The sequence below is a fragment of the Vidua chalybeata genome, chromosome 1, assembly GCF_026979565.1.
Source record: "Vidua chalybeata isolate OUT-0048 chromosome 1, bVidCha1 merged haplotype, whole genome shotgun sequence".
In the NCBI taxonomy this organism is placed as follows: domain Eukaryota; kingdom Metazoa; phylum Chordata; class Aves; order Passeriformes; family Viduidae; genus Vidua; species Vidua chalybeata.
This window is the reverse complement of record NC_071530.1, coordinates 129,840,402-129,911,147: the sequence shown is the minus strand read 5'-3', so window position 1 is coordinate 129,911,147 and position 70,746 is coordinate 129,840,402. Positions and strand designations below refer to the sequence as shown.

Below are 70,746 nucleotides of genomic sequence, written 5' to 3'. Positions count from 1 at the left end.
CTGGAAGATTGACGACTGAAAACCATGGGGAAGTAATCCTTTCAGCACCAGCATGGCAAAGCTTCGGTTCTGGGAGGCAGGTCAATGTAGGTCAGCGCTGGCTCTGGAAATGCTAAAGCTAGGGAACCTCTCTGGTTGCTTTCTTACACCATGTTGCCTCCTCCCCACCCCCTCTTTGACAAAGGGAAGCCAGTGCATTTTGGTGCTGTCATTTCACATTCAGCTCCACAATCTAATTCCTAACCAAAGGCTGCAGCGCTAGGCAGCCTAATGCAAGGATAAAATAAATTGCCCCAACATGATGATTCACACTTTGGCCAAGAGTTAGGAAGTTCTTAAATGTAGGTAGCATTGGGATTTGTCATCTGTAAGGGGTCCTTTTGTCATCTTTTACTCTATATAAACCACTATCACCTTTTAACATAAAGACATTTCAAGGTCCATCTTATACAGAGACACATTTGTAAGTTACTTTGTGGCCTCCAGTAACTGCATGAAAAACAAAGTGAGAATAAACTTTTATTCTAAGTGACATTGTTATACTTTCCTGTAGAAAATTGTTCCTGCCCAAGGCAGGGGGATGGAACTAGATAATGTTTAAGGTTTGTTCCAACCCAAGCCAATCCATGATTCTGTGACTGTATAATCTGAAAATATTGTATGCAAAGACTGTATCTCCATATTCTACACAATAAGTAATATTCCAGCCTGACCAGTAAGTCCATTGCTACACAAGATGAGAATTGGAAAGAGTCAGCATGTTGATTTTTGAAACTTTTAAATTTCTTTTGGATTAATATAATTATGTATTTGAACAATTGTACTGTTATATTTGGACAGTTATTTTATGACCATCACAGGCTGTAATTAGACATAGTTGTCTCACTTTAAAGATACCATTTTCTTTGTTTCAGGAGGTTTCAGACAGCAATTATGGCAACTGGATGGTGTTCCAATAGCTGGTCTCAAGGAAACTCCTGTGATGAGTCACCCCATTGGCAAAACATGTCAAGTGTGGTGTTATAATGTCACATAACTGCAAATCAGTGTCTTTTGCTAATGTTTTAATGACAACTGTCTCAAGTAGTCCAGGTTTTCACAAAGTGTTTCTTATTCACACATAATGATCTGGGTTGCAAAAACACCCTTGGAGGATAAAGCTAATAAAACAAGCAGCTAGTTATTACAAACTTCTTAGCTTAATTTTATTGTGTGGCAAATAGCAGTTTTCTTGCATGAGAAAGACTCTGCTGTTGCCTGCAAAGTTTCCACATGGCCCACACTGCTCCAGTCAAAGGTGTCAATCAGACAGTTGCAGCACTTTCACTGTTGCCAACCTGCGCACCTCGCTGTATTTCACAGGTTGGCTTTATTCAAAAAGTTATGTATAGCTGCAAAGTATTAGTCTGGCACCATTTGGATGTAAAGTATTAATCATTAATCTCATTTCCTTTACTTGATAGCAAAATAATGTTTGCAAATAAACTGCAAGTTCACTTCTTTCTCTGTTTCAGAGATGCATTTCAGAAGTCTCCTGTTGTGCTTCTTTCCTTCAGAGGGTAAAGCAAACCTGCCCAGCTCAGTGAGCAACTGCACTGCTCCTCGCTCACTGTGACTAATGCAGTTACACCAGAAGGAGGTTTAAAATAATTTCGTTAACATTTGGAGCATGAGGTCTGTCTTCAGCCAGACCTCAGACTGTGCTGTCCACAGCATTTGGATCACTGAAATACCCTTATATAAGCCTAATTGGCACAATTAGAAGAATGACTCTTTGCAGATGTGTGTTGCTGTAGCAACCTGGAGGGAGGGCAGCCAAAGTGCCCTCCATATTTAGCAAACTAATATTAATCATAATAGATAGATGCACTTTATCCTTTTTGTAAGGCACTTGCTCAGGAGGTAAGTGCCTTAACATGTCATAACAAGGATCACTGTAATGGAGTTTAAATAATTTGATGCCAAGCTAAAGTTCTCTCAGTAGCAACCAAAATGACATCGAAACAGAAACATAGTCAAATGTTGACCAAATCTTTCGGAATACAGGCAGAAGGCTTAGCTGTTCAATGCTTTGATTCCACTGCTGTAGGAGCACTGGAGGAAGAAAACCACCAAAGGCATCCATGGTGGCAAGAAGAGGCCTATGTTGCTGAGCTCATCTCAAGTCTTCCTGCTGAAGACGCCAGTAATTCGGTGGGAGCACCCTTGGCAGACTTGAAATCCACCTGCCACCTCCTTTGTGTGAGAGGGACTCCATGTTGCTGGCAGTGGATGTGGATATGTATAAAAGTGTCAATGGTTCTGGCAGCACAGTGAAACCATGGCAGATCTTCTTCCCATGTGGAAAGAGTGGGAACAGCTGCTTTGCAGAGTGGATCCAAATGGTTTGTTCCTGACTCCGTCTTGCCTGTCCCAGTAAAACTGTGCATCTCATCCAAGCATCACAGTCTCTTTGAAATGTCAAAAGGACCGTGTGAATTACCCAAGACTCAAGACTTAGGACTTGTTTTCATGAACTTTTTTGATTTGAAGCCAATGATAAGTCTGGTATGATTGTTTGCTCATGGTTATTAATTTAACACAGTTTTAAGTTTTGTCTTTATGTCTTTGCACCTTGAACAGTCACATTGTGTTGCTACAGAGTACAAGAAAAACCTGAACTCAGCCCTGGCTGGGACTGAATAATGGGATTTCCATTTCTAAGATGAAGAAGCAAGTGACTAGCATGAATAAACAAGCAAGTCTGAAAAAAAACCAAACACTCATCTTGTGGATGAACGTGGAAAATAGAGACTAAAAGGTATCTCAAGAAGTTATCTATACCATCCCACTCTTTACAGATGGATAAATTTTATCTCTGTCATTACTGACTAAGTTTTATCTGATCTCTTTTAAAAAGATTTACAGTCCCCAGGCAGTCTTGCCTAATGCATCACTAGCCTTATTTTTAGAAAGTTTTTCCTAATGTCTAACCAAAGCCTATTTCTCCTGCAATGGAATGTCTTATTAATCTGCAATATCTTTATTTTTGAAGACTGCTCTCACATTTCTGTTAGGTTTCTCTTCACTAGAGCAAGCACACCTGTTTGTCCAGTCTTCCCATGTAATTTGTGTTTTTCTAGAACTCTGATCACACACATTGGTCTCCTCTGTAGCTTGATGAATGTTTTATCTCTCCCAGGCATAGTTGCCCAAGCCAGGCTTGCTGAGTTCCTGTTGATCTTTTCCAATACTGAGGAAGGTGGAAGAATCACTTCATGTGCTTTATTGCCTCTATTTATATTTGTACCTCTCAGTATGTAGTTTGCATTTTTTGAAAGAGTATGCAACATCCAGAATATTTTTTCAGGGCTGCTCCCTACTCATTTGCTCCTCACTCTGTGTTTTTTGCAGTGGATTATTCTTGACAAGACATAAAATATTGGCTTTCCTATTGTTAAATAGCCTCTTATTTTTTTCAGTAACAATCCAGCTATGTAGTTAACTGGTGTGAAATTGCTTAGTTGAATGCTAAGCTTATATTTCTTCTATCTTACTTTCAAATTTTTTTTAAACTTTATCATGCTGGCATATGCCTGGGATCTATAAACCTTCAGCTTTGCTCTAATTATAGTCCCAGAGCCCAGGTACATTATGTTCATGTGCAGCCTCCCCTTACCCTGTTCCAGGTACGGTGTTACGTTTATAGCTGTTTGACCTGTTGCACCACTGGAAGTTCAGCTTGTCCTGATAATAGTGCAGTTATGTTTACTGTCCTTGCAGCTCTGGCCATTACATCTCATTACATCATTTTAATAACTCAAACACTGACATTTGAGTGATATTACATCCAAAATTCAGATCCAGAGAAAAAGGATTCTTTCAACTTCAGAGTCTTTTATTTATCTGTTCTCTTGAACTGCCTGTTTTCTCACAACATATTCCACACTCTGTCACAACCACTCATTGTGTTTTTCCAAAAACCCTGGAAGACAGTGTAAGGCCCTACTTCAGCCAGAAATTTTTCATAAAAAAATATTTCTTATACTTCAGCACTTTCACTACAGCAGGATGAAAGGTGTATCTTTAAAATATGTTTGGTATCATGCCTTGAAGCACTGACACAGGTGAGACAAGTGGTTTGTAGCACATCAGCTGTTGGGGCTGAGCCCTGGGAAATACCAGATTCTAGGAGGACATCATTCTCATGTTGTCACATTCTGTCATACTGTCACTCATGTTTTGGTGTATTTGTTTAAGAGCTGAATACTAACTTACTTTCTCTATGTTTTGGACTTCACACCTGCTGAATTGTCAGCTGGAAGAATATCCCAGGAGCAGCTCTACTTCACCTTACCCAAAAACCTTTCCAGCAACTTACAGCCATTTGAAAAGTTCTTAGGCAGCCTAGAGTAAAAAGGGTTAAGTGCAAACACCTCTCTTGCATCATCCCAGAGGAGCACCTGGCTGCCTGACCACATCCTCCATATGAGGAACTCAGGCAGAGTTACGTAGTCTGCCCAAAGCCACGCAACAGGTTAACAACTAAATCTGGAGCTACAGCTCTCTCACTGTAATGGCTGGACAACATGACCTTGCTAGCAAGTTTTGCTAGTTGCTTGTAACTTTGCTGTCACCTGGGGAGTTATATTGTTATGTATGTAGCCTTTTTGTGAACATTAACTTTTCCAAACTGGAAGGACATGTAGAAGGGACGATCTGTCCCTTGCCTGAAGGCTTCATTAGCTTCATTAGCACAAATTTTGAAGAGACTGAGACCTCATAAATTCATTATTGTGCAGGACCAATTTGAAATGCTATCTGAAAAAATAGCTGTAATACCAGATCCTGAGCTGCAGAGATTCAGTAGGCAAGGATGATGCTCGTACCTGGCTCCTGTGAAATGCTTAACCCCACAGACAAGACCTCCCACGTTATTTATTCATTCAGCCACACTCAGCTGGCACAGAGTGCTGGTGTTCTCGTGTGTGAGTTACATACACATGCGCATATGCTGTAATGCACTGCATAAATAAATTATGAAATACACAAAGACACATATATATTTGTATATATCCCATGTTAAAATGGAGTTGGGATGTGCAAGCTAAGGACACTGTGAAGTATTGACTGCTTTGTTACAAATGCAGTGCCTGAGACCTGGGTGCAGGAAAGTTCATGTCTTTTTTATGCACCATGATCACCTCAGCCTCCATTGCAATAGACATTATTTGTTCTCTCAGAAGCATTTGGCCTTTTTTTTTTTTTTTAATGGGGACTGGTCTGAGCTATGGTGAGGAACATTGAGCTCAGTATTTGTAAGAAGCATCTATGGCTGAAAAGAATAACAATGCAGAATTATGGTGTGTGGCTTTGTACCCTGAAAAGACTAAGAAATCTTTCAAAAATAATGGTAATTTACACTTAGATGGAATCTTATAGTTGAACTCTAAGCACATCTAAGAATATGATATGATTCATATTACTTGGTGCTAAACTGATGTTGCCAATTCTTTTGTAACTTGTCACAACAGAACAAAGATAGTGGGCTCTATTTTAGGAAGCATATGAATCAGTGGGAGAGCCAAAAGGATACAAATGGATCACTGATGAGACTAAAAATGCCTCAGAGATGTGAGCAGTGTGTCTGCTGACTCTGAAGTTGTGCAGAAAAAATTCAAGGAAGGGTTAAGCATGGCTAGCCACACAAAAAAAACCCACATTTTGAGCTGACAATTTAAGGAGGAAGTGATCTTGCACATTGTCCGTCCTTCCTACGTGATTTAAACAAACTGCTTATTCTCTCACTGAACATTATCTGACAGTCTTTAAAAGGTAAATCCAGCTGAGGAAAATAAATTATATGACCAAGGCAAGTTCCTCCTAAACAACCTGTATTAACTGATAAAGGAGACTTGCCTATACATTGACTTTGGGGTGCCGATCATCCTAACATCACCACTGAAATGAAGAACAAAAAAAATGAAGGGTTAATAACCATGGTAATAACCCATCAACATCTGAAGCATGAAAGAATTTAATAAGTGTAACAAATGCATGTTCAATGCCATAGTCAAAAATTCACAGCTCATTTCCCCTTTGGATGTTAAGAACACTTTGCTTGGCTGTGTTAGGTGGGAGGTTTGCTTCTGAAAAGGCTCTCTAATCACATGGCAAAGAAGAGAACAGAAGAAGAGTATTCCTGGCTGTACCCAGAGATACAATAGAGTCTTTTATTACTGAGTGCTGAAGGAGAGGACAGGTTCAGGCAAGAATAGTGAAAATGCACTGGACTTCTAGTACAAGAGACAAATATGAGAGAGGACAGACAATCCCAATGGAAAATATTTGATGAATGCCTCTGGGCTCAGGAGAAAAATCATTCCCATAATGACAAGAAGAGGCATCTGTCTCTGGCTCTCTGCTGGCTGCCACTGCGGTACAGCACTACCTACTGTGATGCCCAACCCGCTTTAGCCCAAGCTAACATTTCAAATGCTGCCACTGAAGGTGCTCTAGAAAAAAACAGAGTTATTCAGACCACTGAAATCTGCACTGACTTCCGAGAGGATTTTATTTTGACAAGAAGAGAAGTGCGGCTAAAGCTTACCATTATTTTTTCAATCTGGCTATGATTTATAATGGCTTCCTGCCAATGGCAATTTGAAGGCAGAGTTGTACCTGGTTTTGCTCTCAAACAATACAAAAAGCAGGATTTGCGTTTTGACAGTTTTGAAGGAAAATTAGGTTTTTTCTAAAATGCACTCTGCTGAAAAGGGCAACAGATTGGATGTTTTAAGATAATAGTTCTTCTTAAAATGGAATCCCTCAACTTTTTCAGTCTGTCTTGGAGGATCATATCCAGTAATTTCTGCCTCCTTGGATCTTGCTCAGCCAAATCATGAGTGTTCTAGTCATGTCTAAATTGGATTCTTGAATTTGCTGAATTCATGCTGTAGAAATACAGTAACAGGTCTCTAACACCTGTTTTGCATAAAAGTCTGGAAAGGCCTGCTCTTACTCAAATTGTAATTTGCTGTTTGGGAAAATAGCGTTAGGAACTTGTGACTTACAGCAGAAACAATCAATCTGTCATCTTGAAGCCAATGTTGCAGAAATCTTTGCACTAAATAAAGTCAGGGGAAGAAGAGCAGTAAAGTAAGTGCCTGTTTTAGTTGAGACTGATGTTTAAATCTAGAAGTCTGCTTCAAAAATGGGATTGACATTTGCACAAGCACACAAATGTCAGACTGTGCTTTTTTAGGCTTGGATCTGTTTAGACTGCTCATGCTTTAAACAGCAGGTTTGAAGTGTTTATACCTAAATTTGGACAGAAGAGTTTGGGCTCTTTTGAACAGTAGCTAGTATCTTCTCCATAGGAAAAACAAATAAAAAATCCAAACCAACACAACAGTATTTCATTGTGGTTAATCATAAATTTGAGGTTTTTTTAAATTAGAAACCCTGGCTGTTTCTGCATAATGCATTCAGTAGGACAGACCAGGATCTATCTGACAGCTGTGATCTTGCAGTATCACACAGAATCTCTTCCCATACAGCACGGGACTTCCTGCCACAGCCAGATGGAAGCTGTAGGGCAGAAGGTTGTGGACTTCATCTTAACCAGGGTTAAGTTCAGAGCATCGGTTTATGACTTACCATTAAACAGAAACTTTCATTTTGATAGCTGTGCTAGACTGACCTTAAAACAATGGCACACCTCAGCAAAGGCAACTGGTGTGGAGGTTCCTGTACTGATATGCCAGGTTTTTCTGTGTGGGAACAATGGGTGTGTTTATGCAAATCACTCAGAGTGATGTCAAGCTGGTTTTTACACACTGTTTGGAAAGAATTCTTATTTATCTTTGTCTGGAGGATATATCTTGTCCAAAGTTTAGAGGGAGATTAATTTTTTAGTATCTACAAGGTCTGTTTGGTGTGGTTCTCCCTCCTGCTACTCAGTATTTCTAATACAGAGACAGATCTGCATTCTCACGTACCCTTGAAACAGGCACGACTGTGGAGTAGGGCCTCTCCAAGAGGCACAACACATGGCAGTGCTTTGTTGTAAGCTCAATGCACTCATTGTAACTCACAGGTCTTGTGGTAGGAAGGTCACTCTCTACTCCATGACTAGACACATATTGTGCCTGCTAAATACTGCTGTAGTATTTCATCGCAGTGGGAACCCAGACAATAGGTCATGCCTTGCATTAATGCGTAGGATCTTGAAAAATCAATACAATTCAAATAACATGGGACTGCTGCCCAGTTGTTTACTAGTCCCAGGACGCACAGAGCAGCAATGGCTGTGCCATTAAGCTGCCACTGAGCACACGGAAAGTACAATGTGCTCGTTGCTAACTCATACCAATAAATCCAGAATTATTCATGGGCACATGTTATTGCAAATATGAATGGTTCCCTTGCTCCAGAAATCTCTTCAGAATATTTTCTGTAATACAAATAAAAACATCAAATTCCTCAAAGGAAGGCCAGTTTCTGAGTAAATTTTTGTGTCCAGCAAGTCTCAGACCTAAGCAACCGTATCTCTTTTGCTGAGGGCCTGCTCTGACAACCGTTAGAATCAATAGAAAGGCTAATTGATTTGAAAGGCTTTGGATAAAGCATCTAAGGCCACAACCTGCACTACTGCAATCACCAGAAAATTTATCGTTGACCTCAGTGAGTGCAGGATGAAATACCTGGACTCTTGCTCATCAGGTATTTGAGTCCACACACATAATTTATTTCATTATAAACCATTCATATGCTTAAGTACTTGTCAGATATGGAACAAAAGTGTGACGGTTGCCAGACTGAGAAAGAGAGTAGCTTTCAGAACTGCCTTTCTCCTGCCAACAGCAATGATATTCGAGAGAAAGAATAGGCAAGTTCATTGTTTCCACCATTTTGTTACAATAGAGAATTAAGAAATAAGTGAAATGAAAATGGAAGAATTTGAGAGCAACACTACAGGAAGAAGAGAGCTTCTAGTCCTTCAATTACTTCTCAGGGGACATTAAAAAATATAAACAGTGACTTTTTATCTTCATTAGGAGTCTGTGTCTCAAATACAATCCAAACTTTCCTAGGGCTTGCCTACACTGGAAAAATATATTATGTTAATTGATAACATTTAATGCTTAATATAACAGTCAGTACAAACAAAGACTAAGGCTTTGACATTTTTTGTTGTTGTTGACCCAAGGTAACCCAGCTGCCAAACATGACAGTTCTTGTCTACACTAAGTGGTTTGTATCACCTTAATTAACGTGTTCTAACACAATGTAATTTTGCAATACAGATTAGTCCTTTGGGGCATTTATTCTGTACATTTAATTTTCTGTCTCGCCTATCTTGAATTTGCAGATATGTGCTGCTTCTCCCCTCCCCCTTCTATCCTGAAGGCACTATAATTGAAAATTAAAGAGACTGTGTAAGCATTCTCACTTCTTGCTTCAACTTATAAACTGAAAGCCCAATCAAACATATTATTTGTTTATGTCCTTTGATAGTGCTGATGTTATAAAAATAAAGTTGATCTTTTAATTGAGGAACTGCTAGTTCTGCATAAGAAAGTATCATCAAATGCTAGCTAATTGAAGCTTTTGCAAAAATATTGCAGATTGTACAGCTAGGCAGTCTCTTGGTCAACTCACACAGCCTATTCCCAGCCACAGGAAGGCACTCTGCAGCATTTTTCCAAAATCTACTTTCTCTATTTTGTTTTACATAGAGAAGCTTTGTCCTTACAAGAAAATGAAGGGGGGGGGGGGGGGGGAAAGAGAAAGCAAAAAAGACACCATTAAACATTCAGGTTCAAAGATTATCTGGACTCTAGCAACCAACACACTTGTGCTGCACACACAGTATTTTATTACAAAATGCTATTATTTTGTAATAAACCAAGTTCCACAGCACAACTGAAATGGTGAAATATCCTAAATTGGTAGGACATGTTGCTTGTAAAATATTGCTTGGCTACATATCACTGATTCATTTCAGCATCTTCTGAAGGACACAAATCTTTGCCCATCCAGTACTCACTGCAGCCTGAAGTGACTATTACCTTTCTGATATACCCACTTATATTAAGTGACCGAGGCTGTGCGGTACAACCACACCAGCTCTCCTGGAAATTCCTTTCTGAGAGATGAGCAGCTAAAATGAAAATTCCTGCATGTACATTCATTGCCTCTTCTATTTTTTTCCTAAAAAGATGGGGTAAGTGATCTAATGCATGAGTTCTCTAGGGATATACAGCCCAGCTAAGGTGCTTCAGCCTAATAAATGTTGAGAGATGTGATTCTTCTCCTATACTCTGCTCCCCTAAGAGCCCACTTGGAGTCCTGCATCTAATCCTCAGCGCAGGAAGGACATGGACCTCAGTACAAGGGAGATAATGAAGTTCCTGGAGCAGGTGTAGCAGAGTTACAAAGTTGGTGAGGGGACTGGAGCATCTCTCTAATGAAGAAAGGCTGAGAAAGCTGGGCCTGTTCAGCCTCAAGAGGAGGCATGTGAGAGGGGACCTCATCAATGTCTGTCAGTCTCTGAAGGGAGGGTGTCAAGAGGATGGACCAGGCTCTTCTCAGTGGTGCCAAGCAATAGGACAGGAGGCAATGGGCAGAAAATGAGGAACAGAAGTTCCACCTGAACATGAGGAAATCTTCTTTACTCTGCAGGTGACTGAGCATGGGAACAGGTTGCTCAGAGAGGCTGTGGAGTCTCCCTCACCGGAGATACTCAAGAATGATCTGGACACAATCCTGAGCCATGTGCTCTGGGATGGCCCTGCTTGAGCAGGGAGGTTGGACCAGGGGACCTACTGTGCTCCCTTCCAACCTCACCATTCTGTCATTCTGTGACCTGTTGGAGCAAGTTCAGAGGAGTGACACCAAGATGATTGGAGGGATGGATCACCTCTCCTGCGAAGAAATACTGGGAGAGTTGGGATTGTTTAGCCGTGAGAAGGCTCGAGGGAGACCATAAAGTTTTCCACGGTGAGGGTGCTGAGGCGCTGGAACATGTTTCCCAGAGAAGCTGTGGCTGCCCCATCCCTGGAAGCGCTCACGGCCAGGTTGGACGGGGCTGCGAGCAGCCTGGTCTGGCGGAGATGTCCCTGTCCACGGCAGGGTTTTGGAACAGCCCCATCGCCCCGCTCCCCGCCCGCCCAATGCGCCCCAATGCGCCCCAATGCGCCCCAATGCGCCCCAGTCCGCGGGGCGGGGCGGGGCGGGGCGGGGCCCGGCGGATCCGCCCCGCCCCCTCCGCTCCCCGCCCGCCCGTCACGTGCGTTAGCGACAGGCGGCGGCGGCGCTCATTGGCGGAGAGGCGGGGGGGCGTGGCCGGCGGCCGGTCCGTCAGCTGCGCCGGGCCCTGACAACAAAGGGCTCCGCGGAGGCGGCGCGGGCGCGGGGCTGGGGTCACCGTGCTCCGGGTGAGTTCGCTTTGCGGGCACCTGCGGGCACCGGGCGCGCTGCCGGTGTCCCGGGTGGGATGGTCTCCCGCGGTCTGAGCGGTGGGGAGCAGCAGCGGCGGAGCCCCCGTTTTCCCGTGGGTCCATCCCGGCTTCTGTCCGCTGGGAAGGCGCCGAGGCCGGGGGCTTTAGGCGTTTTCCCGGCTGTGGAGCAGCCGGTGGTCTCGTCCGTCCGCCCCCCGTCCAGCCTCGGGAGCGTAGCCGGGAAGGTGCGCAGCTGCTGCGGGCTGTGCCGGGTCAGCAGCGGCCGTGTGGAGCCTCCTGGCGGCGGTCACGGAGCTGCGAGCTGGGGGCGCGGGGATCAGCGGCTCGGCTCTGACACGGGACTGCGCTGGGACTGGGAGGTGTCTTTTCTTGATTGTGTTTTCTTTTTGCTTAGCACGTACTTCATCTCTTTTGCTAGGTTAGAAAGAAACAAACAACCATAAAAAATGAAAAAATGCTTTTTTTATTGCAGCGATACTGTATTGTTGACATTCATTCGGTGTGTTATCTATAACAGCCTCTAAATCATTACTGCAGCTGAGTCAGTTGTTCCCAGGGTTGTGTTTTCCTGCAGCTGACAGTTCCTGACTAAGAACTCGAAAGCCTGTCTCGGTCTCTGTCCTGTTTTCCTCCCCGGACGATGGCCCTTGATAACAGCCTAACTTCTCTTTTGCTGGCTGACTTGCACAATAGCACACAAACGTGGTCTTTTTAAAGGCGCTTGTCCAAAAGGATGTCAAAGCATCAACCACCTTCTAAATGTGCCGTGGTTTTAAGCCCAGCTGGAGATGAAACCAGGACAAAATGATTCAGATGTTTTTTTGGATCTTCCTTGGGGTGGGGGAAGGGAAAAATGGAACAAACTGCTTTTGATCTACAGAAAGTCATTTGTGGGTCAAAAGCTGAAGTTTGTTTAGCTCACATTCTCAGGAACCGTGATCTCTCTCTTACTTGTTAGGGGGTAATTATTTTAGGTTGCTGTGATGCCTTGGGAGCCTTACTAGAGGAGTGTGAGCTCTCACACTCTACAGAACAAAAAGACAGCCTCTGCCTGAAGGTACCTCCAGGCTTGATCTAGGAAGGAGGCAACACACGTGTGTGGGAGTACAGGGAAAGCCAGTGCTGATCAGCAGCTACACAATGGCTTACTAGTTAGCCTAAAGAAAAAACAAACTCATTTTTTCATTGGTCTGGTGCCAGGAGAAAGGGAAAGATGTGGAAAGTGACTGGAAAACTACAGACTTCGGGCTTTCACTTAGAGTTCATTTCCTTATTCATAGTAAGCTCTGCCTGTAACTGAAGCCCTCAAACCTTCTCAAGAAGGTTTAGGAGCACTGTAGCCATTTGGCATTTCCTTAGGTAACCCATCCAGGGCTTAGTGACCTTAATGGTTAAAAGTGTTTCCTGCTAGTAACCACTGAAAGCTGAACTTTGCTGCAGTTTAAAGCCACTTCTGCTTGCTTTGGGTATAAAAGAAGGCAATAAATGTTTGCCTCTTTCCTTACATAATTGACTACTGTTGTAATTTTTTCCTTCCCTCTATTAAGCTTTTCCATTTTTAAAATTTTGTTGATTTTCTTTAGACTTCTGATATTTTTGTAGGTCTCTTTAGCAGAGACCTGATGTTTCATTTTCAAGTGTGGTCCTTAAAAATAGACCTGTATCACTATTACAGCTAGGCCTGTTGTTTCTAGTCTTGTGTTTTCCTGCAGTCAGTCATTTCTCTTGAGCATAACTTCTTGAGTTTCACTGCACCTTTTCATATTGCTCCTGAAGACTACTTTACTTTAAATTCTGCTCCTATCTTTCCTATCTTTATTCAGTGCTGTCTGAATAAGGAGGAAGCTGCATAAATGTGTACAGGACCAGTGCTGCATGGAGCAAGTGTTTGTCCTTACCTTGAACAAGTGGGTGATGGGGTCTGGTTTCCTGGGATAAGATGACACAGGAGGCTCAAACGAGAGTGTGAGGCCTGAGAGTTCTAGGGTGAAGCAAGGTATACTGGCCTATATATAAATAATATTCTTTATGGGTTTCATCTTTTAATATCTGTGTTTGTCTACTGTCATGTGTTTTGCTCCCTTTCTGAATGCAGGTACTCATACTGTCTTACATGGATATAAGTATATATATACTTACATGGATATCTATATACTTACATGGATATTTCCTATTTAATTATCAAAAAGGTATTTCATCTGTAATAATTCTGACCTGCTGTGATGATTCAAATATTGCTATGGGCAAAAATAACCTGTAATGAAGTTGGTGAATATTTTCCCCATAGTTTTTACTTTTTCACCTGCTTTTTAATGGCTTCTATTTATTGGCTTATACATAAATATCAAAGGTTCTAAGTGTGCTGATCTGGGGTGTTTAAACATTCAGCTTTTTGGTACTAATGGGATTTTTCATCTCAACTGCCAGATGCAGAGGTCAGGCTTACAGTGACCAATTACATGTAGATTTAGGGGCGTGAATTGAGAAATAAGCACTGAGTTTAGTTAAACATATCCAAAACTTTCGCATGCTCCTTAGACTTAGGATATATGGCTAGTTGGGTGGCTGCTATGAAAATAATCTCACTGGTGACTCTGTGGTGTACTTCGAACCTGAAGACAGGATGTGCCTTGCTACTGTGTTAACTTGTAGTCGGGGTGGAACAGAGAAGAAACACTACTTTGGACTTCCCTGGGAGCCCTCACAGGGGCTCGCTCCTCTGTGTCACCAGGGGAGATGAGTTGTCTGGAGCAGAAAACATGCCCTTGCCCTTGGTGATCTCTGACATGGAGGGAGATAAGGGAGGGAGCTGGAGGAGTGCAGACACAAGAGTCCTGTACAACTCCTCCCTTAGAAGGTGGGACTGACACCTAATCAGACCTTTTTTGGGGAGGAGGTCTGAGACAAAGGCAATCAGCTCCCAGGAGAGACCTAGGATTGATTGGGCTTTTTGTATGTATCTAGCTGGGAGGGGATGGCAAATGCCACTGAAGCTGCTTCTTCTCTCAGGAAAGAATGTTCACTGGTACCTCAGACTGCACTAACAAGGGGCTTCTAATTTGTTTCCCTAGGGATGTTACCTGTGGTTTTGTCATTAAGATGCTTGTCATCATTTTTTACAGGTTTCACGTAAACTGTTTACAAGTCATGCTTTTGCATGTCCTATACCTAAGCTGATAAAGCATCTATGCACTTTAATCTCAAGTCTGTGCCACTCTGCTAGTAGTGTGAGCTGTGCCTTGGATATAAAGACCTACCAGCCAAAGTCTTGTTCCTGCCTTAGTAATGTTCCAGAGGTTAAATAACATGCTCATGGGAGAGATTGATAGCTTGTCCAGCCAAGAGCCAGAGTTCAGTGAGAAAGAAGATGACGAGTGGATTCTGGTTGACTTTATAGGTAAGATGTCTGTCAGACATAAGTTCTGCCTTTGTCTTGCTCTGGCTCTTACTTGTCTTACTTCCATGTGAACAAACCAGTAGCCTGGGGAAACTTTATCTCAGCAAAACCAGTGTGGGATTAGAGTGTAGGGTATCTTCCAAACAAATGTTACATGTTATGTAAATTGGTGAGAAAAATTATGTCAGGTTTATAAGCCTGACACAGGCTTCAGCAGAACCACTTGTCCAAATAAAATGTATTTGACTTATTTCGCAATTATATAGCTTTACTGATAACAGTTGTTTCACATGTCTAACATGGCTTGTCTGGGAACTCCCTTTTCCCCTCCCCTGCTTTTAAAAAGTAAAGACTTGTGTATGTGCTAACTGGGCTTTTTTTTGTCTTTTTTTTTTTTTTTTTATTACTATTTCCTATCCCATTTCTGACTGTGTGCAACTGTGTTGTTTTTGACCTTCTGCGATCACCAACATCCATGGTTCATCTCCACTGATGAATGGTTGAATGGTCCCCTACAGCAGACACTTGCACTAATTGCTCCGTGGAGGAAGCAGACATTGAAGCATCGCCCACCGACAGCTCGCCCGTCTTCTCTTGTTTATCGTCTCCCTTGGAACACTTGCCGGAGGCCAGCGAGTCTTGCTTCATCCAGTTTGAGTCATGTCCTATGGAGGAGAGCTGGTTTATTACCCCTCCCCCATGTTTTACTGCAGGTGGATTAACCACTATCAAAGTGGAGACCAGTCCGATGGAGAACCTCTTAATAGAGCACCCCAGCATGTCTGTGTATGCTGTCCACAATACCTGTCACGGCCTTAATGAGACTGGATGTGTGGATGAGGAGTTTCACAGCCCAGGTAGTCCCAGGTATGTCTGAATTCTCTTGTCAAGGAGCTCTGGTGCTGAAAATATCTGGTTTCTCCTTGATCAGCTTAGACACTTAATACTGAATTTTCCAGCTTATTTCAGGGGAGGTGAATAAAGCATGAATACCACACAAGATGTGTAGAGTGGTCAGATGCCTGCCTGCTCATAAAAATGTTGTATAAGATAGCCATGTTGGCAAGAAGTTGGGTATGCATATTGGCACTGCAGTAAATATTCATGGAGTCTTATTACTCCCTTGCAGAACATGTTCCAGTTCTGTGTAAACTGGTGGCAGTTAACTGTATGGCCAGTAACGTAGATATGAAAGCACTTTGCCCCCTTCACAACTATGTGTGTTTTTCATAACTGCTAGTCACGTATTCTTTCAGTCACCTTGTGAGATGAAACATAGAACTTTAATGATCCTGACAGGGAAGCACCTTGGGGTTTAGGTGGGAGGCTTCTATGGGTTTTTTTTTCATTCCTCAACCTAGTGATAAGGACAGGATTAAATTTGCCCACAAGTGGCTTGTGGAGCAAAAGTAAACTGAAAGATTCCCCAAAAATTAGTCCCCTCAATGTGAAAATCTGTGCTGCAAACTTTTACTTTTAGTGAAGTAAGTGCTTTTTGGTCCTAAAAAATCTATCCATGTGGGTTTATTGTAGAGATACGTTTGCCATGCACTGCCATTCTTTGCTGTTGGTGTATGCAGCTATACCGGTATAGTATACATGGCTGTATGCAAATACATTATTTCTTTCCATTATGACCCTGTGTGTTCATTGGTTTTGGAATAATTGGGTATTTTGTGAATCCCAGTTAGTAACAAAGACTGACTTTTCATACCATCTAGTTCTTAAGTCTAGAAACAATAACACTAAAGAAGAAGATCACAGTATATTGTGATCTTTATAGCTTTGCTATACAGGAGGAAATCAGTATAGCAATTGAGTTGCTGTAGGTAGATAGCTATTGACTAGTCTGATCAGCCCCTAGCCATATCTGAGTTTTTAGTTCAAATAAACAGGTGACTTTGAGATGACATGCTGCTGTATTATGTTGAAGTATAGTGCTGATGCTATTGATATTGGCATGGGATTTGTATAATTATTTGGGAAGGCCAGTTTATGATGTTAAGCATCAGGGGTCTAGCTTAAATTAAACAGTGGGAAACTATGAGCAGACAGCACCTTTAAAATGAGGGTCTGAAGGAATCTGCAGGAGTGCTGTAGGCTACAAGGCATGCCCTAGCAAAAGACAGTAAACCACTTTATCTAAAATACCAATTTGCCGTGAATAGTAACACTCAAAAGTTGGATACTGACTTTTCAATCACTTGAACTGGGGATCCTGATGAAATTCAGCCAGAGAAGGATCCTGTCTTGTGTTATGCAGTACAGTTAAGCCGCTTCAATGTCTGGGGAAGCTAGAGGTGTGCTCTTCAGCTGGTGTGAAGTTAAGTTTCTTCACACTGAACTCTGTGCTGTTGGTTTGTCAGAGGATCTAGGCTCTTGTACAGGGTATTTTGTGTGACAACTGGGGTCAGACTTAAGTCTAAAGCTGAGGTAGACTGCAGAATTTGGGAACACTGGTTACACTGATACTGGAGTAAATTTCAAAAGCTGTTAAGAAGTCTCTAGTGGTTTAATGGTTGGCCATTTAATATTGTAGGGCCAAGAAAAGCTGCTTAAGGCACACTGGCACAGTAAGTACTACTGTTTTGGAACAGTGCTTTTTGTTTGATCAGGCTGCTAGCAACACTGCTTCCTCTAGAGCCTTGTCTGCCAAAGCAATACTGGTTTTAGGACTAACCTTTGTGCCAAATGATTACTTGATCAAGCCTAACTACATCTGCTTTAACAAGCCAAAATGCTACGTGCAGAAAAATCACTGAAATAATTGGGTTGGGGGTCTGAAGCCTTTAATGTTTCTTGTGAGGTGTGGTTGTGTAGCACAATGAGCAGGACACTTCTGCTGTCTAGCAAAGTAGACACTGGAAGTGCAGCAGCAACTGTATGTAGTGATGGTCTGGCTTAAGACACAGCCCCTCTAAAATTCCATTTTGACAATATTATGGAGTCTCATCAACCCTGTTCTCTCAGTGCATGGAGCTCACTAGTGCCAGCCTACCAAATGCACCTAAGGTACTGAAGGGCTGCATTTTGGAGGAGTATGTGGCTGTTCAGCTAATTCAAACCACCTCTGCTATCCCAGTGTCACTTTGACAAATAGAAGAATGTTGGTTTGCAAACCATTGCTGGAAGGGTATTTGATAAGAGGTGGGGAAAAGCTAAAGTATTTTCAGCTAGCAAGTTTAAACCATTTTTCCTTGGAGGAAATCTTTTTTCATTTTAAATTCCTTTCAAAGCAAAAGGATGTTGTATAAACTTCCCTATTTGTCAGATTAATCATATTTTTCCATAACAAAACCACAACAGTTTGTATTAACAGTTGCTGCCCTTTGCTAGCTAAGGGTATACTTAGGAAATACAGGTTGCAATAATTGTGGTGTGTCTTCCTGGCTCTGTAATAGCTTTCCCTAGAAAGGCTTCACTTGCAGTTCCACTTCCAGCACTGTTGGATGCACTAGGGGATCACTCCACAAAGAAAATAGTAGTCCCATATTTGCAGGTACCCTCATGTAAATTAAATTTGTGTTATCTGCAAAGAATGTATTTACAAGGCACTGTGAATTGATTTATGCTTGTTGCTCACTTACTTTTCTCTTGGTATTTCAAGTGCTAGGTTTAGGACAATATCCAGTGAATAAACAGGGGAAGACCAGCATGTCACATGTGACTGTTCTGCAGTCTCTAGTCTTCAGTCAGTCATATCAAACTACCCAAGGATCCAAAAGCAAGATTAGGATATTTAAAATAAGAAAAAAGTAGAAGGGAGTATTCCCTTGATAACAAGGAATATTTCCCTCCAGTGTGGAGTGGGAGGAGGCAGAAGAGCTTACTTCATGTCAGGCACCTGTGGCCTTCCAGAGTAAGGCTATAAAGGGTGTACCATGGGCATGGCAGACCTGACTTATGTCTACAGAGACATCGTACAATAATTGCAAGTTAAACTCTTCCAGAAGAGACTTTATCATAAAGTCATGCTCATGTTAAAAGACAGACTTCCCAAAAGACCTCTTGCTCATGCCTGAGCAAGTTCCTGGTCTTGCAGACATCTTTCCTGGGCACCACTGACCAGTTGACAGCTGGTTGTTGGGCCCTGAGTGGGGAGAGAGAAGGCAAGAAACTCTGCTGCCACTGTTCTCACACCAGCTCTAGCACTCAGATTAGGGTTTTGCTTTGCTTTTAAAATGGCTAGACTATTTTCAACTTTACTTTGGAAGTTTCAAGAAATGCCAGTGATTGTTCTGTCAAGTAGGGAAGTTCTTTTTCAATATGTCAGTCGCTGCTTGCATAGGCTGCTGGTTTGTTTTTCACTAGTGCATGATGAAGCAAGGGTTTGCCAAAACTGCTGACTCACTGCTCATGAAATTTAGGGGGCTGGTTGAGGAACAATCCTTCTAAGTTATTTTTCATGTGTGTCACAACTGGTCTACCTTTCCATTCCTCTGCATGAACATTGTTTGTTTGGATTTATTTGTGTGGCTGGCAATTGAAATGCACTTTTGTTAGTGTGCTTCTGTTTTCAGGCTGAACCACCTATGTTCAAGATGTTTTTAAACCAAACTTTGCCTAGTGGATAACTCTCAAGTATTCTAAAGCTGGAGCAGTGTGACACACATTGCCTTATATTTCTGATCTGTATTGCAGCTTGGGCTTAGGGAGGTGGTGTGGGGAAGAAAGAGCACAGTAGAGTAAGATGCCAGAAGTCCTAAGGCTGTTGTGAGGCCCTCACACAGAAAGTGATTTAGCAGCACTACACATTACTTACCAGTGTGGTAAGTGGTTTGACCTTATCTCTGTCCAGTAGAATCAGGGTACCCTTTTGAAATGCTGGATGCTGATATCCATGTTCTACGCTTTGTTTTGCTTGTCTTTCCAATGCACCTCAGTGGTGACTGATACCTGCTTGTTACATTTCTAGACAGGAGGCCCAAAATGAAACGGCACAGCGTGTTCACTGCTATGTCACGGCTCTTGCTACTAGTTCAACTTTTCTGGAAAAAAACAAGCGCTTTCGTCCTACCCACTGGATAAAAGAGCATAATGAAAGACACTATCTCAACAGAAACAGTCTCCGTCGCCAAAACCTTACCAGGGATTGCCACTCTCGGCAAATCAAGCACAATGGACTGTTTGTTCACCAGCCTTGCCAGCGTCAGTTCAATTACTGATGGTTCTTGTGGTTTTAATCTATGGTCTAATTGTTTCTTAGGTTGCTTTTATTTTCATGTGTAGGTAAGAGTGGTCAATCTGAAGCTGATTGTCAATCCCTCAAACACAATCGTAACTAGTGTTGCATTATTTTCAAAAGACACATAAATCTCCAAACATCTTGCATCGAGTTCTAAATGTTGATGTTAAATATCAATGTCTTGGAAGCCTATCAGTATGATAGTTTGTGTGCTGTTTTATAAACTTTGATGTATAGATGGGTTCTTAGTTGGTATTTTAAAGAAACTTAACTGAGGTGGAAATCAGTTACATTTTGCATTAATCAAAACGGAGTTAGAAAATTTGAGGTTAGCCATGTGCTTTGATGACCAGTACTTGACAGCTTGTGTATCTGTCTGTATTCAGCATATATGATCACTTTCTGACAAGGAAATTCTATAGCTGCCAGTGGATATTACATAGCTGTGCTGAGCTGTTTCAAGAAGGACATCTCATCTAAATTCCTAGAACTTACTTGTGTTAATGGGGTCTGTGTAGCTGTGCTGGGTACTTGATATGGATATTGAAAGAGGGTTAAATGTCCCACCAATATTGTTGCAGTACAATATGGCACCAGTGTTACAGATGTAGTACCTCGCAGTGGAGTGGGAAGAAAAGTGAACCTTTGGGTAGCATGTAGATGCACAACACAGAGAATTGAACTGGGTTTTACTAGGTAAAGTTTGAGTTTCTCTAACTATTTCTGTCTTTGAAGCATGTATTTTCCCTACCCTATCTCATTTAATCTCTAGTCTAGTTAAAGGAGAAAGATGGTGGATTGACCGTTCTTTTAATCCTGTCAGGAGCTGACTGCTCGTCAAAGAAGTCAGGCTAATAAACACCTATTTCTGAGCTACAAATTGCTATTAGATTGTCTCATATTCACAGATTGAGAGTAGCTTGGAAGTAGCTAGAAGGAAGCTTTTATTCTAAATTCTCCTAATTTTCTCTCTTTTTCTCTATGAAAATGAAATCCAAGTTAATGGGGACTGGAAATGAAGGGCAGTGTGAGGCAGGGAGAAGTGGATGCTGAGCTAAACACAGTGATAACAGAGTGTATAAAAACTGATCAGTCAGCCATGGTTGTTCTCCCAGCCCACTGAAGGCAGAAGGACTTGATAGCAATTCCATGGGCCTACAGGAAAGAAAAGCCATTCAAAACTATCAAGTAGTTTTCTTAAGAACACTGGGCAAGATGTTTTGGAAGTTGGCAGGCACTGCCAACTACAACTACAGGTAAAGTAAAGTTTACCTGTTAACAAAAGCTGTGTTACACAGCCAGTGGTTTGCTGAACCCTGATAGATCAGTCTGGGAAGTGGAATGAATGGGTATGGAAATAAGGAAGCAGAAATCTTCAGTGAAAGAAGGAGGGGAGCCAAAAGTAAGTTTGTCTTCCTTTCTGCCAGTGCATAATGTGACTTGCTGTTTTCCCCTTGTGTTTAGTGCCTAGGGCATTACAGTGTTAACATTACACTCAGCTGTGTCTTCCAGTAGTCCTTACACAGAAGTTGATACAAGGAGTCTTTGAAATAAGACAAGGTTGATAATGTGAATTGTTCCAGACCTATGAAGTATTTAAATTCAGCCAGATGCTTCAATTTCACTGAAGCAAAACCCCAACAATTCAGATTGACCTTGATGTAGTGGTACTGTTGTGTGTTCTGCAGCTGGAATTGTTGTGGAACCTACTTAGCATACAGGGAACGGCATTTATAACCTATCTTTCACTGCAGATGTGCTGCTTCACTGCAATTAGGATTGTCACAAAAAATTTTAATTTTTTGAAAAAAATTAAATGTACAAAAGCAAGAGGTGCTCTCCTGGACACACTGGTTTTTGGGGTTTTGGTGGTTTTTTGTGTTTTGTTTTTTTTTTTTACAAATTCAATTCACATGGACACTGAAAGAAAACAAAATTGGTCACACCATGATTTTCCAAAAGAGATCTTTTGTTACTGCAGTTTTAGCAGTATGTGCCCATGTCCATACAACAATTCTCATGTGGTCTAAATACTTTGGTGTATCTGCAAATAACTGTAGTTTCATCAGTCTCTTATCTGTTCACAAGTACTCTTACTTCCCTCAGATTATCTACCTTTATCACTCCAACTTTTTGTCTAGCTTAAACTTCCTTATCCTTGCTGCCAACTTTTTAGCTCAGGAAAATTCTTTGCTTTCCTGTATTACTTTTCTTTATATAAAAGTAACTACTTTCCTTCAGCTTTAATTTTCTTAAAGTGCAATGAAGGAAGATGGTGTCTCCACCTCCCTGTGTTAGTTGGAGTAAGTAATCCTTTAACTCCTAATGGGGAGATGGAGCTGAGAGTATAAGGCTCCCAGGCATTAAAATGGGAGCTTTGGTCTGTTCTTCTCAGTAGGCAAGTAAATGCAACTTTAGACTGCTCCTAGAACTGGGAGATACTGATCTTTTTATACTGCATTACTAGATGACTTTCTGGTGATGAAAACCTATATCTTTCAGGATATAAACTATTTTGTTGCACAAAGCTGTGCTTCTCAATTTGTAATATTGGAAACCATATTATTGTGTGAGATAGTACTACATCAATGGCTTTTTGTTAATTTGTTTTACATATTTATGTTGGTCTAGCCCTGTTTTGTGCCTGGAGCTATTGGGCAATTAGATTTGTTTTGGTTTACTGTTTTAATAGTGAGCTGTGTGGCTTTTTATATGGTTTTTTGAAATGTATTAAAGTGTGCGTTTTTTCTTGTAAAAGTGGAGGCCTTGCACTGTCTCATACTGATTGATATTCATGAATCTTGCTGAAATTGTATTTTCATATGTATTGGTCAATGGACAGATTTGCATTTTAAACTGTGCCTTCTACACAGCAAACTTGAAGATTCAAAAGGGACATTTCAGTTGGGATTAATACTGTACATCAGTCTATGCATATATGGCAGCTTCTCTCCAGAGCCACTTCTCTATTTGTAGCAATCCTTTTGATATGGAAGAATCTGTGGCTCTTATTTTTAATAGTTTAACACAAGCTGAAAACAGACAAAATACAGCACTTTGCCAAAAAAGGTAGCATTGCTTAACCAGTGTGTATTTACTAAAGTGATCTTCTGTATTTTGTTTTCATAGTGCGTTCTGCGCACCGTGGGGAAACATGATCTTAACTCTCAATAAAAAATGGCCTATTAAAAATTGTCAGTCTGTTCTTTAATGTTACAGGTTAGTGAAAATCCAAATGCCTGAGCATCCTGTCCAGGTGGCAGGTACAATTGCGGAGTGTCTCATTGCTTGCTGTAGTACAGCAGTTGCTCTGGGACTTGGTTTGCATTGCTGATCAGGTGATAATGTGCATCTGAGCCATGTTGTACATCTCTGCTGCCTTTCCTGACCAACATGCAGGAGCTCCGTAGGTGAACGGGACAGAGATAAAAACCATATGAAATGTGCATGGGTGGGGGCGGATTCTTTTCTATATCTTGGCTGAACCTCTTTAGTTTCAACTCATGCCCCACTGCCTATCATTTTCCTGCCATGCACCACCATGAAAAAATCTGTATAGAAAGCTGCCAGTACAGGTATCCTATGAGGGGGCAGAGATCATGTGCTTAGGGATGGGGTTAGGGAAGGCAAAGCAAAGCCACCTGCAGCTGAACTGGGCAAGGGATGTGGAGGGGACCAGAATCCATGTGACAAAGGATGTGGAGAAGACTGAGGAACTCCATGTCTTCTTTGCCTCGGTGTCTACTGGGAAGACCACCCTTCAGGATGTGAAATGTGAAAGCAATGAAGATCAACCCTTGGATGAGAAGTCTCAAGGTAAATTATTAAAGAAACGCACCATACACAGTTTTATGGGATGCACCCATGACTGGTGAAGGAGCTGGCTCAGAAACTCAGAGCTTCCCAGGCTGAATCAGGCAGGTGTTGACAGCAAGGAGGAGGGAGGTGATGTTACACCTCTACCCTGGGCCAGTGAGACATATCTGAATGGCATGTCCCGTGCTGAGCTCCCAGTACAAGAGGGCATGGATGTACTAGAGGGTATCCAGCAAGAGGCCAGGGCATAATAGGAATGAAGAACTGAAATAACCAGAAGAGGATGAGAGCTGGGATTTTTTAGGCTGGGGAAGAAAAGTCAGGGGGCTTCTAAACAACTGAAAGGGACAATAAAAACAACAGAGCCAGACTCTTCTCTGGTGGTGCCTAGTGAAAGGATAAAAAGCAGTGTGTGCAAGCTGAAATACAGGAAATCCTTGCATGTAAGAAATGGGCTCAGTGATCTCCACATTGTTGTTATAGCTTTTTCTGAAACTGTATGAATGAGTGGGGATTTTTGCCTCCAGTCCTTGGGGATCCTTGATCTCTGGCTTTCCAAAGGTCATGGAGATTGGCCTTGAAATGACATCAGCTAGCTCTCTCAGCACATTGGATACAAGCTTCCATGGTTTTGTATGGGCTGAGATGTTACAAGTAGTTCCTGATTTAATTCTCACCCACCAAACAAGCAGGGTGACAAAATGATCTATTTAACTGGCAGCAGTGAAAAGGTATTTGTGCAACAAGGCATCCATCTTCCCAGAGCAAGAAGTGAGTAAAATCTTTCCCTTTGAAATGTAGATTTTGTCCTGTGCATTTATCAAAGCAGCAAGTCTTTGCTGAGAGCTGTACAATATTCTTCAGGAGAAGGTTTGATCAATTATGCTTGTATTATTGTATCCATACAGATAACCTAACATAGTTAAGCTGATGATGTTCCTTTTGGGGGTGCTTATTTCAGACCTGGTACAACTTTTAAAATTTAGCTTGGACAGTCTCCAAAACACCATGAACGAGTGTATTTTGTAACTTCTCTGTGCTGAAGCAAAAATGTTTGTATGAAGGGTTGCATTAATGTAACTATTGGCTTAAGTTCTCACTTTACATTCTAGTTTTCTATCTCTATAAATCCTTGTATATCTCTGATAGAGTGCCTACACTGGCGCTAAATGTCTGAGAGAACCATAATTACTACAGTTTCCTCATCAAGTAATTCAGTATCTGCTTTCTTTGTTTCATTGACTTCTGGTGCATGTTTATATCCACAAAATATTGTGACTGTTATTGAGTGATACTTGCAAGGAAGGTTTGGGCTTTTTGGAACATGTAGGAATGACTAAAGAACATGCTGATGCTGCTGTGGCACTATTGTTCCCACGGTGTGGTCACGATATATCAGTCTTATATATAACAGTCACTCAAATACTTTAATAAGGCAAATAACTATTGCAATTTCATGAGTAAGCTAGGGAAAAGGAATAATAACAACATCAACAACAACAAAAAAACAAACAAAAAAAACCCGGCAAATAGATAAGAGTAACAAAACTAGGCTAGTGTCCAGGAGCAGGCTTCAGATCTCAGCTTGCAGACATGGACTATGCCATAGGTCTATACTTTTTCCTCTGTATACTTCAAATTGTTGTGTCCAAGCAAGATGACTTAGGCAGTATAATAAAAAAATACCATTATGCACAAAAATAAATCTATCAGAGTGCTAAAAGAATTGTAGATTCCCTGAAATGGGGCTGTACAGAGAATCAGCAGCACAGAGATGTGGAAAAGAGAAGGGAGGCCTCAGGCTTCTGGGATATGTGGTTATCAGCCACCAGTTGTCAATTTTTGCAAGGTAAACAAAGGAGATGAGACCTTGATCAAGAAAGGGGGGACTGACATGGACAGAAGTATCCCCTTGTCTACTTCTAGCAGTGAATTTCAGTTCCAGCTCTTCTATCTATGGTGTGAGGCTGAGGAATGATTTATTGGCCGGAGCCAGTGGTCTGAGATACAGTAAGGCCAAGTGCTGGATCCTTCACTTGGATCACAATAGCCCCATGCAGTGCTACAGGCTTGGGGAGGAGTGGCTGGAAAGTGGCCTGTCAGAAAAGGACCTGGGGGTGCAGGTTGACATGTTTGGATGGTTACAGGCTCTTTGGGAGGCTTAGACAGGGCAGAAGAGGTAGGGGTTGACACTGTATGTAATGGAAGAGCTGGAATTTGTGGAGCTCACAGCTGGCAATGGCACAGTTGAAAGACTCTGGATAAGCATCAAGGGGCAAGCAAACAATGTGGATATCATTGTGGGAGCCTACTGTAGACCTGTCAGGCAGGACAATGACGTCAGCAAATTAGTCTTTGAAGAACGAAGGGACACTTCCAAATCAACTGCTCTTGTCCTTATGGGGAAGTTCGACCTACCAGAAATCAACTGGGAGCGTAATACCGCTGGTACAACCTGGGCCATAAAATTCCTAAAAGACCTGGACAACAATTCTATGGAACAGGTACTGAGGGAGCTGACTCGGAAAGGTGCCCTCCTTGATCTGCTCCTTGTCAACAGAGTGGATCTTGTGAGCAATGTGGTGACTGGTGCCATCTTGGCCACAGCGACACAAAGTGATTGAGTTGAAAATCCTTATTGACAGGAGGAAAAGTGCAAGAAAACCTCAACTCTGCACATGAAAAGAGCAGACCTCAGGCTGCTCAGGGAACTAGTTAGAAAGTCCTCTGGGAAATGTTTCAGTCGTGCTGGGGTCTGTCATTGCTTAGGAGGTGATTTTTTTAAACATCACCTCCTAAGAGCACAGGAGCAGCAATTCCCCAGTGTCAGAAGTCAAGCAGAAGGCTGGCTTGGCTGAACAGGGATCTTCTTTCAGGTCTAAGGCAAAAAAAGGAAGGTGTGTTCCTAGTGGAAGCAAGGTCAGGTGAATACAGAGATGCAGCTTGCCGCTATAGGGAGAAAATTAATGCAGCTAAAGATTACTTGAAGCTGGCCAGAAATGTGGGAGACAATAAAAAGTTTTTTTCAAATACATTAATGGCAAAAGGCAACATGGAAATAACATCAGCCTGTTACAGGATGAGGATGGGCACAAACAGGGACATGGACAAGGCAGAGGTGTTTAATGCATTCTTTCAACACAGATGATGGACCAAGGGGGTCTCAGTGCTCTAAGCTGGAGGACAATGGCTGTGAGAATGATCAAATCCCAGCTGACCCTGAACTTGTACTGCTCCAGCTGGATCCCTAGAAATCTGTAGGGCCTGATGGGATTCATCCAAGAATCCTCAAAGAACTAGCTGATGTCATCGCAAAATCTCTCTTGATGATTTTTGAACTGGGAATCTGGAGAGGTCCCAGCTGACTAGAAGCTGGTGAACATTGTCCTGATTTTCAAGAAGGGCAAGAAGGGGAATCCTGGAAAATACAGACCTGTCTGTCCCACTTAGTGCTGGTAAAATCATGGAAAAGATTATTCAGGGAGGTATTGAAAAACACCTCGAGGTCAACGCAGTCATCGGTCACAGCCAGCACAGCTTCATGAGGAGAAAGTTCTGCTTGTCGAACCTGACTGCCTTCTGTAACAGGGTAACTCACCTAGCTGATCTAGGAAAGCCTTTTTGGACTTCAGCAAAGCTTTTGATACCATCTCTCTCAGGATCCTTCTGGAGAAAATGTCCAGCACACAGCTGGATAAACACATCGTGCAATGGGTGAACAGCTGGCTCAGGGGTCAGGCAGGAAGGGTTACAGTGAATGGGGTGACACCAGCCTGGGGACCTGTCATTAGTGGGGTTCAGCAGGGCCCCATCCTCAGCCCAGTTCTCTTCAACAACTTTATTAAAAACTTGGACACAGTACTAAAGAAATCCTAAGTAAGTTTATTGAGGACACCAAACTGGGAGGAGTTGTTGATTCCCTTGAGGTCAGGGAGGCCCTGCAGAGAGACTTCAACTAGAGAGATGGGCAATCACCCACAGTATGTAATTTAACAAGGACAAGTGCCAGATGTGGACTGGGGCAACCCTCCAGGTAAGGACAGACTGGGGAATGAGAGGCTGGAGAGCACTACCACAGAAAGGACCTGGGGGTCCTGGTCAGTGGCAAGTTAAATATGAGCCAGCAGTGCCCTGGCAGCCAGGAGGGCCATCCCTGTCCAGGGGGGGCACAGCATCACCAGCGGGACAAGGGAGGGGAGGAGATTGTCCTGCTCTGCTCTGCTCTGCACTGGGGAGGCCTCACCTTGAGTCTGTGTGCAGTTTTGGGCACCACAACATGAAGAAGACATTAAACTATTAGAGAGTGTCCAAAGGAGGGCCACAAGGATGGTAGAGGGTCTGTAGGAGAACCCTTATTACAAGCAGCTGAGGTCAGTTTGTTCAGCCTGGTTGGAGGAGACTGAGGGGGAACCTCAACATCCTCATGAGGGGAGGCAGAGGGGTGGGACTGATCTCTTCACTCTCGTGTCCAGTGGCAGGACCCAAGGAAACAGCACGAAGCTGAGTCAGGAGGTTTAGGCTGGATATCAGAAAAATTCTGGTTCTTCACCCAAAGGGTGGTTGAACATTGAAACAGACTCCTCAGGGAGTGGTCAAACACCAAGCCTGACACAGTTCAAGAATTGTTTAGACAATGCTCTCAGGCATTCGGTGGGATTCTTGGGGTGTCCTGGGCAGGGCCAGGAGTTGGACATGATGATCCTGATGATTTCTACTCAGCATATTCCGTGATTCTATGACAGCAGCTGAACGTGAGCCAGTGTGTGCCCAGGTGGCCAAGAAGGCCAGTGACACCCTGGTCTGTATCAGCAATAGTGGGGCCAGCAGGACCAGGGCAGTGGTTGTCCCCCTGTACTTGGCACTGGAGAGGTCACACTTCAAGTGTCCAGTTCTGGATCCCACAGTTCAAAAAATACTTTGAGCTACTGGAGCCTGTCCAGAGAAGGGCAGTGGAGCTGGGGAAGGGTCTGGAGCACAAGTCCTTCAAGGAGTGCCTAGGGGAGCCAGGGGTGTTTAGCCTGGAGAAAATGAGGCTCAGAGGGGACCTTAATGCTCTTTACCTGAGAGGAGGTTGTGGCCAGGTGGGGGTTGGTCTTTTCTCCTGGGTAACAAGTGACAGAATGAGAGGACATGGCCTCAGGCTGTGTTGAGGGAGGTTGAGGCTGGACATCAGGAAGAATTGTGTCACTGTAAGGGTTGTTAAGCATTGGAATGGGCTTCCCAGGGAGCTGGTTGAGTCACCATTCCAGGATGCATTCAAGAAAATGACTGGATGTGGCACTTAGTGCTATGGGTTGGTTGACAAAGCAATGTTCAGTCAAAGGTTGGATTTAATGATCTTGGAGGGCTTTTCCACCCTTAATGATTCTATAATTCTATGAATGTGTCTTGTATTAAATGGAGAGGACAATATGGCTTCTGTGGCTAGTGACAAACTGCCAAACAGCTGAATAAATACATACATCTTTATTAATCATGGGCAGTTTGGGGTGGAGTTATTATCTCCTGCCTGTCACCTTTGCCTCTGGAGAGATCCATGGTGTCCCCTAAACATGCCTAAGCCAGAGGCTATGGGGAATCCTAAGTGTTAGTCACCAAGTATTGAAAAGGTGTTTGTTACAGTGCTTGGAAGCTGGAGCATCAGCAGTAAATACCCTTCACCTTGCAGGCTTGGGAGAGAAAGTCCTGATCCCAGGGCCCAGCAGCTGTAGGTTTGATGGGGTGATGTGAGTTGCCTGGATGAAGACCCAAATACACTCCCAGGTCACAGGCAGAGCTAGGGAGAAGAGGGCCTTCCCCTGTAGCTAGCTGTCTGCTTCTCCTGGCAGCAGGGTGAAGAGGTGTCTCCTTACATGCCTAGGAAGTGACCCTAGGATAAATTAAACTGTTTTGGTCTTTAAAAATACTGTATTATTATCCTACTTGTCTTCTACATGGATATTTTCTGTGACTCCATATTCCTTATTTCCCCTTACTTACACTTATTTCCAGGTCCAAAAGGTGTCATCCTTGCAGACCAGCGGTGAAGCAGTACTGGAAAATATGAGGGATGTGTGTCTTTTTATTTCTTTATGCTGCAGATAAGACATTCAACACAGAGGTAGGTGAACTCAATGCTTGGCTATTAGTTACAGGTGCTCCTTCTCACTGGAGAGACACTATCCCTGCTGGGGTGTGACTGTGGGCTTTGCTCAGGAGATCAAGTGCAAGCATTGTTCTTTAAAGGTGTTTCACCTTTGGTGTGTTCCTAGCAGGAGCTTAAATCTTTATGTACAGGAAAGGCTATGGGTCTTTGACATGAATATGAGTTCTCATGGATACGAATACAGCGCCTTCTGCATAAAAGGGCTTTCAGGACAAGAGAATGTTTTTTTCCAAACTTCCTTCTAATAAGAAAGGTACATGATCTCAAAAAGAAATAAGGAAAGAGGCTACTAACAAGAGCCAGAAGGACATAGTCCATTGGTTTGGTTTTATAACTGCTGTCAAGTGACAGCATCTACCTTCTGAATGCGAGTTTAAAAGGCTGGCAACTCTGATTCCCCACCTCCTTTAAAAGTGTACCTTCAAAAACTTAATTCAAAGAGGAAATCCTTGTATCATGCTATACTGTTCAAGGTTTGATACTGTAAATTGTCAGGGAACTAGTAACTTATTCTTGATGTCTACTTGAGTCTTCTTCCTCTATTATTAAAATAATTCTTAGTTATTATCTTTTAGTAACAACTCTTAGTTTGGATGTCTTAAGCTGATTTGATTGTCATACAAGTTGCTTATCAGTAGCTGGTCTTTGCCTATGCTCTCTGTTGCTGGTATTTACCTGAGAAAGATATATTCATTTGCTTATGACTAAAGGTTTACTCTGCTATGTTTTAGCTAACAGGTTCTTAAAAACTGTAATATGAGCTCTCTCCCCACCAAATCAGAAAAAAAAAAAAAAACAAAAACAAAACCAAACAAACCACAAAATTAGTCCATCTTGTAGGGCCTTAAAATACTGCTTAATGCATATTAAACAGCATCATGCCTTGTTTAAAAATAAAGAGGCTGTAGAGTCTCTCTCACTGGAGATATTCAAGAACTGTCTGGATGCAATCCTGTGCCATGTGCTCTGGGATGGCCCTGCTTGAGCAGGGAGGTTGGGCCAGGTGACCCACTCTGTTCCCTTCCAACCTTGTCCATTCTGTGAAAAGGTGAAATGAAGCAGGACAACAAGCAGGAAAGTAGAGTATTGTAGTTTCTAATAGAAAACAAGAGGTTTTTAAACCTCAGGGTTTCAAGCTGTCTCATGCTTTTCAACATAAAACAAAATACCTTTATGGAAGGGTGCAACTTCCTGCTAAAGTATTTCTCTTTAGGAGGTATAAAGCTTTAACAGTGCTTTGTTTAGGCTATGTAGCTGGAGCCATAAATAACTTTAAAACTCCTCTTAAAAATAATGAAGATCATCCACAGAAGAACAGGCACTTAACTACCTTACAGAACAGCTTCGACAAAATGGCTGTGACTGAAAAGGACAAAACCTGACAGCACAAGCAGATGTCAGGTTTACAATATACTTACTGCAAGGTAGGAGGAATATGGGACATGATATTCCATATTATTTTTGTGCCCAGATCACAGTGGAGTTGTGTGCAAATGTTCTAATGAAATCCTACTTCTTTCCTTGGGAACAACCAAATGGATTCAGAAACTCCCTGGCAGAAGAGCAGTATTGAGCGCACAGTAATTGGATTGATCCTCATAGCTTTAGATCTGTGCAATTTAGATCCTTCGTAGATTCCAGGGTCCTTCAAATAGATCCATAAAAGGATAACCAAGAAAAAAAAAAAACCTCAGATGTGTAAACTTGTAAGGAAGGCCTTAACACCTTCTCTGGAACATACCTACAAGTGGTAATTGTGAAAAAAAAAAAAAAAAAAAAAAAACAACTAGATATCTAAAAGGACTTGCCAGATCCCAACACAAATGCTTCTCAGCTTAAAAAAAATCTTATTTTACATTCATCCTCTCTAAGGAGGCATCCACACAGTGAAACAGGATGTACTATGTGTCAATCCTCTTGGAAATGTTCCAGTGTAGACTAACTCACTTCAGCTTTATTGCCACATCAAAAGGTCTGTGTATTAGCTTGCATTAAAATCATAATTTCATTGTCTGCTGCAGGATTTGATTGCACATTAGCTTCTGGGGTTTTGGTTTGGTTTGGTTGGTTGTTCTGTGGGATTTTTTTACTGATGAAAATTTATGGGAAAAGTTGCTGGCAGGATGAAGAATGCTCATGGGACCTGGTGCATTTTACACTACTGAATCAAAACCAGAACAATGTGGCAGGTGACCTACAGCAGCTCACATCAAAAGGTCTAGAAAAATGAGCAGCATAATCATTAGAGTCTTTGTGCTGAGACCTATTCATGGCCAACCTGACCCATTCAATTTTTAGCTACCATTCCCTTTACAGTATTCTTCTTTCACAATGTGCCATGGAATTTATTCTTGATGTACCAAACCCACTTTGCTACATGAATCCTGGTTGCCAACAAGGCATGCCAACATATCATCAGGCATCTCTGAAGGCTAGAGATGTTTTAGGGGAAAATGATAATTTATCTCTCTTCTCTTGCTAGCTGAAATTTCAGTAGTTTTTAACAAATTATCTATGGTAGTATTTCAACTTCAGCAAGTCAGCTAAAGGCAGGAGGTCAGTTAGGTCAAGTTTGCCCAAATTCAGGGTACCACCTTTTCTCTGTAGTCAGTGGAGTAGGAGATAAACTTCCAGACAGCAAGATGCATCTTGCTGGTGGATTTCAGTGGAAGTCAACTAAAAGAGATACCTGCATGTCTACTGCAGGCATCCTGGACTATGATATGGGTTAGATTTCTTGGAATGAGCTGATGCAATATATTCAGTTGACAAAAGACTGTTTAAATGACAGTGAGTTTTGGGCTTTTTTTGCATTCCTTTTGAGCCACAACTAGCAGATTTTCTTCATCTAGACAAGGTCTAGAACAGACATTTTGCAGAGCTGAGGTGGCTGGCTGGCTGCAATGCTCATCTTGCACATGTCAGTGCTTTACTTGAAGTTTGCAGGAATTGTTGGCCCCACTTCATCAGGTGCTGTAAGGAAACACAGCTGAGAGATGACCCTTGGTGCCCAAAACTTGGGACCTGTTAAACTGCTGTCAGTGACCCTATTGTGACATCTCTGCCTTGGTGGGCTGCAGTGCTTTTTCTCTTGCCCTTCAAAATGGCAAAGCTGCCAGAGGGTAAGCACCTGGTTATTGTGTTTAATTATTATACTACATACTTGGAGGTAAAACCTTTGTTTGCTCTTTAATAATGTTACACTTGGGAAATGAAAAATAAGTGAAAAAAAAAAAAAGGATGTGGATTTACTTGAAGGCAGCTGTGGCTTCTCTTTGTGCTGTTTTGCAGTACTTGTGCTCAGCACTGCGAGAAAGTGCCAGTTGCTCCTTATCAGCTAAATGGCTGTGCATGCCCTGCATTAGGTGTTTTAAAGAAAAGTGTCTGCTTACAGCCTTGCTAGGTATGTGGTGCTATGGGGTTTTGTTGCTTTTGGGATAATGTGGATTTTTTTGGGGGGTTGTTTTGGAATATGTATTAAGAAAACTCCACGCAACTTAAGATCACTCTTAAGAGTGATCTTAAGAGGAGGTGTGTTGGCACTGAGGGTAAGCTCCAGCATCATCTGCTGGAGAAGGGGATTGCGGGGCAGGTGCTCCTGCAGTGGGCCAGGCTGCCCTTGGACACGGCGGGACCCTAAGGGGCAGTGGTGGGTCTAGCTGGAAAGCGTGGAAAACTGCTCTGTAGGGGATAGATAGGGCTTGTCCACCTGATGTCATGGAGGCTATGCTCGGGGGAGGCCTGTCTTCAGCTGGCACAGAATCACAGAGATAATTAGGTTGGAAAAGACCTCTGGGATCATCGAGTCCAACTTCTGAACGAACATCACCATGTCAACTAGACCGTAGCACTAAGTGCCATAACCAGTCTTAAACACCTCCAGGGATGGTGACTCCGCCACATCCCTGGACAGCCCATTCCGATGCCTAATCACCTTTTCTGAGAAGAAATTCTCTGTAATGTCCAATGTACCTCTCCTGGTACAGCCTAAGACTCTGTCCTCTTGTCCTGTCCCTTGTTACCCGGGAGAAGAAGATGACCCCTACTTGGCTACAAACTCCTTTCAGGTGGTTGTAGAGAGCGATAAGGCCATTCCTGAGCCTCCTCTCCACGCCGCCCTCGTGCAGTGGGATGTATGACAGCCCGCGGCTGCCGCCGGCTACCCCCGTGCATGGTGCGGGGTGTCGGTGCGGTATCAGCCCGGCAGGGTGGCGGAGGGCCCGGCAGGCTGGTGCCGCGGAGGGCTGACAGCCGCGGCGGGCGGGCGGGCGGGCGGGGCCGTGTTTACATCCCGGGCCGCCGCACGCTGCCGCGGCTCCGCGCGCTCCCATTGGCGGCTCCGCCGGCGGCCCCGCCCCGGGGCGGGCGGGCTGAGCCCCGCTGGGCGCGCGGAGCCGCCGGCGGAGCCGCCGCTGTCTTGGCGGGGCCCGGGACCCGATGGAGCGGACCGGAGCGGGGTGATGGTGTCGGGGGAGCCCCCCGCCAGCGGGGCCGGGCGGCGGAGAGGTGCCGAGGCAGCGGGCGGCGGCAGCGATGGCAGCGCTCCTCCCGGCGCTGCCCGCCGCTGTGCCGGCGGAGCCGGGGCAGCCGGGCCGGGACGCGGGGTATTCCGGGGGGCGCGGGGGTCGGCGCGGCCCCGCGGCACAAGGGCGGCGCTGGGGCGAGCGGGGCGCGGGCGGCGGACGGGCGGGGGAGCCGCCTGCCGCCCTCGCACATGCGCAGCGCGGGCCCGGCGCGCTATATAGCGGGTTGGCGCCGGCGCCAGCTGAGAAGCGCGGCCCGGGCGGCAGCGGCGGAGGTGCGCGGGGGTCCCGCCGGTGAGCACGGGGTCTGGCTGGGCGATGATAATAATAATAATAATAATAATAATAATAATGATGATGATGATGATGGTGTTAATGATGGCATCAGTGATGATGGTAGCGATGATCATGGTAGCGGTGGCAGTGTTGAGGATGGCGCTGATGATAGTAGTGGTGGTGGCGGTACCGGCAGACACGGTGCCGGTGGGGGTGGGGGGGCTGGTGTGACGGGGGCACTTCCAGCGGTGACTGGGAGCCGTGAGGCGGGAGCGGTGGCCGGGAGTCGTGACCGGCAGCGGTGAGGCGGGCTGCTCGCCCGCCCGGGCAGCGTTTTGGAGGGAGAGTGGCTGAGGAGAGCCTGGGGGGAGATGTCGCCGGGGACGGCCCCATCCTCAGGGAGTGGAGAGTAGCGATGGTCCGGACGGGCATTCCCGGAGGGAGCACTGCGGTGGGCCGAGGTGCCGGCGGGATCCCGCCATCGGCTGCCCCCCACCCCACCGCGGAGAGCCCCGCGGGAGGCGGGCTGCCCGGTTTTGGAGGGAGCCCGGCGTGCTGGGGGCGGGGATGCCGGCCGAGCAGCTTGGCGGGCTGACCCCGACCGCCCGCCTGCGCCGCACCCCGGCGGGACCCGGCTGCCCGCCCTGGCCCTTGGAGCGGGGTGCTTGTGGGGACATCCCCTCACAGCCTCAGTCCCTGCACTGGAGGTCCCGCTGAGGGGTGTCCCGGCGGGGGGTGGGTGTCCCCGCGTGTGAGGCGCCGTCTCGGCAGCCCCTTCCTTCCCCCTCAGGTTTTGGAGGGAGCCGCGCTCTCAGCCAGGCGGGAGCGCGGGGGGGGCGGGGCGGCGGTTCTGCCCCTCCCGCGTCCCCTCAGCACCCTCGGGAGCGGGTGGGTGTCGGATCGGCCCTTCGGGAGGGGAGAGCGGGCGCCGGCGGTGCCCCCAGCCCAGCGTGACCCCGGCACAGGCCGTCGCCGCCTCCCCGCTCGCTGGAAATTGGCGCGGAACCGGCGCGGCGGGAGCGCGGGCGGCGGCGCCCGGCCCATCGCGGCCCGGCCATCCCGGCAGGTGTGGGGGGCATCGCCCCTGAGGGAGCGGCAGCGTCAAAACGTGGGTCTCTGTGGGTGCCTGGAATGGAGGGTGTGGGGGGACTAGAGGGGTCACAGCCCCAAGGACTCCCCACATCCTCTTGTGTGGGAAATGTCCCTTTACAACTTCCCTGCCCCCACACCCAGGAAGCCTGAGCTAAACTGCTGGCATACCTGGACATCCTGCAGCAGGACATGGAGCTGCGTGTGCTTATATACCACAGTCATGCTCTGCTTGGGCATTCCTCAGGCCAGTGGAATACTTGTGCCCTTCTGTTTGAGCTGTGTGAACCATGCTGCTCTTTGTGATGAGTTCATAACACAAAGTAGGGAACTTGATTCTACTTTTGTGAGGATGCACTAACTGAGCTTATCCTATTACTTTGATCCAGGTAGAGATCTTGTAGCCCAAAGAAGATGTCAAGGCGCAGGTAAGCTGTTACCATTGTACTAAGAGTATCTTACTAATACTAACTACTGCAAGTACAAATCTAACAACTGGAGCTCTTCTAATGTCTTTTTACTCTTTGCTCTTTACAGTAGCCGTTTGCAAGCCAAACAGCAGCAGCCACTGTCCTGTCCAGAAGAGGCTCCACAAGAACTGCAAGCACTAGATTATCTCCAGACCAGAAAAAGGAGAACAGCAGAGGTGAGCAATTTGAGCAGCTTGGAAAGCTGGATGATTCTGAAAACTCTCTAGTGTGTTTAGATGGGACAGTCTTTACTTTGTCAAGTTACAAAGTGGTCCAGGGGTAGGAAGAATTTGCCTGAGCTTTAGGAGGGTGTGTTGGTCACTGTTAGTGTATTGATGTGTGTCTCTCTTTTCAGCAGGAGATAAAGAAAAGAGAAGATGGAAAAATTGCTAAAAAACATCAATATGAAATTAAGGTAATTCAGTCCTGAATACCCTTTCAATTTAGGTAAGGGAGTCTGGTTTATGTTGGTGGGTGTGAAATCATGCATTCCACACCGGAAAGTATTGAATAGGGGAAGTTTGTATTTTTAGATATTAGAAACTATGGGAGCTTAGCACCTTTTTATCAGTTTTTACACATGACTTGGTTGCAGATAAAAGATCCTTCAATGTAAAACCCAGTGCAGAGTAAGATTAGGTGAAAAAAAAGAGAATAACCCCAGATGTTTCAGAACAATTCCATATACAAAGCAGGTAAGGCCTAGAGGCAAGTCTAAACAAGATCACTGCACTTGTTTTAACTTTAGGTGTGGTTTCATGGCCATTTAGTTAAGATTCATAACCATGCAGACCATCTTTACTTTCATTTAACAGTTCTTTCGATTATTAAATCAATTTAGGAATGTGTTTTTACTAACACAGGAAGCTCTTAAAACTGACAGACCTTTTGGTTTTGTATTGTAAAGCAGATTAGTAAAATATTATAACTTTCTCTTGCAAATGATATTATTTATAATTATTCTGTTTGTATAGTAAATGGGACTAACAGCTATGGTGAAACAAAACTCTTCTGACTGTGAAGTTGTCTTTGTAAATCTTGAGTAGGAAAAAATGCTTCATAAGTACATCAGCTGTACCTGGGGTGAAACTTAAGTGTTAAGTGTTACAACTTGTCTTTGCTGAAAGGGGGAAGTCCTGCTTCCCTGTCTCTTCTTCCTTGATAGTGGGCTGTGCACTCCATCCCCTGCCTTGCTCCATTCTTTGAATAAAGCAGGAGGCAGGTTCATCTTGCTAATTTGGCATTAGAAAATAAGTTAAAGTTCTGCCAGGTTAGTGAATTAAATCAACCCAGCAGAGGGTCTGACAAGCATTGGGGTGGAACTTGGGTAGTGAGGATCACAGGAGAAAAGGAGGAGTAGGACCTCCCTTTTCTCTTGGTTGCATGCATTAAGGTCAGTTCTGCTGGAGTATGTAACTTCACTCTTGGAGTGCTTCAGTCTGACTAGAAATAAGTTTAGATATACTAAGGAATCCTGTGTAGCTTACCTTGCAAGTTAGCTGTACAGGAAAAGCTTCTGTGTTCAGGGACAGGTGTTGCCACTCTTTGTGAATGGGATTCCCTCTCAACTCCACAGGGAAATAATTGAACTTCTGTAACACTATTTTGAAGGCTGTCAGCCATTACACCATTGCATGTGCTCCAGGGATTTGGTACCTCCTTATTGGTTACGTACAACCAAATAAGCATTAGTGAAACAAGTTACAGTTAACTAAAGAAATCTAGAACTCCTTCTCTAAGGCTTTCAGTGGGAATACCTTTGCAGTCTTCTCATTTTGAGTCATTGCATCCCATATTTGGCATTGGCAAGCTGAGAGAGATCACAGCTGCTGCTTGCTCAGTGGGTATCTAGCTCTGGAGCTGAAATGGGTGGCTCCTCTCTGGAGGAGCACTAAACTGGAAGATAACAAGTTGCTGAATTTCCACTGAGGGACAGTAAAACCTCCACCCCCTCCTTTCTCTTCCCTCTGAATAGATAAGTAGATAGGACTAGCAACCTAATGTCCTGTGTTTTAGTAGCAATTAATGTCCTTGCTTTTTGTACTGTAACCAACCTTTTCAAGCAATGGATAGGCTACTTGTGGGTTCATAAACTAAAGAATGGTCATCTTCCTCAAAGCTGAGTTCCCAAATGCATCCAATTTATTTATACATGTTCCATCTTGACTATGGAAGGTTTCATTGGCATTTAATTTTCTTCTTTCTTGGTTTCAATACTTGAATCAATGCTGAGATCTAGAAAGACTAATGTACATTACATATATTGTTGCTGTTACTGTAATCTACTCCTTGCCTTTCTTGCTCTCATAGTAAACTCAGCATTTAAAAGGTACCTTGTTTATTTTGCAGAGTTGTTGGCCCCCCACGATAACAGGAGGCATCTCACCTTGCATAATTATTGAAACACCTCACAAAGAATCAGTAACCACTGACTTCTCGAGATTCAAAAAATATAGATTCAGGAACCTCTTCATAAATCCATCACCTTTGCCAGAACTCAAGTAAGTTTAACAGATGCAGTAATTGTTAATGTCTGAACTACTCTAATAAAATCTGTTGTATGTGCTTATATAATACATACCTCTACTTGTCTCCTCATCTCACAAAAGATTTGATGTACAAGCAAAAGACAGAAATTCTTGGGTTTGGTTGTTTGAATATTTTTTTTCCCTGATCTTATAAACACACCAGACAGATAGTTTTCATGTTTCAGAGCTGTCCTTTTATAAATGGACACTCTAAGGGTTAAGAGGCACATAATAGTTAAACTAAAACTTCTTTCAGTGCTATTGGAACTGTGGCCAAAAAATATTTAACAAAATTTTCTTAAAGAACTTAAAATGCTCAAATAAACTTGTGGCAATATCACTGTGCAGGTAGCTTGCTAATGCAATGTGCTTGGTGCAGTCACAGTTCTAGACAGTTGCCCTTCTGTAGAGAGAAAGCTTAGCTGACTAAATTGTAGTTTTCAATTTCAGAATTTCTTAGACATTAGGCTGTATTAGATAAGTACCCAGTTGCTGTTTGTATCAGCTTGGGGTTTAATGCAAGAGGTGGTAAATTTACTGCAATGTGTTAAGGAAAACTTCTCCCAAGGTAAATGAGAAGAGAAGCAGAACAGATAGCACTACTTTAAGCAAACCTTTCTAGATATACCTTGGTGGGTTTTTTGTGCTGGCCCAAACTGGATCCGAACTTCAAGATGCTGCCAGGTGATGCTTTACCTCAAAGACCTGTTCAGATACAGAGTTCCATGCAAGGTGCTTAATCCTGTTGTTGACAGGCATCTGGTAAAGCTGAACTCCATCCTTTCTGATTAGCTCAATAAGAGGATAATTTACTTCTCCTGCCTTCTCCATCCTTCCCTAACTGCTGTAAGAAGATCATAATTCATTTCTCAATGCCTGCCTGCTTAAATGGAGAGTTGTGTATTAAACAAGCAAATATCTCTCCAACTTCTAACTTATGAGGACAACAGAATGAAACTGAGCTGGGTTAAAATTTGTAGGCAATACCAGTGATCAGCTCTGTCTCTCTGCTTCTGCTTGGGGAAAGGTAAATACAGAACTCCAAAAATTTCAGTAGGAAATAATAATTTCATAGGTTAACATGCTTTTCCTCTTAGTACCTGCAGGATAAGAAGTGTGTCTAAGAAAAAGCCCATATGGATTGATAATAACAATTACAAATAAAGCCATATTGATGATATAGGCATCATCTTCCCAAACAGACTGGAACACTAATAAATTATAAGTTAGCAATAAAGAAGAACACATTTTTTCTCTAAATAGCTTGCTTCTGAGCCTTGAAGTAAGCTAGGAAATAAAGGGACGGATGAGTGAGTTTTAGACACTATCTCCAGTTTTTCTCAAGCTAAACTGGACAACTTGTGTATGCTTTGTGTTTCCTGAGGAGGAATATATTGTCCTTTTTTAGGGGAAGGGTTTGGTTTTATCTTGCTCTCTGAACAGCCACCAAACTTGGCAAAATAGGGAACTCTAGTTGCACGTGCAGCTTTGAGAGGCACATGTTCAGTTTTACTGCCTGTTCTGTAGAACTGGACTTATTGGTGATCTTGGCAAGCTGCTGTTGTGGTGATGTAAAATGTTCCAAATATTCCTGCAGTTTTCTGATTACCATAAGGATCTTATAGTATGTGGAATTTTTCTTTTTGTTTTTGAATGTCTGTAAATTATAAATAATGTGTTTAATTTTTTAAATGAATTGTGTATATACTTATTAATGCTTTGTGTAACTTTATTCTATAGCTGGGGAAATTCCAAAGATGTCTGGCTCAACATCCTGACGAAGGAGAACAGATATGCTCACTGCAAACACTTCACATCACTACATTCTAGTTTGCAACCTCACATGAGATCGATACTGCTAGACTGGCTCTTAGAGGTATGTACCTTTAGTTACTTTGCTGCGTGTTATGCTTGTGAAGTAGGCAGGTAAAAGCACAGCTTTTACATAAAGATCTAATAGTAACATGTACAGTTATAAAAAGTGGCAAAACTATTTTGCAACAGAACAAGTGACTGCTTTTGATCCTCTTGGTCAGCTACATTGGGGCCTTCCCAGGCAGGAGGCACTGAACTTTAGCCCCAGGACAGTAAGCAGTAGTGTTTAACTTTTGCTCATGGCACCCTACATCCTGCAAGGGAGAGACACTTGTATTGAACTTATGGATCTCTAACTTATTGGGGTAGACTGTGTCTAAGCCATGAAAAAACTGCATCTGTTGAGGATTTATGACCCTGACCATGTCAAGAGCTCTCGAGTGTCAGCCCATGATGCTGTTTTCTGATTTCATAGCAAATTTTCAATTTTATCATAGGAAGAGAGCAGAATAAATCAATAGCTGATAGGTAAAGCTTCTTGATACAGACAGCTTCTTATGTGAAAAGGTTACAAATAAATCATATTAGCAAGGGATTTAAAGAAAAACTAATGTGTTTTTTAAATACACTCTGAATAAAAAAACCGTTCCAATTGTGTGCTTCACTAGTTCCTCTAATGTGGAATTTGGATGTCGCCATTAAATTAATTTGTTGCTTTTTTTTTTAATCTTGAATTAGGAAATCATCCAACTTCCAAACAAAAATATCATCAAGGGCATTGCTTTTGTCCAGCTCAGTGGTTCTATATGCCACAGTGGATTTAAATCCTAGCAGCTTTTAGAGCTCTTCAGTAGTTCCTAACAGTCTTCTGTAACATTTTAACAGATACTGCTTAACATGACCATGTGTTACTATGTTTGGGAAATACACTTCTTTAGAAACTCCGCTATTTATTTATGGATGGGCCTGACCTATACAGTTTTAGTTCTGAATATTCTTTGGAGCAGTCGTTAATAGTATCAGAGTAAGACATCAATTATCAGGCAAATAGATCAGGTTTAAAAGACTGGGGCTGTGCTATTTCTGCCAATCAGTTGCATTTTTGGTGGTCAGGAAGGGCTTTAATTTGCAAATGAGCTCCCAACCGTATCTTGGGAAATAGCTTGTAGTAGTGAGATCATATTCTGACTTTGTATCCAAGTAAAATAATGAAGCATCTGTGATCTATTTCTTGGATAGCCTTTTCTGTTCTTGTTCTTTATTGCATGTAGATTGTTAATAATTAATAGATATCTAACTGCTTTCTAGTTGTGAAAGGGGTATGGAGTTGCAGATGAGCTGGATATGTGGTAGCCCTTCCCAGTTCAATTAGAGGTTAGATGAAAAAGTAGGGCTCTCCGTAAGATCTCCAGGTCTGGGCACTCTCCTTTCTTTTTTTTTTTTTGTTGAACTGGCATTTGAAACACTTTGATACAATGCGAGTATTAAAAGTTCCCCCTGCCAGGGAAACTAGCAATGGGATGGAGCAGATGGTGGCTCCTGCAGTTTTGTTCCTGCTTAGTGAGGCTGTTGGTGTGCCTGAGGGGCTGCAGGCAGTGCTCCTGGCCTGCCAGCAGAGACCACTCCAGCAGGAGCTTCCAGGCTTCTTTGCTGTAGAGCCAAAGATTTTGATTTTTTAGTGGCTCTGCCCTGGGACAGACCTATTGGGAATTCAGTGAGGATTTGACTGAGAGTATTCTTAATCAAGGTAATTAGTGTGTGTATGTGTAGGTGTTGCTGTTTTGTTGGGATTTTTTCCTCAACAGGCTTTCTTCTTTCAGTGGAAAAATGGTTGCTATTTAATTTGGAAAAAATATTTCTTGAAAGTCTGTTAGTACATCATAGACAATTCACCTTTAGGTGGGAACATAGGAAATACCTTTTCCAATCCCATGCAAATCACTGCATCGTACCGTACTTTGATATGGGAAGCTTTGTGTGTGCAAAAGATGAACCTGCATTTTGCTGTTAAAGCTTGAATACTCTGATGTGTGTACACAGAGTTTTATAACAGAAAACTTTTGGTTTTTTTCCCCTGTTGTAGGTGTGTGAGGTGTATGCACTCCACCGGGAAACCTTCTACCTAGCTCAAGACTTCTTTGATAGATTCATGTTGACACAAAAGAACATTAACAAGAGCATGCTTCAGCTCATAGGAATTACCTCATTATTTATTGCCTCCAAACTTGAGGTAAGAAGCTCTGTTACAGGGAGGAGGATATTGAATTTGGAGTAACTAAAAAGACAGTGATAACAATTATTTCATATTTGAATCTTTTGAACTTGGGGGTGTATGTACAACACTGAAGATCAGAAGGGGAAATGTTTTTCTCTTCCTTCAGTTGTGCATTTGTCAGTCTCTCTGAGAGTAGTTTTTGTCCTCCCTTTCTCCAGTAGCAGGGAAGGAGACCACATAAACTTAAAAGGCATGCAAATGTGCTAGAAGTAGTTTTGGTTTGTCTTGTCTTTTTCCAAATATACAGCAGTTGGCAAACAATCTCAGGAATGGTTGTGGGACTTGACCAAAACCAAGCCTAAGTCTCAAACTGCCTGTACATCAGGCTGATACCCTTAGAATATCCTCCATTTAGTGGAGTGTGAGTCTTAAGTGCAGTGATGGTGATACCTTACATTGTGTGCTAGATCCATGGGCCAAGAGCATACTTTTGGATAATGCATAGTGGGCTAGACTGACAGGAAAACTTGGGATTAAGTTGTTATCTTGGAACCCCCAGATGTCATTGTGGTTCCCAAAGCAAGGTTGTACACTACGAGCAGTCACCTGTCCTAAGGAAGTGCGTGGTGCCATGGTGGTCACAGAGCCAGCTGGTAGAGAAGCAGTTTTGCTGGCAAGCTCTCTTCTACTTACACACTAAACTATGCTTGGCCCCAGCTGGCATGACTGGCTTAGCAAGTTTCCTTGACTGTCTGCACCATGGATTTTGACAGTTGCAGTGGCTGGTTGTGGGTTTTTCTCTTTTTTTAGCTTTTCTCTTTTTATTTTTTTTTAGTTTATGCAATTACATCAGCACTAACATTGCTAACATACCAGTCAGCCATCTGTAGGAGAATTGGGATGATGTATGTTTTTATAGTATTGGAATGGCTGAGTAGAAAGATCTATAAATGAAAGGGTGTTCTGATTGTTTGGGCAGTATTTATTTGCCCAGAAGCTCAAAGAGTTGCAATAAGTCCATTGCATTGTACAACAGCTACTAAAATCCAAGTAGGTTATATGTTATCTCCTTATCCTGTAAGTTTCATGTCAGTTCATATAATGAAAAACCGTTGTTGTAGCATAAGAGATGTTAACATGTCAATATGGACAGAAAAATATATCTCAGTATCTTCTCAGCCTTTCTTAGAACTGTAAGATACACTCATCTTCATTTTCCCTCCCCTTAAAGGAAATCTACGCTCCTAAAATACAGGAATTTGCTTATGTCACTGATGGTGCTTGCAGTGAAGAAGATATCGTAAGAATGGAACTTATTATGTTAAAGGTAATAATTTGCTGTGTTTGTAAGTACTGGGTGAAAGACCCTCCAGCTGAGCCTTGTGTTTTAATGTCACTTACTAGCTTAGAAAAAGGAACCTGTCCCTTTTTCTGCACAATAGTGAAGCCTTTGTTGTGTGTGCGTGGACCTCTGACACCGTAGCTGGGATGCAATCCCTGACTGGTAGAAAAGGGCAGATTTCTCATGCTTGTGTGAATGTAAAAGCTCTCAACAGTGCAGCCAGCCACAGGCAGGCTGGAACGCTGTCACTGTAATGTACTGCACGTGGCAACTTCCCTTGCTGTCCAGGAACAAGGGCTTCTAGAGAGACAGGCAAAAACTTCCCGCTGCTTGATGCTCCTTGTGTTGGAAAGGATCTATCTTTACCGGTGCAGGACTATACATTTATTCTTCCTTAATAGATATGAGCTGCAGGTTCACACAGCTAGCCCAAAAGCTTGACAAAATAATATTAATTTCCCAGCTTCTGAATGGAGAAGACCTATAAAATCCAACTGCACAGGGGAAAGGATACAGATTTGTGCTGATCCTCGTACAGCCTTTTCAAAAAGCAGTGAGAATGCAACCTAAAAAGAATATTTGTACTTGAAATTATAAATAATTTTTAGTGTCTTTTTAGGATCTGTGCAGTAATCTCAGGAGAGGTATAGGAAGAAATCAGAGCACAAAACTATCCTTGAGTGGTTTAAGGCACTTAACTGTTTGTTAAATATTTGCAGGCTTTAAAATGGGAACTCTGTCCAGTGACAATTGTCTCTTGGCTGAACCTCTATCTTCAAGTGGATGCTCTAAAGGATGTTCCAAAAGTGCTGCTACCTCAGTATTCTCAGGAAAAATTCATTCAAATAGCCCAGGTAGGTAGTAAAATGTTGGAAAATGGTTCGTGGGGCAGTGACAAGCGCTACTGAAAGCCACTTTGTCCTAAGTGTTCCCTTGTTTCCCACTCACCTGTTACTTTGTTAAGGAATGTGCAAGATTGGCTCCACCAAAGAAATTCAGTTTTAAGGACAATTACTCCTGTGTTTCTTGTCTCCCTGCTTTTACATACTTGAAGAATTTTCTGTATGCTGGAAAAATAAAAAATCCATTTTATTTCTTTAATCACTCCAGCATTCTGTAAACAGTAGTGACAGCTCTGAGAGGAAGGTGGATAATTTTGGACTCTAGGCCGTTTTTACTGTGTTGCCCTTAACAGTGTTTCTGTGTAATTGCCAAGAAGGCAGCCTGGGGAGTGTTTTGACTGTTTTGGAAGAACTGTGGTTCTGTTTGTATGGGCATGTGTTGTGACCTCAGAGAGGCTTACTGAAGCTGGGCAGCTCAGTGGTGTAAATATTGCACTAGGTAGTATTTAAATTTAAGACAATACCTTCCTGGAGCTCAGCCCTGTTCTGGGGCAGAGGCTGTAGGAGGTGCTGTGTGCATAGCCCTGTCTGAGAAAGAATCATGCTAAAGTATCAGCTTGTTAAAATTTGTTACTCTTCATGTCCTCAGCTTTTAGACCTGTGTATTCTGGATGTGAATTCTTTGGACTTCCAGTACAGAACACTAGCTGCTGCAGCGCTCTGCCACTATACCTCAATCGAAATAGTTAAGAAAGCTTCAGGTAAGATGCCTGCAAAGCTTGGCCTTGTTGGGCAGGGAATTCTGGAAGCTGTCACAAATTTGCTTAAGATGGTATTGGTTTACCAAGCTCCCAAAGACCAAAGCCTACATGGACACTAGTATTTGTTCTGTGTGCTTCTTTTCCTTCTAATTTCAATTCCTACCACTATTTCAGATGTTACAAAGACTCAGAAGAAGGAAACACCAGCAGTGCAGCTTTTGCTAAGGAATTGAAACATTTATTGTTCTTGCTTTTGGGCCAGTATTTGCTCTATGACTTCCAGGTGTTTGGGGGATGATTAGCTATGTATTTGGCCACTTTTTCTCCTGAAATGTAGTTCTCAAGCAGTTGTGCATGTCTGTCAGCAACACCCAGTGTGTTTTTATAGCATGACCAACAATCTTGTGTTCAAACCACAAGTCACTTCAGCCTCCCCTGGAAAGCAACAACAACCCTTGTGACCTCCATTCCCCCTCCAGACACCTCCCTTTTAAGTAACAAGTATAAGGAGATGTTGGCTGTTTCTGGGAGGATGTTTCTGAATTTTTATCTGCAGTATTATTTACTGTGTTTTTTTTTAACTCATGGCCATATTGGAACACTATGCGACTCCCTCATGATTTCTAAATATATTGTGGTGTTCTGCCCTTCAGGCTTAGACTGGGACAGCATTTCAGAGTGTGTACAGTGGATGGTTCCTTTTGTGAATGTGGCAAAAAAGGTCCCTGTGAAGCTGAAGAACTTCAAGAAGGTTGCAGCAGAAGATCGACACAATATCCAGACCCACACAAACTATCTGGACATGCTGGTAAGTGGTCTGTGGATGTGCAGTTTGGGCAGCTGAGAGTTCATTACACATCCCTTGTCCTGAGGCAGCTTTGAATGACCAAAGCACCTCCCTGCTCACACCTGGCCTGGCTCACCTCAGTGAGTGAGTGCCCAGCCACCAGTGATGCTATAAACAACACGTGCTTTACCCTAATGCTCCCAGCACACACTTGCATTACTAGTACTGGAGAGCTGTTTGTAACTTTTTTATGCAATGTCACTGGTTTTCTCAGTGTCGTGACTCTAGAGCGCTTGAATTGTGTGAGGAAGCACTGCTGCCTCCTCCTGCCACAAAAAAGGAGACCTTGTCACAGGTATTAACTGTTGTCTTCTTTCCCCAATACACAGGAAGAAGTGAACAGTGGAGTAGTGTCTACTGCCCCAGGGCAGTTATCACCTGTGTCAACAGGAGGAATAATAACCCCTCCCAAAAGCACAGAGAAGAAATGAAATGCAGTCAATTGTCATGAACAGATTTGGAAACAGGACTTGGTGCTTCAGAACAAGACCACACTAAAGGTGACTCATGCTCTTTACTGCTGTTAAAGATTTGGGCAATAAAAGACACAGCAGATGGAAACTGAGACCAGCATCCTCCTACAGACTTGACAAAAAGAGCTCAGCTGAGTATTGCACCCTGCTATCACAAGGGACCACTTTGGTCCATGCTGACATGATGTATGGTGAGACATGAATTCTTAACTTATAACTTTCAAGAACTTTTTAAAATAGGGCTGGGTGGCAAGATTTGTCCACTCAGCTTACATGGCAGACTTGCTTTAAATTGGGTTAGATGAGCAGAAGAATATCGACAGCTTGTATGTATTGCCTCTTCTTGACCTTTTTTCTTTTCCTGGTAAGGTCAGAGCTCACTCATGTCAGTCAGTCCCCCCAGCTCAGGTGCAGGTCCATGGGCAAGCAGTTCACATCTCTGAAACCACTCCGCGTGTGCAGGACAGTGCAGCCAGCCTCGTGTCAAATCCCAGCTCCACAGGAGGCTAATGTATTTAAGGCCCTTTAGGCCTGCCATAAACTTCAGTTTTAGTGTATCACTGACCTCAGGTAAGAGTACCAGCAAAGAACCTGCTGCTGCAGTAACCCGAACTGGAAGAAGTACAGTCCCCAGCCACCACTTGCAACAAGAAAGAAAAGCATGAGAACTGGAGAAGGTTGGAATAAAGGGAGCCTACAGGTACTCTACAACCACTCACGTCATAGGAACAGTATTTTAAACTGTGGAGCTGTATGTTATCAGTGTTTATAAACAGCATTAACTACTGTGTTTTCCTCAGAATATTCACTACCTCTGAGTCACTTCTGTGATGAAGGGCAGTACTGGGAAAGAAGGGTATCATCAGTCTTCTTTCCTCTTTCATGATGCTTCTATCTGTGCTGCACACCCAGGGACAAGTGTTACATTACACTGAGCAGTCCACAACGCTGCACTAGAGCATCAAGTGCCACCCACATCCACATTACACTCACAACAACTTCGCAAACTTGAATTCATGTATTCTCAAACAAGCCATTGTGGAACTAGCTGCAGTTGCTTCCAGCCTTCTGTACAGTTTGTAAAAATAAGGGGTTCATTGTAAGATTTCATCTATTTCTAAGAAGAAAGATACTAGACTGTAAATGTTGTACAAAAATTTAAATGAATTTTTAAAAATAAAGTCTTGAAAGATTTTTTCACTTTTACACATTTTGTAATACTATTCCAGCATTAACTTAAAAGTAAAGTTTTGCCATTGCTTGAAGAAACTTCTTTTTCCTTCTCTGCGCAGCAAGCTGTAGGACTTCCTCAGGATTGCTGGCATTCAGCTCTGTCTGGCCAATGGCCTTTATCTTGAAACAAAAGAGGAGACACAACCAGTATGAGGCCTTCCAGTAGAGCTGTTTCATTTCAGGACACTTTCAGCACTAGTTCCATGGGTGATTTATTTCTGTATTTATTTCCTGTATGCCCTACCACCCCACCCCTTCAGCCACAACTTTAAGTAAGCACCCAGACTCTAAAAGAACTGTGTGACAAAATTAAAACTGGAACTGAAACCACCTTTTCAGAGGTGATTCAGGGAGGGAAAGACACTCTAAAGAAATCCCAGCACCCTGGGCTAACTTACTGCTATCTGCCGCTTGTCTGTCTCGCCTCTTTTGTGGTGGAGATCTGAGGATGAGTCAAGAAAAGTCACTTAGGTAGTCACTGGACTTTTTCCCAGCTGTCAACATCCAGTATGTGTGGTATTCCAGCAAAAGGATACATGTCAAGTACTCCAAGATGGTGACATCCCAGATGTATTCATAGTAAGAATCCATGGCATCATGACTGAAAGACAAGACAGGTTAACTGACAGAGTCACATATTGTGACTCACAGGCAAATATTGTGTTTAGGCGTCTATAAACTTTGTTGAAACACTTACCTGTTCTGTTCCTGCAGTGCCTTAAAAGCAGTTTTATAGTCTACTTCTCTGAGGAACTGGCACAAAATAGCTACCTGTAAGGAAAGACTCAGTGATTCTGACAGCCTTAATTCCCCACAGACAAACCTTCCACACACTGCCTTGTTCATTCCACTCCTTTTCTACACCTAATCTAGACCTTGTTTCCAGGGCAAGTAAGTTCTGAGCACCTGAACACAGATCATTCTGACAGAACAGTAGCAACAGCTACAAGGGGATTGACTCAGATCAGAAGGGAGTGACTTGGCTTCCAGGTTTCCAAATGCATTTAAGAGCTTTTAAAGCAGAGCCCAGTACAAGCTTTGTTACTGCCTGAAGAGTGACTGACCCCATGGATTAGCAATAGCACCTGCAGTTATGAAAAACAAGGCCAGGTTCCCAACACTACCCCACAAATACCTTCTCTCTTAAAAAAAAAAAAAAAAGTCTATATTATCAGAGAAAAGTAGGACAAAACACCCCTAGGCTACTTCTACTTTTTACATTTCCAAGTATGTGTTTATTTACTCATTACTTTTAGTCTATAACTGTCCTAGAAGCAAAGGTAACAAAACCTACTCTACTGCAGATTGCGTTTCTAAGGGAAGTTGAATTTTGCGGCGTTCTGCTGCTTCCAGAATTCAGTCTTTTTTTTTAATTTATCCCCTATATAAACATTTATAAGCAAATGTTTTAGTTAATGCCATATTTCACCTCTTACCTGGGTGTGACAATTGAGTAAAGAGCAACACTTGATCATTCTTTTTATCACCTACAGAAAGGTTAAAAACAAAACATGTTCTGAAATGCTTGCTTTGGAACACAAACTGCAATTTTTATTACTTTCTTTTTAAATTCAAGTGACCAGCTATCTACATTCTTCTACCTCCTAGAAACTCCCAGGCTTTAGCACATGCAGTGATGAACTGAGCCTTCATCACTATAGAGATTTCCAGCACAGCAGGAGCCAGATGTTTTCAGCAGCTGGAGCTCAAGTGAGCACTGGAGCACTGCTGGTGAGGCAGGGCTGCTGCACTGTCCTGAGCAGGTCTGGCCCCCAGCCCTGCCCAGCATGGTGTGGCTCTGCAGGGATGAGCCAGGGCTGGTCACACCACACAGTGATTGTGCTCTGGGCTTTTCCATTTACTCTCCATGCCACTGTGTCCCACAGTGCTTTCCCAGCACACAGCTCTGCAGGCTCTATGAACTAACAGAAAAGCCTTCTGTGATTCAGCAAAGGAGAAGTCTCAGATTTTCTAAGGCTTCCAAGCAACAAGCCAAAAAAAGAAAAAGGACCGATGAGGGCATGTATTCCTAAATGCATCAAGATGTAACAACTCACATGCTACAGGAATGTGTATGTGCTGGACAGTTTAGTCTCTACACAGAATCAGTATGCTAACTGAATCCAAAGAGAGATTTGCAAATCCCACTTTAGCTCACCTGGTCTGTGTACACATCTGGTGGCACCATCTTATTGAAGAAGTCTGAGCATACAGCTCCTGCCTGCAGGTAATAGTGAAGGGCTGCTGAATACTGATTAGTTGCTGCCAAGGGAAAAAAGCAAAATAAGGTCTCAAAAGTAAATACAGTAGTTATTTAATACTCAGATCAAGTGTTTATAGAATTATTCAGATGCATATCTCATAGCTGAATTCTACTGGGAAAATGACTTGTGTTTCATTGTTTAAAAAGCATGGACACACAAAGTGATTACACAGTGGTAGATGGAAAAACTACACAATCAGAGAAACTAGCACCACAGGCAAATTTCTGCCTTTTGGGGATTGCTTTTTATTTTTTCAGGTAGTTATCTTGAATCCATCAACCTTAGAGTGGAAGTTTGTCTTCAGTGAGCTTAGCACACACAGGGTAGTGAAGGAGTTGAGTTTAGTGAGTGAGAGAACAGCACTCTCATGGCTCAGGCTCAGCACTACTTCTACTCCCAGTAAGCCCTTCCTGAGCTGTGGGGAAGGCAGCAGCCTCCCAGGGCTCTGTGGCAGGAGCAGCCTGCTTGCCCATGGCTGCTGAAATACAGACCACTGTATTTGCCACTGCTCCAACCACTGTTCTTTCACATACCAGCTTTGAGGCTCCCTACATAAATGTCCTCCTTCTGGGATGCTGCTGTACTTTGTACAGGCAATAAACACTGGAAAACAGGTTTATAACCCTGAATCACTTTCCCACATGTAACATGACAGCACTGAACATTGGATTAAGACCCCTCCTCTCACCCCAAGAGTTATAAAGCTGTAGCTATTCCTCATTTAAAAACCCTTCCTCATGCTTCCTCATTTACAAGCCCTTGATACTTCCCTATATAAAATACAGATCCTCTCCACTGTGCTCATCTTGTGCTCCACTGAAGCTGATCTCTATTGTAAAAGGCAGGCAAACCCAGTGGGAAGAAGTGATCATGTCCAACATCAGTTCAGAAGGCTGAATGATTTCTTTATTATAGCTGTGCTATAATACATTAAAATACTATATAAAGGAAGATACTAAAACTACATACCTACTTTTCTAACTACCATATCTAACTCACAACTTGTGACCCTGTTCACAAAGAGTCCAGACACAGATGGATCTGACTGGCCATCAGGCTCAAACAATTCTCACCAGAATCCAATCAAGCAATCACCCCAGGTAAACAATTCTCCAAACACATTCCACATAGGAAAAACAAGGAGCAGAAATAGAAATTGTTTTCTCTTTCTTTCTCTCTGTGTACCTCTATGAAAAATCCTGAGAGAGAGAAATGTGCTTGCCACAGATATCCACATTTAAAAGCAACCACTATTGACAACTTTCCATTCACTTATAAAACACTGAAGTGCCATGGTTTTGCACAATTACACCACTCGAGGACCAACTGCACTAAAACAGTGAAGTTAAGGGTAACTGTCAAAGTTTCCCTTACCCTAAAAGCAAGTCTGCATGACCTATCAGAAGCTCAGGCTAGCTGTGGACTTAGACACCTTCCCAGACAAATCCACCTACACCACTGCATCTGAAGATTTTAACCTCATATATCACTTAAACTTCTTTTCATAAAAGGAAATACAAGGAGGGTTATGTCAAACAAATCTCAGCAAGGTTCCTCTACACACGTTAAACACAGACATTGTTTCACTTACCAAAATAAATATCTGCCTGAATAATTAACCAGAAGTGGTTGTTCGCATTGATAGTCAAGGCATAGCTGACCAGTTCTTTTACTGTAATAGCTACAGCTTCAAAGTCCACTGATTGAAGACTAAAGGAAAATAAGAAAAAAATAATTCCTAACTTACTGGTTTGTTTTTTTTAACCACTAATTTGATTTCCCATCTAGTTAAGTCCAAAGCACCTTGCATTAAAAGCATAACTCCAGAAAAAAATTTGTCTTGACTAAGATTACTGTTGTTACAATACAGTAAACCTCACCAAACAAATACAGCCTTCAGAAGCTTGAACAAAAAGCCAGAACTAAATGAGATTCTGAGATCCCACCCCACAGAGCCTCTAAATTTCAGTGGAGAAATACAGTTCAACCCAACCAGAATAAATCAATACAATACTATTTGCCACTTTCTATTTTGACTATTATTCAAACACACCTCAAAAAAAATTAGTGATTTCATATTAAAGTATTACATAGTTCACATATAGTTCAATAAAGCACACAGATTAAAAAAACCCATTTTTTCTTCCCATCTTTCTTCTTTCCCATATCTCCATCAGGACCATCAAACCAGGAACAAAATTCTCCATGTCTTCAAACCAACCTTCCCAGAGACAGAATGGGGGCAGTGATGCCTTTACATGGAGAAATCACACTAACAGTAACTGGGACCAAACCCATCACATATAGTATTCTGAAAAGTGGTTTTTATCATCATCTTACTTGGGGATGGATGAGGGCCAGATAGAAATGTGTTCTGCTGCAATATCATTCACAATATCTTCCTAAGAGAAGAAAGATGGTATGAGAAATCACAAGAAGAAACATTTCAAGAAAGCCAAGAAAGACTTTGATGATATATACTAACCCGAACATTATGAAGTTTGACAAACAAGGACAATATTGTAGTCAGAACCAACGGTTCCTGTAGGGGAGAAAAAAATATTCCCATGAACTGACAAAACTCCACTTTCTTCCCTAAGCTTTAAAACTATTTAAGAGGTTATGCACTCATTACAATTTCCTATTGAAATAGGACAATATTTTGTCAAGAGATCTGCAACACAAGGATACTGCAAGCATGTTTTTGTAGAAAGTTTTTAATTACTTCAGATTTTCCTGAATAACTCCTTGGATATAAACTTTACTTTTGCTTTACGCATCTTTATGTTGTTTCTGTGATTACTACCTAACCTTAAACTTAAGCTAGGCTTACTACAACTTTCTTTGCATTTACAAACCCAGAAGCTATAAATAATTTCCCTCCTTCTTACTTCTGCTGCTTAGTATGATGCATGTAGCAGCTTCTGTCTCCCTCCAAAAGGAATGCTTTGCTTCGTGACAGCTGCAATAAAATACACTCCCAGTGTAAACAGATCTCCATCAGAATTCAGGGTAATTTTTTTACAAACTATTCCACACTGCTGTAGGCCAGGTATAGCAAACTCAGACGTTTTTCAGCCATACAAAACACCCATATAACTGTTAGCTTTTCTGGAATTTAGCACAAAGAGTCCAGAAAAATACTACACCAAAAGGAAGTTTTGGTTGCAAGCATATTTTCAGCACCACTGTGACTTACCCGAAGCTTTTTGATGAAGGACAACAATTCACTCCTAAATTAGGGACACAAATGCCCATGTAAGTAATCATCCACAAGAATATATGCACATTTAAAAAATTAATCAGTAGAGCAAATTCTTCACCTGCTAAAATACCCCGTCACCTCTAAGTTTACAAATGCAGGGCATGTAAATGAAAATGCTCAACCAGCCCATTCATTTTTAATACAGTTACTAGCAAATTTTACACTAAAAACAGGTTAAGTAAGTGGTATGCTCTTCTATCAAGATATAAAAAAGGCACAAAAATCACAGAAGTCAACCACTAACTCTAAAAGGGAAACCAATTGAACTGTACTGCAATTCCCCAAGCTAGGTTTGCAACAATGACCTACACACTTACAGAAGAGGGCACGCAGTGATCATTTATAATGTACTTCAGTTTCCTTGTAATCAACATCAGAAGTTGTCACTATAAGACAATCCTTATCGGGACAGTTTTCACTACTTCTTTTCCATAATAACAACAGCATCACTGCCCTTTACTTGTCCTTCTTGTTTGAATCAGAGGGGTCAGGAAAGCTTCAGTAACCTGGAGTACACCTGTACTCCTTTTCCTTGCCAGAGTACACAACTGGGAGCTACAGCATGTCCATACCCTCTTATACATGCCCCACAGCAGCTGGCCTTTAGCACATGTTGACCTGATTAACTCAAGGAAGGCAAAGACACAGAGGTTTGACAGAGGCACCCTTCCCAAGGCTTTAATGTGGGAAGCTGTTCAATACAGTCACACAAGCCAAACTATACCATTATTAGACAAGTTATATTTAGGCTTAGACTTCAGAACAGGCCAAGAACACTGGACAAATCAGAGTCCTGAATCAGTCATTTGAGGCTAAGGTTGCCAAGATGTCTGACAGAGAGACTATTGACCAGAGTAATTTGATTTTCTTACTCTTTGCAGACTTTAGCTGACTTAGAATTTCATTTCAAGACAGAGTAACATTTAGCTTTAGACTCAGAGACAAAGCTAAGTATAGATACCCATGCTGTGAGCTATGTGCTTGATACAGCTATAACAGAATAAAACTGAATAATTCTATTTGCTACAAAGCAGACAGCTTCAGCCCATCAGCTCAACTGTCCTCTAGACGCCACTGACTTTATTGGAAGATCTGCACTGGTTATAATGGGAGCACAGCCATATATGCTTCAGTTTCTGCACGGAGAGCTGCCTCCCACACACTCCTCTTCTGCCTCTGAAAAGGAAAGTCAGCACATCCCTACTAATACCCAGCTCTCACAGTGGACAAGATTTTTACTAAGATCTTTAGCTGCTGCCATCAGTCTGATAGTGGAATCCAAACAATTTTTGATGAGAACATAGGATCAAACTAACTATTCAAGCCATCTTCAAAAATAATTTTAGAAAATATACCTGTACATAATACCCAGTGTAGACTCCCTGTGTTTTATCAAACTCACTCTTCCATCATTGCCACGTTTGTGCTGGTTGGATACACTGCAAATTTGTACAACGACTTCCCAGAGATCTTTAGCTGTGCGTCTACTTTCTTTGGGACCTGGCAGTTCCTTGCACGTAGCAGCCAGCAACTGGCCCAGCTATGCAATGCAACAGAAAAAATACAGGAACTAAGGCTTCTCTGCATATCATCTATAGCAAAGGAATTACTGGTATTTAAAATGGTTAAGCAAGTGATTTTAAATTATGAACTACAAAGCAATGTGACTAAATTTTGCAGCAGAGAACAGTGATGACGAAGCTGGAAAACAGGAATTAAACAGAGCATTTTTCCATTTATTAGCTTCCTTGGTGTGTATTTCATTAGTACAAGCTCCAGAAAACAAACTTACATATTACATAAAACCTAACCCCCATAAAATATCATTTTATAAAGACTGGCTCTTTAGAACTCACTTCCATACAGTAATTAATCTTAACTGAAACTGGCACAATGTTATACAAAAAATCTGAACCTCAGAACAGAAATTAGGAAGTATCATAGGTAAGCAGAGCAGGGTAAAAATGAACCTGACCTGTAATACAACCTGCCTTCTGCTCTATGGCCTAACTGAGAAGTAGAAATATTGCTGTGAAACAATTTTGAAAACAAAGTTTCAAAGAAGGCAGGGCTTGAATGTCTCCAAAAATTCAACACTGGTGTTGGGTAAAAGAACAGAACTCTTACAGGGCATTTGGAACACAAGTATCTGAGGAACAGAAAAGAAGCCAGACTTAAAACCAGAGATCTGCACACTTCTCCTACCTCCTACATAAATCTAGGCTGAATTCCAGCTGAGAGGAGAGTCCTTTAGGGAAGTGCTACAGTGTTTCAATCATGGATCATAACCACACACACCTGATGGACCCAACCTTAGCTGGCAGCCAACAAGGGCCAAGATTTCATGTGTTCCTGCAGCACAGCTTCCATGTTTTTTGTCAAGTGCTAAACAGGCTTGTTGCTTAGCCCTACTATGTTCTACCCCATACTTAATTAATTACAGCCACAAAGCCCCACACTCTTGAGCAAAAGGGTACTTGCTTTGAAAAGTACAAAAGACTTCAACAAAAAAGTCAGTTACAGTCTGAGAAAGTTTTGAGACTGAGCATTTGTTACCTTCACATAAGGATTAGTTTGAACCAGAGGTAATGGAACTTGCATGGTCAAATACTCATTCTCACACCAGTTTAACAGGAAGGCAACACATTCTTCAGCTATAACTTGTCGAAGAGGAATATCTAAAAGGAAAGGGATTCTTTGTTTAAGTTTTTTTTTTTGAGAAAACAATGTTGTAAAATGGTGTTGCATGAAAACAAGCAAATCCCATTGCCTCTAATCAGCTGGTTTTGTTCAACAGCTATCACAGGAAAATACAATGCTTAGCCCTGTGAGAGACCTCACCTCTGGAAATGAGGAGCAACAAGAGTTTCATCTAATCACAACAGTACAATGTTACTCTCTCATTGTCAAACCAGGAGAAAGCTTTAACAGCTAGCAAAACCCTTCAGGCAGAAGTGCACAGATGTTTATCCTGTTCAATCCTTTAAGTGGCATTGAACAGAAACTGTCAATGAGGTAGGCATCATGCTCACTTCCAACTTCTGAAAACAAATGAAACTTCTGAAGACTTGCTAAAACCAGTGTCAAAGTCACTGTTGTTTTTTCACTTACACACCTAGGTGATTAATCTGCAATAGAAAGTTGTTTTATTTTGCTGTGGATTTTTTCCCCTTCTCTCAAGGTTTGTGCTTTACTGCATCCTCGGAAAGACAGTAATGTACTTACCAGGTACTCTCATTTCCAAATAGCCTCGGACTCTGCTTATAAGATCAGAAGGAGGACGCTCTCCAGAAACACCAGGCCCAGCTTCGTGAGTGTAAATGTCTAAAAGGAGCATTTCATTCAGCATGACCTGACGGAGCTTTGGAGAAAACTCCGTCACAAGCTCCAAGCAAGCAGCAAAAAGCTGCTTTGCATGGACAAAATCCTGCAATAAAAATTATATGCATTAATGATTCCTAACAAACTCATAAGGGGAAATACTACAAGCTAAAGTGCATTCAGCTCCATCTTGGCTGAACCAGCCTTGGCATCCATTAGCATCAGCATTGCTCAAGCATCTCACAGTGTCTACTTATGAGTCCTCTGGACTTGTTATTAAGTTTAAGAGTTCCAGATCTTTTGAAAACAAAACAAGGAGTTCAAGCAAAAACATGCTAGAACCAACTACTGGTATGCTTGGTACAATTTTATTTCAGCTGCAGTTCAGCAAATTTGTCAGTAACAAGGAAAATAGAACAGCATTCCAATAAATTCCTTATGTAAAACATTAATTCAAAAGAACAGCACTTCTATCAGTAAATCAAATCACCACTGGATGTAGATGCCACATGATCTAGAACAACATAATCAAAACTTTGTATGAATGAAATTATCTCCAGGCCCAACTCACTAGAAAGCCATTACCTTTTCTTTGCTGATGGAACTTTGAGAGACAGAAATACTTATCCGTTACACAACACATAGAGCTTGTTACAACACCTCCCTCACCACCCAATTTTTCAGTTCTTTTTCTAAAAAAGGACCTTCCAAATTTTCCATTTCATTAAGATTCAATGAAATTTGGACCAATCTGAAAGTTGCTCCAAACCAACCAGTAAGCTCAGCTGGCTTGCTCACCTTAATGGCACAGCAGTGCAATCCCTTCGCCATCAGGATGTAGACCAAATCCCTAGTCAGACTGTCTTTGATTCCTAAAATAACACTGCCGTAAACATTTGGTACTTCCCACTGGGAGAGAAATGCATAGGATATTTGCACAGAAACAAGTTTTAGAATCACTGCTTAAAATAACATAAACAAACCCCAAATATTGAAAATTACTACCAATTCCTGTCTTTACATCTAATCACAAGTAATGTATGGCTCATTTAGAAATACAATAAAAACCCCCAAGTACCCACTGTTCACACTCTGAATATGCAATAATTAAGGGGAGGAACAAAAAAAAAGGACAAGAAATCTTTATTTAAACAAAGTCTTCCTCTCTCTTGCTCCAATCTTCTAATGACAGAAATTTAAGCTAAAACAATATTGCTATCTAGTTAGAACACTAAAAGCACAAGCTACGAAAACATCTTTTCTTATAAGGTAAGCTTGTGATACAGCCAGTAATTCCTTAAAACAAAGGTTACAAGTTTTGTTGTAATACTCTTCACATAGAATGTGAGTTTAGATATGAATCATCATTCTTATAAACCACCACTATGCAGAGAGCGAAAAGATAAGTCACCCTGAGGATCTATAAGACAATGTTTGTTGTTCACTGCAGTATGATACCTAACTACTCCTTGAATTATAGTCTCTTGTGACCACATGAACTAAGTTACCTTATTAGAAATTGTCCAGAATTGGCGTTCTGAGGTCATACCATGCAACTCGATTAAGATCTGGCGAATCCTCCAAGGATCCACTGACAGTATGAGCTGATGTTCAAGCTGGCCAATATTGACACTAGCTGAAGCTAGAAGAAGAGCAACCACATCTCCAGCAAATTCTTCTCAATGTAGCTACTTCCAATTCTTTAGCATATAACACTTCAATCAGAACGTAGTAAGAACAGCAGATATATCATGCTTCCATAGGTCCAGCCATCCTTTTGTGCCCTTTGATGAACACCTTGTGCTACCTTCAGCCTGACCTAAAGGGCTGCTTGCAAGTCCCCTTCCTCACTCCAGCAGCTCTGAGTTCTCTTGCTATAGCAAAGCAATAGATTCAAGATCTGCATTAAAAGTGTGTTCCTATACTGCTCTAGTGAAAATACACATTGTCTTAACCGGCTTAAGTTACCGCAAGACTCCATTAGAGCTGAAAAGGCAAGGTCTTTCCAGCTCCAGCCACCATCTGGCACCTCTTGTTAGCTTTGACTTGAGCAGCTGCACAGCCAGCCAGCCGTATTGGGGAAATTAAACTGGTTGAAAAGATCTATGGTTTACTTTGGTAGGTTAAAAATTTCATTCAGATGGCACTCCTGGTCCAGCTTACCACAGAGTCACATCATCATTAACGTATTTAAGTCCAGAGGCAGGGTTCCCTTTCTGGGAACAGCTACCACAGCCACATTTGTTCAAACAATGCCATACTCTCTCTGTCACCTAGGACACCTTCATTTGAGCATATCTATTACACTCACTTGAGATACAAGCAAGTAACAGTCACCTTCTTGAACAAGCAGGACATGCACCAACTAACAACAGGAAGTACTCTCTCTCAAAACATTCTAAACTTTTTTGAGAATAGACCTGCACTTCGTAACCTCAAGGTTTTCATCATAGAAACAGGGCACTGTCTGCTCCTAAGTTAATGAAAATGCTGTGAAAATTACCTGGGATATCATAAAAAGAAGTCACAGGTTTTGTGCACAGATTGATTCGAGGAGATCTCTTCCGCATTTGGTCAATGAGCAGCTTCCGTTCATCATCTTTCAGCAGTTTTATGAAAAGCTCATGAGATGAAATCATGAAGACAAACTGAAGATCTTCCATGCCCAAACACAAGTTTCTAAACAAATAAAAATGTTAGTACAGAAGCAGGAAAAAAGTGAAAAAGTGCTTATCTTTCTAGTTAAGTTCTTGAAATATTTATTGTGCTGTATTACATTGCTTACAAAGTGCAACTTCGTGTTATCTTAATATGGGCACATACTTGAGAAATGCTGCCATTCTTCTCTTCAATTCTTCAGAAGCACTTTCCAAGTTTATTGACCCTGCACAAACCTGGAAAAGAAAGCAGAAAATAACTAAGCAGTCCCCTTGCAGATTCATAATATTTAGTTACAGCCAGTGTTACTGACCAGCTTTCTGTCTCACAACAGCCAGTAAACCTCTATCTCAAGTGAGGCAACAAAGGTATAGAATCACGGAATTGTTTGGTTTGGAAGAGACCCTAAAGGTCATCCAGTTCTAAAAGCCCTGCCATGGGCAGGGACACCTTTCACTAGACCAGGCTGCTCAAAGCCCCAGGCAGCCTGACCTTGAACACTTCCAGGGATGAGGCATCCACAGCTTCTCTGGACAACCTGTTCAAGTGCCTCACCACCTTCACTCTAAAGGATTTCTTCCTAATATTTAATCTGCCACTTTCAGTTTGAACTTATGACCCTTGTCCTGTCCCACAACAAAATGCAAAAATCCCTCTCCAGTTTTCTTCTAGTCCCCTTTAGGTACCTGAAGGTGCTCCAAGATTCCCTTGGAGCCTTTGCTTCACAAAGGCTAAACAACTCCAACTCTTTTGGCTTGTCTGTTGTTTTTACTTTGTAGAGCAATTTTAGAATCTGCTCAAGTGCTGTTGGCTGTTGGGTGGGAACCAAGTGCAGCATTGCTGAGTGGTTACCCTAATTAATCTAGAATCAAACCAGTACTTCTGTTTTGCTCTGCGTAACTCTGTCATGACTCAGTTACTCTAACTGCAGAGATGAGACCAGCTCTCAAGGGTTTCTTGTAAGCCAAAGAAAGATAAGATTTGACAGACAAAGCTTGATAAAGAAATCTCAGTACCACTGTGTGAAATAAGACTGCCTCTAAAGTAAACCTGATAAAAGCTATTGCCATCACATATGGATCAGTTTCCTTCAACCTGTACATAAGATAGGATGTTTCAGACAAAATCCACATTCCTTTTTCCTATTCCTCTAGTATACAGAAGCACTGACAGAGTGCTACACAAGATCATTTAGCACATGAGTTTAAAAATGAAGTATTTCTAAATGCAAAATGATGATTTACTAGGACTTGATTTTTTTTTAAAGCAGTTGAAAAATAACTAGATAGTTCAATTTGTCAGCTCGCAATACTTTTTTTTAGAAGTATGTTTCAGTCCCAATATGAGCAGTTGATGTAAGCTTTTATTTCTTCTGCAGTAGAGAGTACCATCAGTTAATGCTTAAAGAGACAAGCAAAAGAACTAGGCTCAAATTAATAAAAGACATTCAAGTAACAGCAAAGCAATAAAAGGATTAAGTTTAGTTTAAGCAATAACAGCTTCCTAAAAAGCTTCACTAAAGGTAACAGTGTAGGTCTCACACATAACAGTAACTCAGGATCACTTTACTACATGCTAACTTCTACAACAAAGCTGATAAGGGAAAAGCGGTCCTCTTCCACAGGTACTTTTTCTACTCATTCTGTCTTGGAGAATTTGATTCTTTGCTTCACTAGAACATATATTCAGCAATATCTCTATATAATTTAACAATGTCAGGAATAGCAGCGATTTCAAATACAAGCTGAAGCAACAGCTCACCACTGGATCCTCCTTGACAGATGGAAACAGAACTATGAACAACAAATGCAGAACTGATCACTGAGTGGAGCTCTACTAACTGCGAACAAGTTGAATAATGTTTGAGAAGTTACCTTTCCCTGCTTCAGAAATTTGACCATCATTTGCAATAATAACAGTTATGTGGGGAAAGAAATCTCTCACTAAATACCATTTTCACTTGCAATCTTAGATTAATGTTTTACCTCAAGAAGGAAGTCTATTTTCTCTTTGCTGGGTTTCAGAAACAGTTGACAAAACTGAATATCAATTATTCGACCTTGTAATATATCGCAGACTGTGTTGCACACGCAGACTTTGAAACAGACTTCATCCAGAGCGTCATTCCTGCATGAACACAAAACTGAAGATCACAGGATAGCTCTGACAAATGAAGAGTGGTATTACAGCAGGTGGAAAAAAAAAATCTTAAAAAAAAAATCAGTCAAGTGATAAAATCAACTGTTAATGTTCATTACGTTTTTTCCACATATGGCCACAGTGAGATACAATCAAGGAGCTGTGGTGTGATGTAAAGTGTAGCTTAGGCTATTGCTAACAGAAATGAAGGCTGAAGTTTCTTGGATGTAAGTAGTTTGTTGTTAAAAGATTTTGCATACTTTCCACAAAGAACATATGTAATGAAAATTGCTCTTCATCATCACTGAACATTGATCATTATTTAATGTCTCACCCTTGCTGAGCTTTTTGGAAGAGTTCTCTCAGCACTGACTGTCTGAACTGTTCAGGTAAACTGAGGGTCAGGTTATCTTCAAGGAATATCTTCACCAAGTCCTGTAACAAAAACAGTTGGAATAGTCAATGCATAATGCAAAAGAACTAGACAAAAAAATTATTTTATCTGGTAAAAATGAGGAAACTAAGAGAAACAGCTCGCATCCATATTTAATACTAAAATTCACTGAATAATCAAAAAGGAATCAAGTAATAAAAGAAGTTCTTTATCATCAGAAAAATCAAAGAAAAAACCAAAAATCCACAAATCAAACTTGCACATCTAAGTAGCAACAGTCCCTGAAACCCAAAGAATTCGACTTTACCTGAAAAGCCCTTATCTCAGTTGGCAGGAATTATTTCCCATTGTATGGAATCCAAGATATTTTAATCTAATGTGTACCCGATTATGTTATATTCCTAAACACATAGGATTTAAAACAGTATGTTAATGGTTAAATTGTCATTTAAAATTTCTTAAAATCCTTACCAGTTCAAATGGAATCCTCCACACAGAATGCCAAAAACCCCCCTCAAATACACATGGCTTTGTTTAGGCATTCTACCTGATATTTGCCAGATTTCATACAGCTGTGGATTTTACTATATGGAGTTGCCTGTTGAGATGCATCATCACAAGATGAGGTAAGAACTTCACAAGCTTGACAATACCCAGCTAACCGTTCTTCATCTATGGTAAAATGAAGTGATGATGAGCCATTCTGAAAAGTAAGAGTTATATCAGATCTTAGTGGCCAAAGTATTATGAAATATATGCTTAATTCAGAAACAGAGACTCACAATTTCCCCAAATAACAGCAAAAGAACAAAAGAATGTACATGTACACAATTAATTTAAATAAAAACTGGAGTTCTGCAGTTTTGGAAATATGAATATGAAGCAAAATAAAAAAGGAAGCATACCATACTTATAAATTAATGTGTACTTTTTAAAAAGGTACACAGATGTACTTTTTAAAAAGGTACATAAAGGTACATACTTTTATGTATGTACTTTTTAAAAAGAACATAGGCAATCTGATTTCCAAGGGAAAGTTGGATTAAAAAAAATAGGAAGTGCTGTATGGTTACCTTCCTCAAAAACACATCATCACCATGGACACAGGACGTACTGTTCAGTTGAGTTACTATTAGCACTGGAGATGTTATTTCGGCATTTTTTGCATCAATACAATTTGTGTAAAAGATTATTCATTACAAATGTAGAACAAAGCAGCAATGTACTGCAACCAATTAATATAATTTCAAACCAGGCACAACGTGAAAAAAAATTACTTTCAAAATTTCAGGAAGTTTCTTTACAGACAGTGTACCATTAAGAGTTATTAAACTACTAAAGAAGCAAGCAATAATTCAGACAAGGATTTTTTTTACAGAAGAGATGAATTCACATGCTAAAAGAACATTTGTTACCTTTGCAATCAACTCCTTTGTTTTGAAAAACTTCTCCTTAGCCTTTTCATGAACAGCTGCATTTGTAGATCCTTGTTGGAAATAGATTGCACCCAAATCATAGCAAACCTGCAAACAGCACTGATATCAAACACACGGTCTTGGACATCATGTTTCAAGTCAAGATTAAGTATTTAAGCTCAAATGTTCCATGTACTTTAAACTATTCCTACTTTTATCTAATTTACCAACATACACTGCACACCTTACCTCACACACTTCAATTGCTTCCTCTTTAACTGCAATCTCAGTCTGAGTAATTCAGCACAAACATTACAAAATTAAAGAATGATTCTCCCATAATCATTGCAAACAATGAGAGGGCAAAAGTGAGAGGCTGGTGGAAAGCAATAATAGTTACAATGATTTTAAAAAGTTCTTTTAATGTAAAAATGAAGCCAGTGTTACTTCATTGCATTAATAAAAACCAAACCCAAAACAACACAGGGAACATTAATAGAAAAAAACTGTGATTTACCTCAAAATTATTACTTAACACTTTTTCTAAAGAAGCAGATATAACCTGAAAGCTTTAGTACAAAATATACAAGTTACCTGGCACTGTATCTCCTCTGCACTGATTTTCAGTCCAGCTGTGGAACTCTCTGTTTCTCCATTCACCATACCAGGTTCCATGGCCAATAAATCCAGAGTTCTTATAGTATGGACATAAAGATCTTTGTTTAATTTAAGTGCTCCTTCTAGGACCAGGATGGAATCAGCAGCCTGCTCCTTCAACTGTAATAGTTCAAATACATTAAAAGAATTAACCTCTTGGTCTTGAGTTTAATTCTGGGTTTAAGTTAATGCTACAATTTTAACTGTTCAGTATAGGGATAGTTTTTAAAAAAGACATTACACAACTGCTCTATGTCATGTAGAATTGGTTTTTGCATTTCTTATACAATAAAAGAATTCATATTTACATGTAAATTCGAGCAAAAATATGAAAGGAAAAGAGTCTCACCACTTTCAAAATATTTTCAGTTAGCTCCTTTTCTTGCTGAATATGATTCATACTGCAAGTTAGACACGAGGGCAAGAGTTCAGTTATAAGGCAGATCTGCACATTATTTTATTTCATGTTCTAGATCACAATAGTTCATTCATGCTTGGTTTTGCTTAACTACATTTTGAACATCATTATGCAGGACCACTGACTACTCTTATTTATCTATATCTGAAACGCAGAACTATATAACGACAATGTGGTTCAATAAACAAAAAGTTGCAAAGTTATCATTGCCTTTTTTAAGATCAGATTGCTAATACCAATTCAATAGCAAAACAATAATGAAAAAAGCTTCCACAGCCTCAAGTCTCATGAAGCTTCAACATTTAAATCTTCTCAAACATGTCAGGGGCAGAAGCATGTTCACAGGTTTATGTAAAAATTAAAAGTATTTTTCAATTATTTTCCCACACAGATTTTTTTAAATTCAGGATCAGACTCTGACACATACAGGACAATATAAGATCTATAGTTAAAATAAGGAGGAGGAAGAGGAGTATGTTTAGTCAACATATTTAACAGACTCTCTCAAACAAGTATGGTCTAATGATTAAGTGCAAAATTCATATTAAACATATGAAAAGCACCACTTAGATACTTCCAACTTTCAGAGAAATCTGTAACATAAAAGTCACAAGTTGTTACTAAAGTCTCACAGCTTCTAGAAGGCAAAATGCAAAATTGATTTTAAATTACAAATTATTGCCTAATGAAGCAAATGAAAATACTTATTTCTAAGGTTATCATACACAATGCTTCAAACTGGTGTAATAAAACAACCATACTAAGCGAGCTACTGTAAGTTAGGGATGCAAAAGAATGCAAGAAATGTACCCCATCTAAACTAGAGCATAAGCATTCTGCCAAGGCAAATTGTCATCTCTCTTCCTCTCACGAGTTTTCATGCCATGACAAAGTCACAGAGATTATAGCACTGACAGAGTGGAACAACAGACAAGTATATGTATCAAGCGTGTCTGAGAGGAAAGTGAGAATATACTTGAAATAAATCCAAGTTTTCCATGTCACAGCTAGACATTTTAAGAAACTGTATGTTATTAACATGATTTAATATACTTAGAAATTACATTCCTGATTATAAAATACCTATGACATTCAAATTAATTATATCTGTAACTTACACATTTAACTGAGGTGGACCAGGTTTCACTTGCTTTACAGGAAAACTACTTTGAACGATGGTCCTTATGGCCCTACAGAGGGGAAAAATTAGGCAAAGAATGGTATTATCCTCAGAAGTGTAATAAGTAGATAACATTGATAATAGCAGTTTACCATTTCAGAAACATTATACTATTAGAATACATCCTTTACTCAAGAGCACATCTAGCAGCTAAGAAACGCTCTTATGTCCATAAAAAGCTGAAAGACCAAGATTTTTATATTTATAAGGAGAGAGTTCAAACCACTATCTTGACTATTTTTTTAGGGAAGAAAACCAGCTCTAGAATAGCTTTTCAGACTCAGCTCCTTCACTATAACCTAGCAACAAATCATAATACTTATTAGTACTTTAAGATTCTTTCTCCTTCTATATACAATTATACAGGTAGAAGAAAACACTGCTTTGTTGTATAATGATACTATTGCCGTGTAGTAGTTTACCATCTGTTGTAGAGTAGTATTGCCATTGCAGTGGTTGGGGGTAAGCTGGACAGATCTACATCCACATGTTTAGTTCCTGGGGGAACTTTGCTGATACACAGAAGTTCATTCAATAGCATGTTCAATACAGGAACAGACAAGCTATTAAAAAATAAAAGACAGAATGAGATACTTCCTAGAGTAAATCTACTTATGGAATGTTAAACAATGTACACTACTATTCAGTACTGGTTACTGAACACTGTTAAGTACTATTCAGTACTTCACATCACAGGGATGTTTATTCAGCATTTAAGATCAGGTATGTAAAGCAGTTACCAGTATTAGTTGCATAAATTAAGCCCAAGAGGATGGGCCCAAGCAGTAGTTCAGCTGCCCTGACAGCTGAACTGCTACTCTGCACGACTGCATTACCCACACAGGTACCGTACCAGAATAATCCAGTCACCTGAAATAGCACGAACCAGCTAATAAGAAGTTCTTTCAAAGCAGCCCCAGATCATACTCCCTGAAGGTAAGCAATCCCATTCCCATCACTAATGAAATTTCACTCACATAAAGTGAAGTTAAGACTAGGAACTTTTTGAATAGCGCTAAGTACAACATACATTAGCTGGGACAGAACTCTCTTTAATAAAATGAGAAGACATGGAGGCTGGACTGCACTGCTCCAAGCTTTTGTGGTATAATTTAACAACTAAAATACTATTACTAATTTAGACATTATTTGAAATTAGATCAGCTACTGCCAAAAGTACCTTTGACCTTGTGAAAAATTTGCATTCTTTGCAAGAACTTTTGAAAATAACCAGTGAAACTACACTTTTAGCAGCTAAAGCCAGGATTTCTGTTTAACAAATTTTAGGTCCTGTGTTCTATCAGAAGCATTCTACAAGCAGTAGCTAAGGGAACTGGTGTTTAGCCAGAAGAAAAGAAGGCTCAGAGGGGACCATATTGCTCTCTACAACTCCCCAAAAGGAGGCTGTAGCAACTGGGCGGTCACTCTCTTCTCCCAGGCAAGTGACAGGATGAAAGCAAATGGCCTCAAGTTGTGCCAGGGGAGGTTTAGATTGAATTTCAGGAAAAGTTTTTCACCAAATGGGTGGTCAGCCAATGGAACAGGCTGTCCAGGGAAGTGGTTGAGTCACCATCATACCCTGAAGGTATTTAAATTATATGCAGATGTGGCACTTAGGGACATGGCTTAGTGGTAGGCTTGCCAGTGTCAAATTAACAGTTGGCCTCAATGATCTTAAAGCTCCTTTTCAGCCTAAATGATTCTACAATTCCATGCAAGTTAGAACCAGGTCAATTATTGCCTCCTCAAGATTTTACATTAAATTACAGATAAAGGGGGTAAGAGACCTGTGTGGATGAATAAGGAACTTCTGCCATTACCTAAGTGTAAACAGGAAACCAAGTGTAAACAAGAATCACCTGACACAATCCTGTGCCATGTGTTCTGGGATGATCCTGCTGGAGTAGGGAGGTTGGATCAGATGACCCACTGTGATTCTTTGCAACCACACCCATCTCGTGATTCTGTGAAGTGCAGCTCCCTAATGTGCATAGCACTGCCTAAGTGAAGTAGTTCTTGACTGTTCTAGCTCATCAGACCATTTTTTCCGCTGAAATTTCCATAGGAAAGATGCAAAGCTGGGGTTTGTCTATTTCAACCACAGTCATTTCAGTAACCTAGTTCACAGATACATGGAGTTATTCACATCAACAAAACTGGAACAAGACCTCCAATTTCAAGCATGTCAGAATAAGGAAACTTATGCTACTTTTGTCACTGAAGAAAACAAACTCAAATTCATCCTTATGAAGCTTACAAGTACATATCTTAATGTCTAGGACATGCTGTTTTTCTTCTCTAAATACTGTTTATTTGTTCAGACTCACTGCCTTTATCAAAACTGATTCCTAACTTACAGCTAAAATAAAATTTTATTTCAATTATCACACCCAAAGGGAGCAAGACAGATTTTCCATTTTTTAAAATAAATATCTCAAGCCACTTCAATTTAGTAAACTTAGCATGAAGATGTACAGACTGTACCTTTTTTCTAACACATCCAAATCCCACTTCAGATGAGCAGCAACTTTGAGAGCAAGAAGTTTTAGAATGCGGTTTCTTTTGTTATCAGGCGGTGGCTGGACTTGGTTCTGTTCATTCACTGATGGTTTTGAAGCTTGTTCCAAGAACTGAACAATCAGCTGCACAGGTGGTGGGTCTGCAAAAAAACACAGCCACTCCTCAAATTCTTTATAAGCCCAGAATTTTTTTTTCCCCCAGCTATGAACACAGTTCTTTTATCCTTGCTGTTTCAACAGGTGTTTATAGTGCCAACATTGTTACCTGGTAGATTCTAATTCCAAATGGTGTCCTGCATGTGCGGACCCAAATCAGACTACCAACATATCTTTGCTTAACATTAAAGTTCATTTGACCATGGTAACCACACACTCACACTTAAATTTATTTTCAATATTTTGTATTAATTATGTTCTGATATTTGCATCTACTGAAAATAAATGCTGCCTAATGAAATCACAAGCGAACTGTTGTAAAAACGATATATCTACCTGTAATTCTCCTCTGCATGTAAAATATATTTACAAGCAGTTACTGGTACTTCTGAATACATTTAGAAAATTCTTTCAGATTGGTTAGAAAACAGCACCCAATCTCTTCTTACAATAAGATAGCCAATACCTTTGAGCTCTTTTGAAAAAAAGAGGCCAAACTGTAACTATTACACTCTCGCTGACCTTTGTGAAACATAAAGCAAGTATTACCTATTTATTTAATTCATTACAAAACAGTGTATAAAATCTAAGCATAAGATCTAATATAGATTATGCTTAAATTGAGTTTTTGTAGAGGCAACACTGGCCCAGGTTTTCCTGTTTCCTCCACCTCCTTGCAGAATTTGGGTACTGAAAAAGATGACTACCATTTATGACTGTCAAAAGATCGGGTAATTTTAAATATAGCCACTTTCTTATAATACATCAGACGAGATTACTATTTATTCAGAGAGCAATTTCAGCACTGAACCTCTCGGAGGACTTCAGTTCCTGCCACTAACAGGACTCCAGTGGGAGAAAACCAGCTGCCAACTGCAATGATGCGCAAGAGCAGCACTTCCCACCGAACAAACTACAACACTTCCGCACACAACATTCTCATACACGAAAGGAAAAGCGATCTACCAGACAAGAATGACAGAGAAATGAAGTGATTAAATAGGAAAGATAAAGGGAAATGAGAAAAAAAGCGGTGAAAGACGCCGCACGGCCGCGGGCAGTGCCCGGCTCCCTCTGCCCCCACTCCCCAGCACCGCAGCAGAGGCCCCCGCACTGCCGCCTCACAGCCCCCGGCACGATCCTGCCCCAGGAGGGGCCGGGCCGAACCCGAGGCCGCGGGGAGGCGGCGGCCAGCAGGGCACGCACCAGGAGAGGGCTTCTGCAGGTGCTGCTCCAGCAGCGCCTCCTCCAGCACGAACTCGAACCACGACGTCTGCGGCGGCGTGCATGGCCGGCTGGAGGTGGCGGCTTCTCGGTCCGCCGCCTCCGCGCTCATGTCGGCCGCTCGGCGGGGAGCCCCGCACAAACCCCGCGGCACCGCAGCCACCGACGGCCGCACAAGATGGCCGCCGGCCGCGCCCCCTCGGAGGCGGCCCGCGCAGGGCCCCGCCCGCCACGGCGCGGCGAACGCGGCCACCGTGAGGAGCGGCCCTGCGGAGCGGCCCTGCGGAGCGGCCCTGCCGGCAGAGCGGCCCGGCTCCCTTGTGGAATCGGTGGTTTTCTTTCCGAAGTCACAAGTTCGGTGCGTGTCCCCTGCCACCCCTCGCAGCTGTCCCTCTGCCTTTGTGTCCACTGCGGTCCTGTCCCCTCTGTGCTGCCTGTGAGCACTCAGGCCGATAAATGGCTCACCCTCCGTGCTCCTGCCCCTGCACACCCTAATGCCTCATGAAAGGGTAAAGAAATTAGGACTTTGATCCATAGAGGCAGATGTAAACCATGGAATCACAGAACATTAAGGGGTTGGAACGGACCTTAAGAATCATCTAGTCCCAACCTCTCCTGCCATGGACAGACACCTCCCACCAGACCAGGTTACTCAGAGCCCCATCCAGCCTGGCCTTGAACACTTCAGGACTGGGACATCCTCAACCTGCCTGGGCAACCTGTTCAGTTTCACCA

At 41.9% G+C, this 70,746-nt stretch overlaps 3 protein-coding genes across 10 annotated transcripts; 2 read left to right on the top strand and 1 right to left on the bottom strand.

Moving 5' to 3' along the window:
• The first annotated feature begins 11,342 nt into the window (after positions 1-11,342).
• On the top strand, positions 11,343-23,218 carry TP53INP1 (tumor protein p53 inducible nuclear protein 1). Of its 4 annotated transcripts, XM_053949644.1 has the most exons (5): positions 13,270-13,440; positions 14,567-14,841; positions 15,363-15,708; positions 17,381-17,414; positions 19,757-19,856. In XM_053949644.1, the coding sequence occupies exons 2-5, from the start codon at positions 14,730-14,732 to the stop codon at positions 19,772-19,774; spliced, it is 510 nt and encodes a 169-aa protein (XP_053805619.1). In that variant the 5' UTR covers positions 13,270-13,440; positions 14,567-14,729; the 3' UTR covers positions 19,775-19,856. The 4 variants fall into 4 exon arrangements, with proteins under 4 accessions (XP_053805604.1, XP_053805619.1, XP_053805611.1 ...); XM_053949629.1 differs by lacking the exons at positions 13,270-13,440; positions 17,381-17,414 and adding an exon at positions 11,343-11,420 and having other exon boundaries at positions 15,360-15,708; positions 19,757-23,218; XM_053949636.1 differs by lacking the exon at positions 17,381-17,414 and having other exon boundaries at positions 19,757-23,218.
• An 11,294-nt stretch (positions 23,219-34,512) lies between these two features.
• Positions 34,513-48,374, top strand: CCNE2 (cyclin E2). Of its 5 annotated transcripts, none has more exons than XM_053941183.1 (12): positions 34,513-34,591; positions 36,265-36,303; positions 36,413-36,521; positions 36,701-36,760; positions 38,695-38,846; positions 40,614-40,749; positions 42,772-42,918; positions 44,135-44,230; positions 44,965-45,099; positions 45,737-45,848; positions 46,502-46,656; positions 47,025-48,374. In XM_053941183.1, the coding sequence occupies exons 2-12, from the start codon at positions 36,290-36,292 to the stop codon at positions 47,124-47,126; spliced, it is 1,218 nt and encodes a 405-aa protein (XP_053797158.1). In that variant the 5' UTR covers positions 34,513-34,591; positions 36,265-36,289; the 3' UTR covers positions 47,127-48,374. The 5 variants fall into 5 exon arrangements, with proteins under 5 accessions (XP_053797158.1, XP_053797172.1, XP_053797148.1 ...); XM_053941197.1 differs by lacking the exon at positions 34,513-34,591 and adding an exon at positions 34,748-34,804 and having other exon boundaries at positions 36,704-36,760; XM_053941173.1 differs by lacking the exon at positions 34,513-34,591 and adding an exon at positions 34,748-34,804.
• On the bottom strand, positions 48,313-70,170 carry INTS8 (integrator complex subunit 8). Its single transcript, XM_053941158.1, has 27 exons — positions 69,994-70,170; positions 68,597-68,771; positions 66,535-66,675; positions 66,051-66,122; positions 64,864-64,915; positions 64,452-64,634; positions 63,858-63,965; positions 62,990-63,145; positions 62,383-62,483; positions 61,895-62,036; positions 60,075-60,145; positions 59,755-59,930; positions 58,760-58,893; positions 58,050-58,160; positions 57,156-57,357; positions 56,487-56,608; positions 55,286-55,470; positions 53,865-53,898; positions 53,151-53,207; positions 53,006-53,067; positions 52,257-52,375; positions 50,560-50,663; positions 49,838-49,888; positions 49,099-49,172; positions 48,938-49,002; positions 48,800-48,843; positions 48,313-48,521 (listed from the first exon to the last, which is right to left on the bottom strand). Exons 1-27 carry the CDS (start codon positions 70,121-70,123, stop codon positions 48,405-48,407), a joined length of 2,988 nt encoding a protein of 995 aa, XP_053797133.1. The 5' UTR covers positions 70,124-70,170; the 3' UTR covers positions 48,313-48,404.
• Positions 70,171-70,746: the final 576 nt, after the last annotated feature.

Bases quoted from the DNA above. Each gene is read 5' to 3' on its own strand.
- TP53INP1 (XM_053949629.1), top strand. From the start codon at position 14,730: ATGTTCCAGAGGTTAAATAACATGCTCATGGGAGAGATTGATAGCTTG. The intron at 14,842-15,359 runs GTAAGATGTCTG...GGTCCCCTACAG, and splicing joins GATTCTGGTTGACTTTATAG to CAGACACTTGCACTAATTGC. The intron at 15,709-19,756 runs GTATGTCTGAAT...TTACATTTCTAG, and splicing joins CACAGCCCAGGTAGTCCCAG to ACAGGAGGCCCAAAATGAAA.
- INTS8 (XM_053941158.1), bottom strand. From the start codon at position 70,123: ATGAGCGCGGAGGCGGCGGACCGAGAAGCCGCCACCTCCAGCCGGCCA. The intron at 64,916-66,050 runs GTAAGTTACAGA...TCTAACTTGCAG, and splicing joins GGTCCACCTCAGTTAAATGT to TATGAATCATATTCAGCAAG. The intron at 58,161-58,759 runs GTAACTTAGTTC...TTTCTCTCCCAG, and splicing joins TCTGGACAATTTCTAATAAG to TGGGAAGTACCAAATGTTTA.
- CCNE2 (XM_053941183.1), top strand. The intron at 44,231-44,964 runs GTAATAATTTGC...AAATATTTGCAG, and splicing joins TGGAACTTATTATGTTAAAG to GCTTTAAAATGGGAACTCTG. The intron at 45,100-45,736 runs GTAGGTAGTAAA...TCATGTCCTCAG, and splicing joins AATTCATTCAAATAGCCCAG to CTTTTAGACCTGTGTATTCT.